Below are 72,089 nucleotides of genomic sequence, written 5' to 3' on the forward strand. Positions count from 1 at the left end.
AGAATCTCTTTCCCTTACCAGGTCTTTTCCAGAGTCTGACACATTTTAAGGTCTGATAAGAGACATTTGCTATCTATTCTCTCTGAAGTCTGCTACCTGGTAGCATCATCTATATGACAAGAACCTTGGTTTTCACAACCTCCCTCATCTAAACTCAAGAAATCTTCAAATCCACCTATGACCTGGAAGCCCCCTGCTTCAAAATGTCTGGTTTTCTGGGCTGAACCAATGTATACTTTCCATGTTTTGATTTATGCCACCGCCTGTAACTTCTGTCTCCCCAAAATGTAATAAAGCAAACTGTAACCACAACCACCTTGGGCACATGTTCTCAGGACCTCCTGAGGTGTGTCATGAGCTGTGGTCCTTAATCTCGGCAAAGTAAACCTCTAAATTGATTGAGACCTGTCTCAGATACTATATGAGTCCATTTTCACACTGCTATTAAAAACTGCCTGAGACTGGGTAACTTATAAATAAAAGAGGTTTAATTGACTCACAGTTCCACATGGCTGGGGAGGCCTCAGGAAACTTACAATCATGGCAGAAGGCAAAGGAGAAACAGGCACCTTCTTCACAAGACAGCAGGAGAGAGGGAGAAGTGGGAGGTGGCACACTTTTAAACAATCAGATCTTGTGAGAACTCACTCACTGTCACAAGAACAGCATGGAGAAAATCTGTCCCCATGATCCAATCACCTTCCACCAGGTCCCTCCCCTGACACATGGGGCTTACAATCTGAGATGAGATTTGGGTGGGGATACAGAGCCAAACCATACCATTCTGCCCATGGTCCTTCCCCAGTCTTACATCCCTCTCACATTTCAAAACCAATCATGCCTTCCCAATAGTCCCCCAAAGGCTTAACTCATTCCAGCACGAACTCAAAAGTTCAAGTCCAAAGTCTCATCTGAGACAAAGCAAGTCCCTTCTGCTTATGAGCCTATAGAATAAAAACCAAGTTAGTTACTTCCAAGATACAATGGGGGTATAGGTATTGGGTGAACGTTCCTGTTCCAAATGGAATAAATTGGCTAAAACTAAGGGACCACAGACCCCGTGCAAGTCTAAAACCTGGCAAGGCACCTCATTAAATCTTCGTGTGTGTGTGTGTGGGTGTGTGTGTGTGTGTGTGTGTGTGTGTGAGAGAGAGAGAGACAGAGAGAGAGACAGTCTCACACTGTCACCCAAGCTGGAATTCAGTAGCATGATCTTGGCTTATTGCAACCTCTGCCTCCCAGATTCTCATGCCTCAGTCAACCACTCGAGTAGTTGGGATTACAGGTGGGCACCACCACACCGGCTAATTTTTGTATTTTTAGTAGAGACGGGTATCTCCATGTTGGCCAGGCTGGTTTTGAACTCCTGGCCTTAAGTGATCTGCCCACCTCAGCCTCCCAAAGTGTTGGGATTACAGGCGTGAGCCACTGCACTGGCCTCATTAAATCTTAACACTCCAAAATAATCTCCTTAGACTCCATGTTCCACATCCAGGACACGCTGATGCAAGGGGTGGGCTCCCAAGGGTTTGGACAGCTCTGCCCCTGTGGCTCTGCAGGGTACAGTCCCTGTGGCTGCTTTCATGGGCCGGTGTTGAGTGCCTGTGGCTTTTCCAAAGGCATGGTCCAAGCTGTTGGTGGATCTACCATTCTGGGGCCTGGAGGATGATGGCCCTCTTCTCACAGTTCCACTGGGCAGTGCCCCAGTGAGGGCTTTGTGTAGGGGCTCCAACCCCACTTCTGGGACCAATTTTCTGTATTAGTTTGTTTTCATGCTGCTACAAAGGACTACCTGAGACTGGGTAATTCATAAATAAAAGAGGTTTAATTGACTCACAGTTCCTCATGGCTGAGGATGCCTCAAGCAACTCGTAATCATGGTAGAAGAAGAAGCAAGCACCTTCTTCACAAGGTGGCAGGAGAGAGAGAGAAAAGTGGGGCGTACCACAGTTTTAAACCATCAGACCTCATGAGAACTCACTCACTATCATGAGAACAGCATGGGGAAAATCTGTTGCCGTGATCCAGTCGCTTCCCACCAGGTCCCTCCCTTGACATGCGGGGATTACAGTTAGAGATGAGATTTGGGTGAGGATACAGAGCCAAACCACATCAGATATTTTTTTATTTACAATGTGTTAGCAACACATACAAACCTTGGCCAGCATTGATCTCAAAGTGCCTTTCTTTGAAGGAGAGATTGATCCCACAATCAGATTCAGATTAGAATACAAGCCCTCTGGGGACAAGGTTTCCAGAGAGCCTTTGGGACCCTGTCGCATTCCACTGATCAGGCTGCCCTGTGGCGGGACTCTGTTCTGAGCACACACCACCTCCATCTCTGTCCCGTTGGCTTCAGGGAGAGCTCCAGCCATGGGCCATGTGGCAGCATCACCAGCAGGTGGCAGTGGCGCCACGTTCCTAAGGCTTTAGGAACTCTAATAAAAGGAGAGGGGCATGAGGAATGAAGACAAGCTTTGGAGCTACCCAACAAAATGGGTATTACTGCTTTGTCGCTTAATGGCTGTAGGCCTTGGGTAAGGGGCTGGATTTGTGCCTCAGATTCTTCCTCTATACTGATAAATTTGTGTAGTTGTCAGAACTGTGTCATTGTAGCAGCTTTCAAGCTAAGCTTCAGTCTTCCAGGGTCATAATTTACTGAGGCTTGTTATGTTTAGGTTTAGGCTTGCTGTAAGTTCTTTGCATCTATTAATTCATTTATTCCTCAGAAAAACCTGTGAAACACACTGTTATCCTCATTTTCTAGGTGGGGAAACTGAGGCACAGAGAGGCTCAGCAACTTGCCCAACATCATGCATATAATGTAAGGCAGAGCTGGGATTTGAACCCAGGAAGGCTGCTTCAGAGCTCCCTAGTATAACTGCTTGGCTATACCACATCTAACATCAGTGGGTGTTTTGGTCGGCTCCCACGTTGCTGTCACTAGCTACAGCCCATGGCAGAGTACGTGTTTTCTGATGAAGAAGGAAGACAGCAAAACCAGAAAAAAATACAAAAAGAGATGCTTCTTCATCACACCATCCCAAAGCCTTGTCAGTTTTCCAGACTTTGTGACCCATGGACCTAAGACTCTGCTGAAAGAGTCTTCCACAAGATGTTAGTATTTTCTGCAACTGGGAGAAACAGCTCCCACCACTTCTGCAAATTACCTCCACTCCAGATGAGAAGCCTGGCTGCTTAGAATATGTGGGGATTGGCGAGGGAGGCATTGCTGGCACTCTTCTGGGGCCATTACTTCCCTTTGGTGCTCATCTTGAGTGTCCAAAATGCATCGCCTAATCCCCCTTCACACATCTTGGTGTGTTCCTGCATTCCTGGCAGATGACTGCTGACGTGAAAGATGGCAGGAGACTCCTGAGCACTGTCTGTGGTGGGCTCACCATCTCCACGGTACTGGCAATGTCTTTGCCTTGCACTGCCCTCACATCACAGGGCTGCTGCAGCGGGCTCCTGCTCTGGGATCCCTCAGCCCATGCATTGCTGTGGTTGCCCTGCAGGAGACGCTGCGACAGCCTCCCAGGCTGGAGCTCCATGTGCTGACCTAGCCAGGACTAGGCCCTCAAGGCCCAGGTGAGGATATGGTGCCAGCCCTTGGGACTCCTCTGATAACTCACCATGTGGAGCAACTGGAACACTCATAAACCGCCTGGAGGAGTGTGAAATGCTATAACCACTTCAGAAAATTACTTGACAGTTACATAAAAAGTTAAGTGTTTACCTGCCTTATAACTTAGGTCCATCTGTCCTGTAATTCTCCTCCTAGGCATTTAATCAACAGCAATGAAAAGCAATATCTGTATCAAATATTGTGCAACAATATTCATGAGGCTTTTATTCCTAATAGTTCAACACCGGAAACACACTAGGTGTCCCTCAGCAGATGAATGGACAAATTATGGTGCATTCCTGTAATGGAGCACTTCACAGCAATAAGAAGAAATGAATGACTGATGCACCCCACAGCAATGAGTCCCACAGACATAATGCTGAATAAGAGAACCCAGACACAAAAGAGGTTATGCTGTATGATTCCACTTCTATGAAGCTCTAGAAAATGCAAACTAACCTATTGTGATAGAAATCAGAACAGTGATTTTCTTCAAAGTGGGAGGTAGAGGAATGGGAGCAGATTCCTGGGAACTTCTGTGTGTCTCAGTCTCCAGCCTCCTCAGCTCTTTGCAGATACCTTGAGAGGCCGCACCCCCTACTTTGTTGGCTCCATCCATGATGAGCTGGGGGAGAGATTTGGGCAGCAGTAAAATCTACTACAGGCCTATAATTCCAGGGACTTTAAAATTCCAGAGGCAGTGTCACAGAGAATGCTATCAATTCTCAACAGTCATTTTCTCCTTTTATTCCTGATTGTAGCCGGGCACACTGCCAATCAGTCAAGTGATTACTTACTCCAGCTTCTTTTGCAGCAAGATGAGACTGTGTGACTAAGAGATGGCATATGTGACTTTCTGGAAGAGGGAGAGAGCCACTCTTTTTCCTCCTTCCTCCCTCTTGCTGCTTGGGACACACATGTAATGGCTGAGGCTCCAGCAGCCCTCTTGGACCACAGGTTTGAAAGTCACCTGTAGTGAACGCAGAGGGAATTCCGGAAGGAGCTTCGTGGCGCTGTTACAGCAGTCCTGACCTGCCCGCCTGTGGAGTTTTGTTGTTGTTGTTTAACAAAATAAAATAAAATTCTGTGTTTCAGCCACTGCGAATTGGGGTTTTTGATAACTTGTGGTCACACTCAACTCCAAGTGATACAGATTGCAGAGTATGGAAGTTAAGAATACAGATTCAGGAACCAAACTGCTGGGTTCACACCCCAGTTTTGCCACCTGCCAACTAGGTGAGTCTGGGATACTCAAATAACTCTTTGCTTCTGTTCCCTCATGAGGAAAATGGAGATAAAAATGCCTACCTCATAGGACTGTTGCAAGGATTAGAGGAGTTGGCAGAAGAAAATATAGTACAATTAGAAAATAGCATCAAGTTCTGTGAAGAGTTCCTGGGTTAGCAAGTGCTCAGTAAGTATGAACTTTTATTGCTTTTGTGTGCAGGCACATGGTGTGTGTGTGTGCATGCATGTGCAATCTGGCCTGCATGACCCTATCAATCCCTACTGGGGTTGTCTGAGGAGACTGTCAACCCTCTGACCCTCACGGAATGCTCCCTGCAGGTGGCAGCTGCGTCCTCCTCATTTTGACTTCTAAGTCCTCACCCAGAAGTGGAGTCTTGGGCTTCCTCAGAGGCAGAGCTTTTCCTTCTCCTGCTGCAGGCTCCACTAGGCACCCCAAGGCCCCTCTCCCCAGCATCCCTTCTTTGTTTTTGTCTTCCTCACCTGCTGGGGTGAGGAGGCTCTTTAGGTTTCCCCTAGAAAGGAGGTGCAAATAGGGATGCCAGATTTAGCAAACAGAAATACATATTACCCAGTTAAATTTGAATTTCAGGTAAATGATGAGTAATGTTTTATTGTAAGTATGTCCCAAATACTGCTTTTCTTTTTTTTTTTTTTTTTTTTTTTGAGATGGAGTTTTGTTCTGTCACCTAGGCTGCAGTGCAGTGGCGAAATCTTGGCAAACAGAAACCTCCACCTCCCAGGTTCAAGCGATCCTCCTGCCTCAGCCTCCCAAGTAGCTGGGATTACAAGCATGCACCACAATGCCCAGCTAATTTTTGTATTTTCAGTAGAGGCAGGGTTTCACCGTGTTGGCCAGGCTGGTCTGAAGCTCCTGACCTCAAGTGAGCCACCTGCCTCGGTCTCCCAAACTGCTGGGATTACATGTGTGAGTCACCATGCCCGCCCCAGACATTGCATTTTATCTGGTGTCTCTAGGCATGGTCCCTAGGACCCCCCAACCCCACTTCGCACCCATCTGAGGTCTCTTTTGTATTCTTCATCCCCTGTACGTGACAGGTGGGTGGGTTGGGGAGCAGGGCCATTTTCAGGGAAGCTTCTATTGTCTTCCTCTCTTGCTGCCCCTTATCATTCTCTCCCCACCTCTGCCCTGGGAAACTTCCTCTCTTCCGAAGCAGGCAAAACTAGCCCTGATCTATATCTCAGGCCTTGGAAGTTTCTAGGTTACCTGTAAATTTCCTTTGGGTTCTTACAACTCAAAGTTGACTTTCCAAATTCAAAAGCCAAGCCAAGATTTTGACTCCCTTCTTCTCCCATCCGTGCTGTATCAACCCTTCCCTGCTGGAGGTCTTTGCTGTTGGGGCTGAGGAAGAACTGGGATGCATGAGGAAATGCAGCAAACATTTCCAAGTATCTTCCAGCAACACACAGAGGGTCTTGTTGAAACCTCCCCACAGTTCCATTCTTATTCCTGTCCCAACCCTTTGTTTCCATGGCCACTAGGGTGTTTTCTGTCACCGTTATCAGTCTGTTAAAGGACAAGTGCACCTGGTTTATTCACATCTTTCTGCGCTATTATCTGTCAGAAAATACAACTATCAGCTCTTTACGTTGCTTCCCAGAGGGCACTGCCATTGTGTCTGCTCTGTCAGCCAATGCCAAATGCAACACAGCAGAGAATCCCAGCCCATCCATCTGCTGTGTGATCAGGACTGAAATGAGAAGAGAGAGGAGGCTGTAGGGACTGTTGGAAATTGAGAAGTGCTTTGTGGCAGCCAAGCACAACTTCTGGCAGATGTTGCTGCAATGTCCCTGCATCTTCCTAATGGAGCATCTGCCCAGTAAGCTTAGAATACGCATCTTGGTCTCTGCAGACGTGTTCAGGAGACTGAGGAGACCTGGGCATGACGTTACCTACATGGCACAGTGAACCTGCGAGACAGAGGGACACGGACAGCTAATTCTGGCGAGTGTTCCTCCTCAGCCATCAGGCTAAAAATGTACCCATTGGTGTAAGACATAGGCCTTAGTCACTGAAGAAAGTGAATATGTGACGAAGAGAAGCGTCCTACACTTGGCAAACTTGCTGAGAATTCACACGTTCTGAATCAAAGTCACTGACATTTTTGGAAGATCCAAATTTAATCAAGGCGTTTTCAAAAGATTTAAACTGAATCAGAAAGACATGAGGCCCATTAGCCGCATAAATCTCTATGTCTAGTTGAAATTGCATTTGCTAGGAAGCATCACTTTCACTGAAGGTGACAGAAAATTCAATTTCTTAGAATTTGGGAGGGTGGCCTGTTTGAAGTTACATCATTAGGATCAACTAGAAAAGAACGGTTACGCCTGAGATACCGTGTATGTCCCAACGTGGAGTTTGCAATGTCTTGGGAATAGGGTGGGCAGAGGTTTTGAAACGCATTGTTTAAGCCTTGAGGATTGTAGGTTCAAACAAAACCTTATTTAACAGCCAAATATGGACAATATGAAAGTGAGCTGCTTTGAGGAGCAGGCCTGGAGGTGGCTGTCTGTCCCTATCTGATATTTGCCATGTCTGCCTGTTTGTTAATTATTCCTCTCCCTGCTAGAGTGTCAGTTTCATACCAGCAAGACTTTGACTTAGATTTTGACTTGTGCACTTTGAGCAGTGTCAGACACAAGGAGGGCCTTGTACTTGTTGAATGAATGAGTGAATGGAAAGCCTTCCGAGGGTGTGTAAGACACATCCACTTTTATTAGCATTACTATTAGCATCCAAGGCCGAGTGTCTTTCCTGTGCGCTAATAAACTTATTAAGCAGTTCACACACATGATCTTATTCAACAACCGTATACAGTAGGTATGTAGATCCCTAGTTTATAGAAAAGGACATAAAGCCTTAAAGAGGTTCTATGCCCCCAAACCTCAGGGCCAGTAAATAGTGAAGCTGGTGTATAACACAGGCCTGCATGGCTCAAAGACTGAGAAGTACCTTGCTTCTCTCTCTTTCAATTAAATTGATATATAATTTATATACCATACAATTCAGTGGTTTTTAGGATAGTCACAGAGTTGTGCAACCATCATCACAATTAATTTTAAAACATTTTCTTCATCCCCCACAAACCTCCTTACCATTATCAGTCACTCCTCATCCCCCCAGCAAGTTTCCCAATCCCTGGATGCTCACTAAACTAATCTACTTTCTGCCTCTACAGATTTGCCTACTCTGGACTATTTTTTTTTTCTTTTTTTTGGAATGGAGTCTTGCTCTGTCGCCCAGGCCGGAGTGCAGTGGCGCGATCTCGGCTCACTGCAAGCTCCGCCTCCTGGGTTCACGCCATTCTCCTGCCTCAGCCTCCCGAGTAGCTGGGACTATAGGCACCCGCCACCACGCCCGGCTAATGTTTTGTATTTTCAGTAGAGACGGGGTTTCACCGTGTTAGCCAGGATGGTCTCAATCTCCTGACCTCGTGATCCGCCCACCTCAGTCTCCCAAAGTGTTTACAGGCTCCCACCAGGCCAAGTTAATTTTTGTATTTTTAGTAGAGATGGGGTTTCACTATGTTGGCCAGGCTGGTCTTGAATTCCTGACCTCAGGTGATCCACCTGCCTCAGCCTTCCAAAATGCTGGGATTACAGGCATGAGCTGCTGCACTCAGCCTTTTTTTTTTTTTTTTTTTTTTTTTTTTGAGACTGGGTCTTGCTCTGTCATCCAGGCTGGAGTACAGTGGCACCTTCTCTGCTCATTGCAACCTCCGCTTCCTCAACTTAAGCAATCCTCCTACCTCAGCCTCCGGAGTAGCTGGGACTACAGGTGTCTTCCACCACACCAGGGTAATTTTTGCATTTTTTTGTAGTGATGAGGTTTTGCCATGTTGCCCAGGCTGGTCTTGAACTCCTGGGCTTCAGTGATCTGCCCGCTTTGGCCTCCCAAAGCATTGGGAATACAGTGGGCAGAGGTTTGAAGCACATATTTAAGCAAGTGACAGTGACAGTGACAGTGAGCCACCGCTCCTGGCCTATTCTGGACATTTTATATAAATGGAAATATACATACAATCTTTTATGACTGGCTTCTTTCTCTTAGCATGTTTTCAAGGTCATCTCTGTAGCATGTATCAGTGCTTTGTTCCTTTGTATTGCTGAATAACATTCCATTGTACAGAATGTTTTTGGTCTCAGATGGTCCCTTTAAGTTTTTCTCAGATGAGAAAATTTCCCCAGCCCCTGAACAGAAACATGAATAATTTGTTTCCCATGCAGTCTTGTGTTGTATGGTCGTTTTGGATTAGTAATGAGAATGCATCCAGTTGAGTGTATTAATCAACACTTCAGTCTTGTTTTAAAGTGTAGGTATATTATTATTTAGGTATGGTGAGGCCAACAGATCACATGACTGTCATTGAAAAGACAGTTTGTTGCTCACAGTTCCCAAGAGGAGGGTGCATCCCACTGTCATGCAGGGCCACACAGGGAAGCACCAAGGTGAGTCAGGAGGTAGAGCAAGCAGAGAGGAATGTGGACAAGAGGCTTTATTGTAGTTGATGCTGAAGGAATGGATGAAGCCAGGTAAGTAGGTTTAGGGTTGGCTAAATTGTGTAATTTCAGGAGGTCCTGGGGGATAGGGGTTATCCCTAGTTACCTGGTACCTGGTCCTTGGGTCACTAGTGGCCCACAGTGTAAAAGCCTGATAAAGGAGGTGGCTAAGGAAATGGGCCTTGGATGGGTTGGTTTGCATATGACAGGCACACTCAAAGGTGAGTGGAACCTTTTTTTTTTTTTTTTTTTTTTTTTTGAGATGGAGTCTTGCTCTTGCTCTGTTGCCCAGGCTGGAGTGCAGTGGCACAATCTCAGCTTACTGCAACTTCTGCTTCCCAAGCTCAAGCTATTCTCATGCCTCCACCTCCCGAGTAGCTGGGATTATAGGTGTGCAACACCACACCTGGTTAATTTTTGTATTTTTAGTAGAAACGGGGTTTTGCCATGTTGGCCAGGCCTCACGTGATCCACCTATCTCAGCCTCTTAAAGTGCTGGGATTACAGGTGTCAGGGGTGAGCCACCCAACTTGGCCTTTATTATTATTATTTTTTTTAACTATCTCTAGGAATTGGCTATCCTTGGGAGGGACAGTCTCTTCAAAGTCAGCAAGACCCCAAGAAGTCAAAGCACCAAAAATACAGACTAAAAAGACTTGATTACTCTGTCACTCGAAGGTAAGACTGCTCTCCATGCTAAGGCCTATATTTGGCAACCATCTTCCTCAAGGAAGGAGGGATGACTTCTGCTTCTTCCATACCCACCTCTTCCCTACTTACAAGCTGTTGCTGGAGACCCCCACCAGGGTTAGGTGGATGAAGACAGGATAGTAGGTGCAGACCTGTGTAGAAGTGTGTAGTACCTGTAGTAGTATGGTACTGTCAGTGTGCCCCACGATCCTGGGCTGGCCCTAGTGGCGCACTTTTTATGACTTTTACTCTCCTAGCTGTCTGCATGAGCAGAACTTAATGTGGCCCACATCTGGTCCACAAGAGACACAAACACAAAGGGCACAAACATGCCCCTGATATCCTGGATAAGAGTGAAACTCTAGGCCATAGTGCCTCCCAACTCAGAGAACCTGAAGAAGCTCTCTGCATGTTCCCATTGAGGCCCACTCTCTCCAGACCAGAAGCAGTGGAGGTACACCCCATCCAAGCTCTTGAGGCTTCAGCAGTTTCCTCCAAAGGATTTCTCCTCAAGTCCTACCTCATTCCTCACTCCAATCTAATTCTACATCCAGATCCAGCTGAGGGCTGCTACTTCCTTGGTAGGTCTGTGTATGGAGAAGCTGTGAGTCAAACGTACTTGGCTGCTTAAGGGTTATCATGGTGAAGCATCCTCAGAAACCGAGGCCTGAGGAGGTCTATTTTAACAACCTTCTAAATAGGCATCACGATCATGCAACTGCTCAGGGTTTTCTCTTTTCCTACTGCTTAGATATTAGGAGCTTCAGGATTCATAGAGCTGAGGTCCACTTTTCAGAGTAGAATTCACAAGCTAGCAAGATAACATTTTCCATGAATTTATGGAAAGATGTTAATTTCCAGGTTAACACCTTTGCCCATCCAGAGCTACCTGGAGGTGGCCAGAGCTTCTCAGATGGTGATTGCCTCCACTGACTTCCTTCTCTCTCAAGTTATTTACCAGAAATACTTTATATATTTAAGGAAAGCCCCAGGGGCTGGAGGCAGTGGCGTGGTGGAGGGCAAGGGGTTTGGAGGGGTCTCTGGGATCATGAATGCTGGGTGAATTGAATTTATTAACCTGGGATTTTATCTGTATCCCCAAGAATCATGAATACCCATCTGATTGCAGCCTGGATTGGAAGCCTGGGCTTAATTTCACAAAAGCAGATCTTCCTGTGCCTTTCCAGCACACGGAGCAGTTGAAGGGAGGCAAACTAAGTGGGGATTTAGCATAAAAGCTTCAAAGATTTGCAGTCCCTGATAAGATATTTTTCCAAATAGTCAGTCCTTCACTTTTTCAAAGATTTTATGACTTTTCTTATCCAAAACAGTAAAATAAAATGCAAGCATTTGATGTTTCTGAAAACCAGCTCCAGGCAGAACCTTGAGCGCATCTCAAGTTGTGATCACAGAAGCAATGAGCTCCTGCTGGGGCTGAGGTTCTGAAGGGTATTTCATGATAAATTTATCAAAGCCACAGGAGCCCAATCTTTACAAATAATTCTAGCATCCTTCATTACTCATTATTTGCCATCAGCCCATTGGGGGCAATTAGTTTTCACAGAAAGGAGAGGCTTCCTGTTTACAGAGTTGCATTCACAGCACTTTTTTTTTTTTTTTTTAATGAACCTTTCATTTCCTCAATCTCCAGATTAATTTTTGCAATGTTGGGTATTTTTTATTTATGAAAATCCTGTAAAACAGCAGTGTTGCAACCGAATCTAAGGATTTATCCATTCATTTCGGGGTCCTCTCCTAATGAAATGAACCCCCACTTTTTGCTGGGTGGTGTGTTAGGAAGAGGATGTGACATCCATGCAGACATGTCTGGAGAAATTCACATGAGCTGGAGAAATTCACAGAGGTGAAAACAATTAGAGTTCAATGGGAGAATGCCATCACAGAGGCCATGAAAAGCAGATAAAGAGTAAAAGGAAAGACAGCTGGGTTTTGGAGGATGCATAGAAGTTAGACAAATGAAGAAGGAAAGCAGGTTCTTTCAGGCAGATGAAACAAGGTGTATGGACTGCATGGAGGTCTGAATCAGCATGCAGGACTGAGAGCAAAGAGGATCTTTCCCACTACTGCTGGATACTGAGGAGGCAGCAAGATCTAAGAGACAGGAGGGTTGTACAGTGAGTCTAGGCAGAACAGGTTCACTCCCTGCTGTTTTGAGAGTAGAAATATACAATCCCTGGTGTGTCTGCCATTTAGAAAATACAAAACGCTTAAAATGCATTTTTGCAAATTATAGAATAATATTAATAAAATTAAAATTTATGAAGAAGAAAAGGAGATTGATTTTGAGGAAAACAAAAAAGAAAACTTTGTTGTGCTGGGTGCACCTGTAGTCCCAGCTACTCAGGAGCCCAGGAGTTTGAGTCCAGCCTGAGCAGCATAGCAAGACCCCATCTCTTAAAACAAACAAATTTTATTACAGAGTAAAAGAAAAGTAGGCAAAAGAATAATTTCTTGAGTTTGTCTTGGAAACTTTAATATGTATATATATACACATATGTGTATATATGGTGTGTGTGTCTGTGTGTGTGTGTGTATATATATATGAACAAACTAGTTTGTGTTTTTAAAGTTGAGGTATAAGTCACATACAGTAAAATTTACAAATCTTAAGCTTGATGAATTCTCACGTATGCATACACCAAGACACAGAACATTTCTATCATGTGAGAACGTTCCCTCATGCCCCTTTCCAGGCAATCCTTCTAGTCCAGAGGTAACCACTATTATGACCTCTATCCCCAAAGATTGCTTTTGCCTGTTCTTGAACTCCCTCTAAGTGTAATTATTCAATATGTGTTCTTTTGTGTGTTTTTTCTTTTGCCTAGCACAATGCTTGTGAAACTCAACTATCTTTTTGCATACTCAGTAGTTTGGCCTTTTTTATTGCTGTATATAGTATTCCACAGTATAAATATGGCACAGTCTGTTTATCCATTCTCCTGTTGATGGACATTTGGGTTGTTTACAGTTTTTGGCTATTGAGAATAAGTTGGTTACGAACATTTTTATACTTTTTTTGGACATGCACTCATTTCTCTTAAATATCTGTCTGCTTGTGGAGTGGCAGACTAAAGTCATTTTACCAGTTTATACTTCCACTGGCAGTGTATGAGAGTAAATTCTATTTTTAGGAAAAATAATTCAGCATCAAGTAAGTATGCCTGGATGCCTGCATTTTTGGAAGACTTACCAAATGAACAGAGGGCTGAAAGTCAGAATCCCTGAGTTTAAAGTTTAAGCCCTGCCTCTGAGCCCTGAATGTTGTGCTGATAACCTAATTTTCTCATGTCCTGGTTTTTCCCTGTGGCTTGGATCTGATCTCTAAAGTTAGCAAAATTCTGTGGGTGGCAGGATGATAGTTAAATGTTATCTCATGTTTCCTCTGTATTTCCTTTCATGATCTCTGACTTCCACACCCAGGTTGGCCAGCAAGACCCTACATCATCCCTTGCCTCAGGGAAGGGAATACACAACAAAAAGTAGGTAAGATAGACTCCTGGCTTTTGAGTTCCAAAAGCCAAACCTTTGGCAGGGAGTGGGAAGAACACAGGGCTGAGTAATCTGAAAGACTACAGGATGAATAAAAGTAAAGATTCCACTTTCCTGCTCTGTCCAACCTTGCCCCTCAACCTGAAAAGATTCACTCAATAGGGTATGAATAGAGATGGAGAGGAAGAAAGGAGGCAGTGATGTCCCTGAGAAAGGGTGGCAGCAGCTGAAAATGACCACCATTTTATTGTGTTTCACAATTTTGTAGGGCTTAGCTGGGTGATTCTTCTGTTCCGTGTGGCATTAACTGGGGCTACTCAGCAGTATTCAGCTGGGGAGGATGGCTCATCCAAGGTGGCTTCTCTCACATAGCAGTGTGGCTGGAAGGCTCAGATGGGGACTCATGACTGGTGTCCCTAAACATGGCTTCTCCAGTAGAGGGGAACTCAGGGTGGTTGGGCTTCTTCTATGGGGGCTCAATGCTTCCACAGGGACTGTTTCAAGAGTCAGGAAACTGCTAGATTCTTAAGACCTGGGTCAGGCAATAGATCCAAGGTCACAGTCACAGTGTTCCTTTTGCTGTGTTCTACTGTTTGAAGCAGTCATAAAGCCCACCCACATTAAAGGGGAGGAGACATAAATCTTATCTCTTGAGAGGAGGAATGTAAAAAAAAAATTGTAGATAATAGCGGCTCTTGCCACAGGAGAAAATGGGTAATTATGTGAGATGATGAACATGTTAATTTATTCCAATACAGTAAACATTATACTACCTATGTATGTAATAACATCATGTTGTATACCTTAAGTATGCACAATAAAATGTACTTATAAAAAGAATTTGTAGCCATGATCATCTACCACAAGGGGTAGAAGCTCTGTTCCCTGCTCCCTTCCCTAGACCAAGCCCTGGTGAGGAGGAAGAACAAAAGACGCCCTAAATTGGCTTGTAAGGTATAAGAGCAGATGGGTACCACTTCTGGGGTTGTGCCTGGGGAAATAGACTCTGAGAAGAGATGGCTGTGAAAAATGGAGCTTTGTCTAACAGAGTTCCCTGAGTCCCAGCATGGTATGGGAATGGAGGAATTAATCCCATATGTTCAGGAGCATGGAAGACACACACAGAGAGTTGGTCTCAAAAGGCTGGCAGAGAGTGTCAGATGGAATGTTGGGAATGTCAGTCATGCCCTTGTAGATGGATGATAGCGAGAAACTATATCATTACTCCCCTCACCTCCCACCATCACACCCTCACCTTGATACCTTGGGTTTATGAAGGGCCTTGGAAATTAGGCAGAGCCCAAGAGAGCAGAATGGAACCTTTTGCAGGTTGGGTTCCTTGGGCAGCAGATCTGAGATAGAGATTAGCCTGCAGGATGTTTGTTAGGGTGTGCTCTTGGGATAAACTCTTGTGAAGGGGAGGAAACAGAAGCAAGACTGAGCAAAGGGAGAAGCTGGGGGAGGAAACAGAAGCAAGACTGAGAAGAGGGAGAAGTTGGGCTGCAATACAATCTCAATGGAGAGCTCAGCCAACCCTACAGGTAGCTCTGGAGCTGGGACGGCCCTTCAGAGTTGTCCTGAATTGGAGGAAGAGAACGCCCCTTCATTGATCAGGCCTTGGTTGCAGCCGCAGGGAGAGGGAAGCTGACCTTAAGTGAGGAGGCTCCCTTTGGCTAGGCCAGTCTCCAAAGGGGCTGAAAGCTGAGGGCTGACTGCCAGTAGCACTCCCAGCAGTCAGGGAAAAATTTTCTTTATTATTAAAGGGAGATCTGGAAGCACATTTCCAGTATCTACCACTGGACTTATCATAAAAATTATAATGAGCCATAAAATGATGAAAAAATTTCATTTCTTGCCACCTACATTTGTGAACTGTGATTCATGCCTCCAACATGTGAATTCCATGAGTTCCAGAACAAGAGCCATATGAGCTGTTACTTTGACATAATAAGACTGGTGATCTTCTCTGCACCTTTTAGAAAAAGGGAAAGCCCCTCATCTTCCTTCCTTCCCCACAGTCCATCCCAGCTCTAGAGCTACCTGTGGGATTGTCTGAGGTCTCCATTGAGAATGACTTGCAGGCCAGCTTCTGCCTCTGCTCAATCCTGCTCCCATCTACTGCCCTCCACAGGAGTTGATCCCAACAGCACCCCCTAACAAACATCCTGCAGGCTAGTCTCTATTTGCCTATAAACTGCCAAATGTCATGTGCAAGTGGGGTATTGTTTTTATATTTTCTCCAGTGAAAGAATACAGAGGCGCACAAGACAAGAGCTTCTTATTTCTTGGTTTCCTAGAGTGATGAATCAAATAGGAGAGAGATGAGGAGGCTTGGAACACAACTGCCTTAGGTCATACATGAGCCCTTTTGCCAGGCTGTCTGCGAGATATAAGATGTTTATTTTATGCTAGTGGCTACTTAAAATTAAATAATATGTTGTGTCTTGGACCCCTTTACATCTTTAAAATGGGGCTGACTGGTTGTGAGCAGCAAAGACAGACAATGAGCTGGTCAGAAAGCTGAACCAGGTGGTAACATATTGTGCAAGTGAAAACTCCCAGATCCGTCAGACAGAAACTATGGGGATTCCTATCCAACAGTACAGAGGAAGGATGTCTTCCTGAGGGGGTGTCTTCATTTATTTGGGCTGGTATAACAAAGTGCCGTAGACAGGGTGGCTAATAAACAACAGAAATGTATTCCTTGCAGTTCTGGAGTTACAAGTCAGAGATCAGGGGGTCAGCATGGTCAGTTCTGGTGATGACTCTCTTCCCGGTTGCAGACCGGCAACTTCTCATTGTGTCCTCACATGGTGAAAAGAGGGCAAGGGAGTGCTTGAGGGTTCTTTTCATAAGGGCACTGATTCCATTCGTGGAGGCTCCACCCTTATGACCTAATCACCTGCCAAAGGCCCTGCCTTTTAATACCATTACATTGGGAGTTAGGATTCAACATATAAATGTGGGAGAGGGGATACCAGCATTCAACCACTGTAGGGGCCATTGGTCTGTCTGTGCTGCTTGGTAGAGCTTTCTGTGGTGATGAAAATGTTCTGCTCTGTCCAATGTGGTGGCCATTGGGCACTTGAAGTGTGGCTGGTGTGACTGAGGTGCTGAATCTTCAATTTCACTTAATTTGGCTGGTTGACTCTATTGAACAGCTAGGTCTAGGGTCTTGCTCTCTAAGTGCAGTCTGGGGAACAGCAGCACGGACATCACTTGGAAGCTTGAGAGAAAATGCAGACATTCAGGTCCCACTTCAGAGCTGTGACTGAGAATCTGCATCTTAGCAAGAGTCCCTAGGGGATTTGTGTGTCTAGCTGAAGATGAATTTTTAAGGCTCCCTCCCCCCACAAAGCCTTACGTTCTGTCATCCTATGATCCAATAAGGAGGAGAGTGAACAGAGGATTGGCAAAGAATGGCAAGATTCTAGATTTCAGAAGAGAAGAACTGAGTTAGACACAGGTGGTTTCCTAGCAGCGGCGGGTCATGAAGTGGAGGAATGTTCTGTGAAGGGGTAGCCTGTGGTGGAAATTTTGCTGTAAGCACCCAGGAGAACAGCAGGGAATCTGCTCAGAAGACCTGTCCTGCTTGCTCTAAGGACAGCGGGCTCTGATCAGAATCCTCCTGGGTGATCACCCACCAGCCCTTTGAGATGGCTGGGGAAAACCTGAAAAACCACCCCCTCTTTGCCCCCCAATCTTGTCAAATTCATAATCTTCTCAACTGGTTGGAAAATATCTGTCGTGGTCTTCTTTGGGGTCAAACACATTTTATTTTATCTTTTGTGTCTCAGATGGTCCTTTTCCTTTTTCCTCTCCCCCATCCTCCACCTGATTTCTACTCTAGTTCTAGCTGTCAAGACTGTTATTTCAACCCATTCCTACTTGTTTTAATTGCTACATCAGTTTTTTGAGAAAACCCAGAGTTACTGTGATTTCTGTCTGCCCTCCCCCACATCCCCCACTAGGTTTGATGTCTGTCTTTTTAAACAAGCTTTCCTCGCCTTCATTCTTTCCCTTGGGGCTTGGTGCCTGTTTCTTTCTCCACATGGCAGTCATTTTCACTTTTCCTACATTCTTGTTATTTATCTGTAAGAGCCATTAAATCCCAGGCAGTAACACCTGCCCTCAGTAGAAGAAATGTTTAACATCACTGTGCTCTAGTGTTGTTTTTGAGGCTGCCACGTATTTTTTGAAGAAAAGTTTGTGAATATGTCTTATCTCCCCAGGACCTCTCTGTTAGCAAAACAGCAAAGCTTTTCACTGCCCAAGCTAGAAGTCCTTTCCCTTCCCCAAGCTAGGATCAGGGGAAGCCGGAGCTGGCACCAGCTGAGTCCCACAGAGTGTATAGTGCAGCGCTGCTCAGTGAGGGCTGTGAATAAGATATTAAATTCCATCCCATGTGTTCAACAAGTATCCACTCACGTATTCAACATGCAATCCTTGTGTGCCTGCTGGGGGCCACAAAGAAGGCTGAGCCACGGTCTGGGCCCCTTCAAAGCCCACAATTAATTGCAATACCTGCAGGGTGATGCGGGAGCTGTGGAGCCCAGCAGAGCGGGAGGTGATTGCTAATGTTTTCACAAGAAGAGAGGAGGAGTAGAGAAGTGAACCCTGCCCCTGCTCCTCACCTCCCTCAATCTGAAGACAGGAAGAAGTTATGTGGCTACAGCACTCTCTATTCTCCAGTTGATGTTTGTGGTTTGGAGCTCAGTGGGAGCTGGAGAACAGGGTCAGGAAGACCAAACCTTTCTGTAGGGAGGAGTGGTAGAAGGGAATGGAGCAGGGGATGGAACCCTTAGGGTTCCATCCAGGGGGTACTATGGGCAGGACTGATGGGCAGATGGCAGGGAAAGAACATTCCCTCTCTTGCCCCTACTCCCCACAGGCCAGCTGGCAGAAGGGCACTACAACAAAAAGTTGCCACTGTGTCTCCTAGACCCCATGTAAATACTTTGCTCCACAGTTTGGGGGGAATTGATCATTCAGTGAATTCATTTTCTGGGGCCTGATTTGGACCTGTGCCTTGTAGACTCTGAGCAATAGATAATTGATCATTTCTCTTCTTCTCTCTCTCTCTGCATATGTTTTGTTACATTTTATGGGCCCCACCAACAGTTTGTAAGCCCTGGGCTCAGACTAGGCTGGCTGAACCTGGAGGGACTTTGAGACAATACAGGTAACCCTGCCCTACCTTAGCAATACTGAGTCATTAGGGTGACTCTGCGTGTGTGTGTGTGTGTGCGCGTGTGCGCACGCGTGTGCAAGCACAGGCGATTGCACCCATGCACTGGAATATTTATTTGTAAAAAGCTCCCAAATGATTCTGCAGCCACTGGACTAGACCCACAAAGAGCTGGGTTGTTTCATACTTCTGGTAATTCCACCTTTATTTCTTTTAGGGTCTATTGAGCCTCAACCCATGTGCTCATGACTGGATCACGACACCTAAATGGGTTTTGCTATCTGGAAGAAGAGTGGATGCTTATTGAATATCCACTGTGGTAGCCCTTTGACACTGTGGCAGGATGAATGGAGGCCCCAGAGGGCAGGCCTGAGAAGCTCTAGTGGGCTGTGGTTGGGCTCCATGGAAGACTCGGTTTTGCTGAGTGGGGTAGGAAGCTGAGTGGAGTACATTAGACTGCAGGGGGAGGTCAGGAGGTAGGTGTGTGGGGAGGGGTCAGGATGTCCAGTGGGAGCATTTGAATACATTTCCCTTTCCAATCCAGCTCCCCATCCTGTTCCCAAATCTTCAAGAGAACCTACATTACTCACCAGTGCTTGGGAGATTTTTCAACTTTTAATTAGGTAATATTTCAACCATACACACAATTTGGAGAAAAAATTATGAACCCATATGTATCACATATTGACCACGTTCAGTGATAGTTCCTATCAATGTGCTCCCCCTAATGCCCTCCCAGATTATTCTGCAGCAAATCCCAGAAAGTGTATAATTTTATTCATAAACATTTCAGTATGTATCTAAAAAGATAAATATTTATCTTTAAAAACATAATCACAATACCATTACTGCAGTTTATTTATTTATTGAGATGGAGTCTCACTCTGTCTCTCAGACTGGAGTGCAAGGGCACGATCTCTGCTCACTGTAACCCCCGCCTCCTGGGTTCAAGTGATTCTCCCGTCTCAGCCTTCTGAGTAGCTGGGATTAAAGGCATGCGCCACCATGCCCAGCTAATTTTTGTATTTTTAGTAGAGACGGGGTTTCACCATGTTGGCCAGGCTGGCCTCGAACTCCTGACTTCAAGTGATCTGCCTGCCTCGGCTTCCCAAAGTGCTGGGATTACAGTCATAAGCCACCACCACCCACTAGCCATTACTTCGTTTAAATTTAATAATTCCTTATTATATATAGTCAGCATTCATATTTCTCAGATTACTTCACATTTATTTTATAGTTGGTTCATTTCAATTAAGATCCAAATAAGATTCATGAATTTTAATCAGTCGATACATTTCTTTTAATCAGCAGATTCCCTTTCAATCTCTCTTTTTCTCTCTTTTTTTAAAAAATTTACATGTTGAAGAAAGTAGGTTGTTCCCCTATAGAATCCTCCATGGTCTGAATGTTGTTGATTGCATCTCCATGGTGAAATAAAACAAGTTCCTCTGTCCCCTGCAGTTATTTGGAAATTGGTGGTTTGATAGAGGCTTGACCAGATTCTGGTTCGATGCTTTTCGGCAAGATTGCTTCATGGGCGTGCTTCCATTAGGGGGCATACACTGTCCAGCACTCTCTGTTTGGGGATGTGAGCAGCTGTTGATGCTCAGTGCCCAAATCCACTAGTTCATTAGCAGTTGCAAACTGGTGATGTTCTAATTCCATCATTGCTTCTGCATTTTTGTGCAAACATTCTTCTATAAAGGGAAACTCCCCCTCAACTTTTTAGTTACCCTGAGTAACAGTGTGTACAGGGTAAGCATGATGCATTTTTCAGTCTTTTCCTTTGCTAACATTCAAAGCAATAAGTCAATTCCCTAGTACTTTGGGAGCTGTGCTTGTGAATGACAAAGAGCTGAACCTAACCTCTGCAGGAGGAGAGAGGTAGGGGCTGTCAAATTCTCTTAATACCTTTGTAGGAGAGGTGTTAATGCACCCATTTTTCTTTTTTTTTTTCCTATTTTTTTTTTTTTTTTTTTTTTGAGACAAGGTCTCACCCTGTCACCCAGGCTGGAGTGCAGTGGCACAATCTCAGCTCACTGCAACCTCCACCTCCCCGGTTCAAGCGATTCTCTCACCTCAGCCTCCTGAGTAGCTGAGACTACAGGTGTGCACCACCACACCTGGCTAATTTTTGCATTTTTTGGTAGTGATGGGATTTCTTTCATCATGTTGGCCAGGTTAGCACCCATTTTTTCTAAATGGGAAAATGGAGACTCAGAGGTGGCATGAGTTGATAAGTGGAGGAGCCTGGATTTTATTTCAGGTCTGTCTGGCTGCAGAGACAAATACTGTTGTGGCGCAGCCCTTTCCCCAGGGTTATAGGGAATCCCCCAATCCTTGAATCGGGCTAGCAGAAGCTTCTTCCTTCTCTGGCTTGCCAGAAACCAATAATCTGTAGTCTGAAAAAATGACACGTGTATCCCTGAGGCCTAAGAATACTCTCAATTAAAATTGCATTTTAAAATCACAATTATAACATTGTATTGTTTGATTTCAGAACACTTGTGTTGTTAAGTTGTTTCCGAGACTTAAACCTCAGGCTAGGCTACTTTAATCAGATTTGTGTGACTCACTTAATGCAGTATAATACAATGATATCATGATTTGCAATCCTGTGGTACATAATAAACGTAATTGGCACATGTGAGTGAAGGAAGCTTGTATTGAAAGGGACTTATTTATAATGGATTCTGGGGATTAACCATAGGAATGAAGGGATTTACTGAAAGTGGAAGGCTAATTTCAGGTCATAAAAAACATTTGCATAGCAACACCATGTGTTTAATTGGTAGTTGCATGAAGAACCATCAAAACATCCAGCAAATGAATGCATTAAAATGACCTATCAGGGCACTTTCTGTTGCAAGTGACTCAAATTGGTTTGAACATGGGCTCACAGGATTTACTTACTAAACTGTCCAGGAGTAGATCTGACTGGACTCAAGAACTCAAAAGCTGTGTTCAGGACCTGGTTTCTCTCTTCGTTTCAGGGCCCTGCTTACTTTATGGTGAATCCATTTTCACAGACTCTCCTTTGTGGTCCCAAGATGGCAACTGCCAGCTTCTAGCTTTTGTGGCTACAGACTTCTTGGTTGGTATTAACAGGAAAAAGTACAGGGCCTTTGTTTAGTTTTCATTAAGGCTTATTGGTCCTCAATGGGTCATGTGCTTGTCCCTGAGCTAATCACTGTAAGCAGGGGAATGGGATGCACTGATTGGCACAGCCCTAGGTTACATGCTCCAACCTTGAGTCCAGAGGTTGAAAGTGAGTAGATCCTAAAGGAAAAAAGGGTGGGGCTATCAGAAGTGTGAATGAAAGATGGGAAGCAAAACCAGCGAATTCCATTTTAGTCTGATCTAGGAAATTCTAAGATGGGTTCAAAGAAGGGATTCAGGGGTCTGTGGGTTCCCTGAAATTGTAGTTACAAGTTTGTGTTAATGTCCATTTTTCAGGGAGAGGAGCCATGCTTTGATTAGATTATCAAAAGGGTCCATGACCCAAAAGAGTTAGCTATTCTGAGATAAAGGTGGATGTTGAACCAGACTGAAATGCTTTTTAAAACTGAGACTTCGTATTTGAACCACCTATTGGAATGCTTTCCATAGAAGAGGTAGTATTTGCTCTTAAGCTGACTTTTATCAAATAAGGATGAGCCCACTGGGATTATCAGAGATAGTAAATACTGATAAGAATTTTGTTTATATCATTTCTTTAGGTTCTAGAAGTTACAGATCCCTTTTTCTTCCAAGAAAGCTCTAATGGCTGGGTCCACAGTGTAATACAGGTTGCCAACTCTTCAGATGAAACAATATCTAAGGACCATAACAGGCTTTGTCAAGGTTGGAACTTGCGACCTAAGGCTGCACCAATCAGCACATCCCATGCCCCTGGCTACAGTGGTTGGCTCTGGGACAGATTTGTTGAGTCAGAAACTCTGGGGGTGGGACCCAGAAATCTGTGTTTTCGCAAGCCCTCCTCTTACCCTACTCAGCACCCCAGTTTGATAACTGCTGCTCTAAGAGACCATTAAGTGTGGAATGTCTCTTCCAGTATCTCTGTGTCTCTGTGGATAGGCTTTCGCTTTATCGACAGAGGGCAAACTCGTGCCCTCACTGGGGAGCCGGCTGCCACCTGCTCTCCTCAGAGCCTGCCTCAGTAGCCCCTGTTTGCCCAGGGTTGGAGATCTGCTCATTTGGGGTGAGTAAAGGCCCTTCGGGAATTATTTCCTTGTGTTAATTCCAAAGCCTCACACAAGCTGATATTTTTCTGCTAATCCCAGGCCGGGGCCCAGCATGTGCATTGTTGATACCAGATAATGTAGTCTTCTGGCCGATACAGTGGCGGATGAGCAAACATTGGGCGGCCAGCAGAATCCCTGACTTCCTGAATGTCTGCAATCACAGATTCATTGAAGTTTAAACGCACCGAGACCTACCACCATTGCCCTTTGCGTTCGCCAGGAGATAAGGTTATCCATGAGCGATCATTGTAAATAACCACCCCTTATTTCCCCTCCAACTTGCACTTTGGATTTTAATCAGGTTCAAAGCCTGCCTGGCATTTTGCTTATTTTCCTTATCTGTATGACTCAAAGGCTATCTCCGGGATGCTTAGACTTCAGTGTGTACGCCAATCACCCAGGGATCTTGTTAAATACAGATTCTGATTCAGTCAATCTGGGATGGAGCCTGAGATTCTACATTTCTAACAAGCTCTCAGGTGACGCCGGTGCTTCTCCAAGGTGTGCACGTCGTGTAGCAAAGGGCTAGGACAGTGGCTTTCCACCCTGGCTGCGTATCGGAGTCACCTGGGGAGTTGTAGGAACACTGTCTGGGTCCTACTCTCAGATGTTCATTCAGATCTAGCTGGTTAAGGATGTGACTCCCTAGGTGACTCTGATGTACACTCAGGGTTGAGAACTGCTGGGCTGACCTGCTCACCCTTCAACCTCTGCCTAGTGGCTCCTCCTCAACCTGCCAGTGTGGACTGCTCATACCCCCTCTGCTCTGCACCCCTGTGTGCTCTTCTTCCTTGTCCTTGGCATTCATGGAGACCTTGTGGTGGACCAGGAACTTTCCATACCACCTGAAGAGGTTAGCACCACTTTCAGCCCCATTTTGCACGTAGGGACAGTGAGGTTTGGAGAGTGACATTTCTTGTCCTAGGTCACAAGGCTATTAAGAAGCAGTGTCAGGACCCCACCACATCTCTTGTCTCTGGAGCATAAAAGCAGCTAAGTGTGTGTTTAGAAGGATGACGTCTGGAGGAGCCATTACTTACTAGTTGTGTGACCTTTGGTCTTCTTCTATAAAATGGGGGGTGGTACAAGTACCCATTTCTCAGGACTCTCGGGAGCATGCAATGAAATGACCTGTGTAAACCGTGGCCCCAAGGCCTGAACCGTAGGAAAGGTTTCACTATTTCTCAACACCACGTGGCTTCTCCTTGGTACTTCCTATGGGCCCTTCTTTGGCACTGGGGAGAAAGTGCCAAAGCATGAGATGGGTGTGATTTTTTTTTTTTTTAATTCACATTTTCAAATGTGTTTCCTTTGCCCCGTAGGGCCTTGCAATGGAGGTGGTGGATTCACCAGTGTTGGTCAGTTGATAAAATTTACACTTTGGTCACTGGAAGATGATCATACTCTGTTTCATATTAGAAACAGAAGTGTCATATACATATAGGTAATTACCCAGTTGGAGTCATTCGTTCATTTATTGGTTGACTTCTGTTCGCTTAGACCTCATAAGTGATTGAAGACCACTCAGCCTGAATCCTCCAAACCACGGGCCAGGCTTGCTCAGCTGCTTATTTTCCCCATGGCAGCAGTGTGAGGGGTGAGGAGGTGGGGTCTCTATCTCAGGTGTATCTCATGTATTCACGTAACTTCTGTTAGAGGCTCCACAACCAAGACATTCCCATTTTTAAAGTCTTGGGTAACCCTCAGTCCAGATAAACTGGGACAGTTGCTCACCATAGTCACATAGGTCTGGGGCTATGTCCCTTCTTTTCCTGACCCTGACTCCTTAGTGCCTTTCAGCCTTCTGTCCTCATGGAGGTCTCTTTGGGGCAAGGTGGTGCCTGCTGTCTTATCTCATCCCCTTTGTGATGTGGGCTCATAAGCCCCTCATGACTGGGCACTGTGTTTCTGCCTCCCCCAGGCTGGAACCTGTGGGTGGCGAGGGGTCCCTGCCTGCTCCCTCACAGTATGTCTCTTGGCACAGCCTGATGTCTCTCTCCATTTCAGTGCCTTGTGGGCAGCTGAGGGTGGCTTTGTCTTGACATGGGTGACAAAGAGAACATTCATAAAGGTAAACACCTCCACTTCCCTCCTTTAACTGGTCTTTCTCAAGGCTGCAAACAGGCTTTGCTTCTGACAAGCACTCAATGAGTACACAGAAGCAAGGCTGTTTTATTTCTGATGCCAGTAGAATATTTTAAACTAGGCAAGCAACACCACAGCTAAAAATGCCTAGATTAGAAAATAAACGTGTTGCAGATTTACACAAATCCTTAGAGTCAGTCAGCCATGCTTTCCGTAGCAAGGAACAATAGTGGCCAAAGGGGGCTCACACATCAGAGCTTTGCTTTTCTTGCGTAAGAAAGAGTCTGGAGGTAGGTAGCTGCTGATATTGGCTCAGGGGCTCAGTGATGTCAGGCTCTGAACTGGTATCAATGCCATTCTTAGACTCCTTATGTCAAAAAATGGTGGCAGCAGTTCTAAACATCATGCCTCAGGCAGCTGAGTTCCAAGAGGAAGCAGGGTTGCCTAGAACAGGGACGCTCTCCTTTCTTGTCTCTCTTACAGAAGAGGAAACCATTGCCAGACGTCCCTTCCCCAACACAATTCTCCTTACATCCTACTGGCCAGAACTTGGTCATACATCCACCCATAGGCCAGAGACAGGTCCTACCTTCTTTGAGATTAAGGAATCTCTGCCCTGTGCTTAAACAATTTTGGGGTTCTTTTAGGGAGGAGCAGCTTTGGCTGTATGAACAAAATTTATTTCCAACCCTCTGTCTTTGGAACCCAGAAGCCTTGGATTCTGGTTCTGGTCCTATGACTGCTTTGCTCATGTGTGAACAGCAAGCTGGACAGGATGCATCATCCTCAAGCCCTGATATCGCCCCTCTGGGCCACTTGGAAACGAAGCAAGGAGGATAAGCTAGTAGTAAAAGATTCTGTGTGAGATTGCTTTTTTTTTTAATCAATGGCTTCACAGCAAGAAATGATTTTGAAACATGTAAACTAGATTGCTTTAAAGGGGACCTTCTACCTCAGGTGTTTCTGAGTGTCTGTAGGATAGGCCGGCCAGCATCTTTTCTTGTCTCCAGGCACTTTTTGCAGATATTGTGCAGTTACAGATGCAGATACAAATGTAATTATAGACTTCAGTATCTGATGATGTCTGCAGAACAGATGTAGATCCATCTGTTGGGGGAAGGCTCCTGGGATGTCCAGCTAAGGCCTTCAGCCCCGTGACAGCAAGTGAGATTCAAACATTCAGGGCTGGCTGCACATCCCCAAGTCAAAGGTGGCTGAGCAGGGCCCCAATTCAGGGCTTCTGACTTCTGTAAGAAATTTGAGACTTGAACCAGCCGACTCTGTCTCACTGTTGAATTACAGCTGACAAAAGGTCTTTTTTTAAAAAAACAAGCTGTGCAGGAACAGCTGGTGGGATCCTCCTTGGGCATGCATTTCCATATTCTGGAGCTAAAGGCAGACTTACTATATATTCAAGTGCTCTCTGCTTGTGGGAGGAGGGGTCCCCTGAGCTTTGCTGGTGGTCTTAGGACAAAGGAGGTTCATGACTGATGTCTTTCTCTGGGATGTCAGGCCTGGGGAATGGAAACTGAGCAGCCAGTGGTTCTGCAGCTGACAGTAATCTGCCCTCTGGTATTTTCCAGAAAATCTTGGAGTTAGGAGGTCAGTGTGGTAGTCACCAAGCAGCTTTTGTTTAAGGCTTCGTTAAATGTTTGGCTTTCATAACGTAGTCACTTTGCCCTGAGAGATTTGAGATAAAGTCTTTCCCCTAATTTTGATTGTCCTGTCTAGAAGAAACCGGCCCAGCTTTCCTGGCAGTGTCCTCCTTCTCTTTTTGTTCTTTTCATAATCAAATTATGTCACATGAAATGAGGTGGCTGAATGCTACTGGTTGGAGAGGGGAAGGGGAAGCAAATTCTGTTCCTCCTTTTTCTCCCTCTTCTTCCCCTTTACCACCCCTCCTCCTCCTCCTCCCTCTCCTTTTTCTCCTCCCTCTTCTACCTTTCCCCCTTTCCTTCTCCCTCTTCCCTCCTTTTTCTTATTTTTATTATTAAAACATAATATATTGAGCATTTTATATGTGTCAGGCACTATGTTAAGTATTTTACATATATTTATCTCAGTTAATTCCCCCAACAAGCTTCTGAGGTAGACTCCATTATTATCCCCATTTTGCAGTGGAGGAATTGAAGCTGGAGAAGACAAATCATGTGCTCAGGGTTGCACAGCCAGGACGTGGTAGAGCTAGGACTGGCTGGCTTTAGAGCTCCAGTTCTTTTTTTAATCCGTTTAAAAAGTTCACTTATTTTTCATATTAAAAGGGTGGTGTGATGGGCACTTCTCTGCCCCCTGGCCAAGTTTACTGGCTGACCATCTTGGCACTCCTCTTCCATGTATCTCTTCTTTTCAATATATACAGACACTTCCTTTTTGCCAAGCCACCTTGGCAAAACACTTGTTTGCAGACAAATAAAATTTTACCCTTAAACACTTCAGTTGGGTCTCCCAAAAATAAGGACAATTGCCCTCCTAACCTCAATACCATAATTAACCCAAGAATATCAGTTTTATTTCAATTGCACCACTCAATGCATAGTCCATACTCGGATGCCCTCAGGGGTTCCCCAAATGTCCTTGATAGCTATTTTTAAACATTAAATCCAGAATTCAGTCAAGGTTTATTATGAATTGTCTTTGGCTATTATGAAACTTTGGCTTCCCTTAGTGAAGTATAGTTCCTACCTCTCTCCGTTCTTCACGATCCTGGGTCCTGTGGGCAGTGAGTCTTTAGAACATCCTGTTTATAATTCAGTTCTGCAGTTTGTCTCTTCATGATTACTCAGGTTAAATGTTTCTGGTAAGAATGCCCCAAGGTGATGTTGTATGCCTCCTGCATGACATCAGGGACGCATAAGGTCAGGCTCTCCCACTACCTGACATCCTGGTCAGAGGGTGTCCTCCAGATTTCTCCATGTGAAGCACAGCTCTCTCTTTGCAATTCATACAGGCTGGGGAGGGAGCAAAACTGTTATCAGTCGGGGGTCTTTGGTTGTGAGTGACAGAAAACTCATTCAAACCTGCTTCCACACAAAATGGAAATTTATTGTCCCAAGTAACTGGCAAGTACAAGGAGTCTTCTGGCTTTAGTTTGCAGGATCCAAAGGTTTGACATGTCATCAGGTGTCAGTCTTTATCCTCCATCTCTTGCTGTTTTCCTTTCTACTGGCCTCACATACTGGCAGGACCTTTCTCCATGATGGAAAAAGTGATCACAGCTCCAGGCTCACAAATCGTTAGTTAGCCATGACAGGAAGAGACAGCTCCCTTTACAAATGATTGCAGCCTCCAAGGCCCAGGGCTGCCACTGGCTGGGGTCTTATCCCATCTCTGTCACTGATTGGCTAGGCCTGAGTGATCACTTCTAATCCTTGGTGCCGGAATCAGCGCGCGTAGCCTAATTACTTCGTCTTCTCTGTGTCTCACCCCAAAGAGGGTAGGAGTATGAATGAAGGCAGCTGCCTGTGTGGCTGGACATGGGGAGCCTCGGGGAAATCCCCTGCCCCCAGATAATCCTGACCTTGGGTAGTTCTGGAACCTATACCTGTTGATCTGAAGCCTAGGGCCCCAGGGTCTGGGGGTGTATGTGTGTGGTGGTAGCAAGGGGATGCAAAGGGCGTGGGCCCATCAGCAGAGGAGAAGGACTCAATGACTGCAAGCACAGGGCTTGGGTTGCGGGTTCTAGGCCTAGTTCCCCGACTTGTGGCTCTGTGGTCCTGCTTGTGTCAACTCTCCTCATCTGTCAAATGGATCTAAGAGCATCTGCTGTGCTTTTCTCTAGGTCCACTGTCGTAAGGATCCAAAGAAATTGTGGTCATGTGATACTTTGTAAATGTATAGGTGTTCTAGGTCTGTAGAGATATGGCCCTTCATTCTACACAGAGAGCCTGGCCATTGGTCTTGTCATCAGTGTGTTTCCAGAAATCCTTCACTCTCTTCCCATGATAACCATAGTCAGCCTCCTTCATGTCAGGTGGCAATCTGGGGGCTTAAAGAAAGGTGGGGTGGCACTCTGCTGTGTCAGGTGAGGAAGCTGGAAGATAGGAGCCTGATCCACCACTGTGTCCCTCACAGAATGAGTTCTCAATTTCAGTTTTCAACTGAAAGTATAAATCAGATTCTTCAGTTTGTCACTGTGGTTGGAAGGAATTCATTAAGTTATATTGGAGATTTTCAGGGCTGTAGTTTTTACTTGTTAACAAATCAAGCAAATTAACGAATTATTATTTTTAGTTAGAGTAGTTGTCATTTGATAAAGACTTGGCCAATTAAAGCAGGGCATGGTGCTGATTACGTCCCGCAGGCGGAGTATGGGTCAGGAGACCTAGGCTGGCCAGTCGAAGGGGCGTGCCATCCTGGGTCCTCTGGTACTCAAGTTTGCCCAGGCGCAGGAAGAACCTGCATGAGAATAAAGCTAGCATGAGGGAAAACAGAGAGATAGGGGGAGGAGATTACTCAAAACTTTGAGTTCTTGGATCCAGCCATGTTAAATCTGTTTTGGATTGAGTTTGTGTGTGTGTGTGTGTGTGTGTATGTGTGTGTATACACACATATATATACACATATGTATATGTATATATACACACACATATATGTATATATCTATGTACATACATATACATATATACACATACATGCATATATACTTATATAATTTGTATTGTTTGTTAGTTTGTGTGGGGTTTCCTATTACTTGCAATGGAAAAGCCTAAGGCACTGGTTATATTTTGATTCCAGATGTAACAAAATTTTCCCAAATGATAAAATCCGTAACTCCCAATTTGGAGTGCCACTCATGTACACCTTCCTCCTCCTCCTCCTCCTCCCCCCTTTCTTTCTTTCTTTCTTTCTTTCTTTCTTTCTTTCTTTCTTTCTTTCTTTCTTTCTTTCTTTCTTTCTTTCTTTCTTTCTTTCTTTCTTTCTCTTTCTTTTTCTTTCTTTCTTCCTCCTTCTTCTTTTCCTCCTTCTCCTCCTATTCCCTTTCCCTCCCCTCCCCCACCCCCTCCTTCTTCTCCTTCTTCCTCTTCCTCTTCTTCTTCTTCCTCCTCCTCCTCCTCTTCTTCTTCCTCCTCACAATGATCCAATCTTGTGAACATAAAAGAATCTCAGGGTACATAGTTTTAACATGTGTATGTTAATATTTTAGTTTAAATTTGCATTTGGAAAGTATTTTAAGAATAAAAATGCAACACAAAAGGAGAAACATTTCCAATTATCTAAAAGAGGCAATCTCTTTGCAAAGTAGTATATATAAAGCATCACCCAGGCAAGGCAGCAGGGTGGCTGGGGACAATAACCTCTTAAGTAAGGCAACTGGCTTCTTGTAGCTTGTGACCTTAGAGAAGTCATGTAATTTCCCTGACCTCAATATATTTACCTATAAGCTGAGGCTGAGAAGATTACTGTGAGGATTACGTAAGATGATACATAAAAGGCTCAGCCCAGAGTATAGCATACTGTAAATATTTAATAGATGCTAGGTATTATTTTTGTAAGGTGTTTCTTTTATACAGGGTAGTAAGATGCTACATCTGTGTCTCATAGTGTGGTAGGCTGGGTAACCAAATTGATGCTTCTGTGGAACAAAACTAAAAATGCTGCACAAAAATTTTATGAGAAAAAACCAAAACACTCCAGCCTAAAATTCAGTGACACTGGAATCCAGAGCGGTAAGTGGATTACCGCAGCTGGCTTTTGACTTGAAGGCACAGCTTTGTGATGCTTTGGGGAGGAGAGGTGGAACCCAGCTGGAGACCCCCCATAAACCTGGGGCTCCAAAGCACCCTACATTCATACAATGTGAGCTAGTACCTGCCCTGGGGACTGTGAGGATGATGGCTTGTCTTAAACCTGGGTGCCGAGTGACAGCAGAGAAAGAATTTTTGTTTCTTCTGATAAGTCTTTGCCACCAGCTAGACTGAACAAATAGACCATAAGATCATACCCATGGCAGACCTCAGATATTGGAACAATGAGTCGCAGGATAAAATATGTGTGTTTACTATGGTTCCTAGAAAATAAAGCAAGGTTGAAAACCAGAGTAAAAAAGCAGATTGGAAAAAGAGCTAAATGGAATGTATGAAAATGAACAATCAAATTAATGAAACAAAGGCAGGGTGTGGTGGCTCATGCCATCCCAGCACTTTGGGAGGCTGAGGTGGGTGAATCGCTTGAGCCCAGGAGTTTGAGACCAGACTGGGCAACATGGCAAAACCCTGTCACTACAAAAAATACAAAAACTGGCCAGGCATGGTGGCACACACCTGTAGTTCCAGCTACTCAGGAGGGTGAGGTGGGAGGATCACTTGAGCCCAGGAGGCAAAGGTTGCAGTGTGCTGAGACTGCACCACTACACTCCAGCTTGGGTGACAGAGTGAGACCCTGTATCAAATAAAAACCAAACAAAACTAGAACCTAAAAAACAAAAAACGAAAACCCCCCACAAATTAATGGAATGGAAAACTCAATTCGTGGATTTAACCGCGGATTTAACATTCTTGAAGAGAGAATTCCTGAGCTGCCAGATAGACCTGAAGAAATGATCCAGGATGCGGTCCAGAGATACAGACATGAGAAATATGAGACATTGAGACACGGAGGTTGTAGTGAGGTGACAGTGCCTGAGACTGTCTCAGAAATAATGAACGTATCTGATTGACAGATTCAGGGAACTCAACAAATTTCAGGATAAATAAGTAGAAAGAAATCCACTGGAGCAAAGGACAAAGAGAAGAAGCAGCAGCGTGCCCAGAACATCACATGGAGCAGCAGCTTGGCTCCTGAGAGCAGGTAGCAGGGGCTGAGAGCACGACTTCTGGAATGGAACCCTAACCCTGTCATCTACCCTGATTAGACAAATCATTCCTAAGCCATAGTTGTTTCTTCATGAAATGTGCATAATAATCACGATAATAGTTAACTGTTGGGAGGATTGTGAGGATTAAATGACCTAATTCATATGATTCCCTTAGCCCTATGCCTGACATGTTAACAAGACTCAACAAATGCCAGCCTCCATTCTCTGTTCTCCAGGAGGTAAAGTTTTCAGTATCTCCAAAGACACTGGCCGGTGGGGGTGCTGGTGGGCAGGGGACAGAGACAACCAAAGAGGAGCAGGGGCTGTCTCGAGCACACTCCACCTTACCCTGCTGGTGGTCCCCTTGCCCATCCTCCACACCATTTCCACATCTCTTGCTCAGTGCAGGCTTCCTTGTCCCCAACCTGCTGCACCCTAGGCAGGTGGGCTCTCTTCTCTTTGCCCCCACAGAACTGTGAATGAACTTCTTTTATGGTGTTTCTTACAGGGCTGCTGTTGATTATTTTTTTAACCTGTGTAAGTACCACACTGTGCTATGAGCTCACTTTGATGTGCCTAACACTTGCCACATTTTCTAGCACATTTTTTAGGGTCTAAGAAGGATTTTCAGGTGCTTGGATGTGGCCAATATCATAAGCCATAGCTCTAAGAAAGAGAGGATTCTGCCCAGTTTGCTCAGTGTATACAGCCAGTGCACTAAACCCCATTGATAACACGAAGCCTATTCCATCCAGTCATGCCCAGTAACTCAACAGGGCAAATGACAGGGCAGCAAACCTTGGGGTTTTTGCCTGGAGAGGCCCTTGCACTGTGAGGGCTCCTAGGTCAATTCTTCTGGGAAAGGTAAATGTCATATCAGGAAAGAAGGGCAATTCCCTTCCCTCTGGGAATAAGACCTTTGCTGGAAGTTGTGTGATTGCAGTACAGCTTGCCCAGTCGATTTCGTAGAACAGTTGGTGCTTGTCAATAGGCTCCAGAGCAGATGGCCCATGTGCTAAGGGCCCAGACAGATGGTTGCCTGGAGGCACAGGCCAAAGTGAGAGCATAGAGCTGAGGGGATGTGTCCGTTATCAATTGCTGTGTAACAACCTCCTCACCCCAGACTTACAAAAGTGGCTAAAAGCAAGAAATATTCATCATTGCTTACTAGGCTGAGGGTTAACTGAACACTTCTGTTTGTCTCGACTGGACTTGATTGATCATGGCTGTCATCATTCATGTATCTATGGTCAGCTGGGGGCTGGCCAGCCCAGGGTGATCTTGCATGTGTGGCAGTTAACTGCCATCCACTGTAGCAACAGGGGTGACTGGTGCCACTCCTCTCTTGCAAGATGAGGCCAGGCATGTTCATGTGATGGAGGTAGAGCTCAGGGTGAGCAGAGGCCACCAGGCTTCCTGAGGCCCAGGATCAGCCCCACCTCATTCCACTGTGATCTACTGTCAGAGCAAGACAGGCCAACCCAACCCCTGGGGTGGGGAGTGGATGGCACCCCTTGATGGAAGCAGCTAAGTTACAAAGCCAAGGGGCACGGATACAGAGAAGAGTATAAAATTGTGGCCTTTTTTTTTGTTTTTGCAAACTGTCTACCACTGTGGATGAGAGGAACATTTCTGCTATTATGCCTTCAGAGGTGGGAGTTTCTGCAGATGGAGTGTTTCTCGATTAACTGATTTCTGTGAAAACACCTTGGTTCTCTGCCAACCAGTCTCCAGCTGAGCCAACACTAAAGATTGTTGAGAAAATAGGCTTGTATGGATTTAAGCCTCAGTGTTTATGGCCTGGTTTTAGTTTTTCTTTTGTGATTCTCTACATTATTAATTTTCAATTAATCGACTAATTACCAGTTCTAATTGAGTCAGCCAGAAAGACTACTGTGTTTTCAAAAGGCCAATTTGCCCTCAATCATCTCAATATCTCTTAACTTTTGGAGCTGAAAAGGATCTTAAAGATAACCTAGTCTGATGCCCTCAAGTCACAGATGAAGTTGCCCAGGCACCAAGAGAGGATGTCCTTGACTATGACCCTGTGGTGACTAGAAAACCTAAATAAGGGCTTCTCCTACTATTCCACCTAGAAGGCAGTCCTATGGGGGCCCAGAAGAATGCTGTAGCAGGCAGAATACTGATCTCCCAAAGGTGTCCTAATGAAGCCACGCCCCAAAGAATTAAAGGAACCAATGACTAACAGAAATTCTTGAGTTTGCAGCGTGGCAGGTAAGAAAAGAAACAACTTGCTGAAATATTGAAACTCCCTCTCCTTATGAGATAAAAGAACTGGCTGAAATCAGCTGGAACCAAGATGGCCGACCGGAGTCTAGGCACAACAAGCTTGCTGATACCACAGACTAAATTTCTAACTTTATACTAAAGTTAGTATAAAGCATGCTTTATACTAACTTCCTCCAAAATTGTACAGGAGACCCATGAAATAGTATGAAGAGATAACTGCACATGACCCAGGACTTTTCAGCCCTTCCCTTTCTTCCAACAAATCACCTACTAATTTTAGAATCCACTCCCTAAACTCTTTCTAATAAAAATACTCCATTGCAGGGTGACAGATTTGAGGTTGACATTGCTGTCTCCTTGGAAATCGACAATATATTGACAATATATTTAAAATTAAATATTTATATTTCAATAAAAAGCCTTTTCTCAAACACCCAGTGTCATAGTGTTGGCTTCCAAGGCATTGAATCCCTTTTGTTCAGTAACACTAACCCCTGGAACCTCTGACTATGTTAGTTTGAATGGCAAAAGAGACTTTGCAGATGTGTTTAAGGTTAAAGACTTTGAGAAGCAGAGATAATCCTGGATGGTCCAGCTGGACCAATCTAATCATGAGTCCTTAGACGTAGAAAGGGAGAAAGAAAAGTGGGTCAGAAAGATACAATGACAGAAGAAGAGGCAAGAGAAATTCCAAGTGTGAGAGGGTTTGACTCACCTTTGCTGGCTTTGAAGATAGAGGAAGGCAACAGAGCTAAGAAATGCAGACAGTGCTCAGCAGCTGAGAATGGCCCTTAGCCAACAGCCAGCAAGGAAACAGGGAACTCAGCCCTGCAACAGCAGAAACTTTATTCTGCCAACAACCTCAATGAGCAAGGGAATGAATCTTCTTCTAAAGCCTTTGGAAAGGAGCACGGCCCTGCTGACACCTTAATTTTAGCCCTGTGAGACCCATTTCTGACTTCAGGGCTATAGAACTTTAAGATAATTAATTGTGTTGTTTAAGCCACTAAATTTGTGGTAATGTACTTCAGCAGCAATAGAAAACTAATACAAATGTGATGGTGACAGACCCTCCCTTTTTCAGAGTATCCTGGTGCATAGCAACTGATGTCATAGAAAGGGTTCTAGAAGAGCACGTCATGGAGAACTCTTGGGTGCAGACAAGTGGATGATTAGTGAAGTAGCATCTGAAAAATCCAGGGAACCAAATGTAGGTGGAGCAACTTCCCTGCAACACACGTTGAAGCTGCTGCAGTGGCTGTTCTTCCTCTCCCCTTGGAAAGGCACCAAAAGCTGCCCTTTGGAAGGGCTGGTGGACTGGTAGGCGGGTATATGGTGGGCAGGAGGGTAATGGGCATGACAACACCCAGCTGCAGGAGATGCTCATCAGCAAATTCACTTATTGCTCATTTGATGACAGTTCAGTTGGGAAGAGGAGGTTTTCACTCATTCATTCAACAAAGTTTCATTGAGAACCTACTCTGTATTAGGTTCTGTTCTAAGTTCTGGGGATAATGAAGAGAAAAAAACAGACCAGGTTTCTGCATTCCTGGTGTTTACACTCAGGTATGGGAGAGAGAAAATAAGCAAGTGAACAGATAAATGAACAAAGGAATTGCTGATATTGATTAATGGTATGAAGAAAATAAAGACCGTCTTTTTTGATGGGGCAGTGATCAAGGAATCTTCTTTGAGGTAGCGAGCTCATATGTGGTGGTCAGGGCAGTTATGTTCCAGGTAGAAGGAATGGCTGGTGCAAAGGACCTGAGGGGGAATTAAATTGGCATATTCAAGGAAAAGAAACGTGCAAGGTGACTATGGCAGAGTGAAGGTGATCAAAGGAGAGAGTGATGTGAATTCAGACTGCAGAGGTGCTCAGTGGCTTCATCAGAAAGTCTTGTCAGCCAGGCTGAGGAGTTGGCACCTTATTCAAAGTGCAAGGGGAATCCACTGGAGATTAGTGATGTGACTGGACACATGCTTTATAAAACGTCTTTCCAACTGCTGTGTGGGCAGTGGGTTTAGGGGAGCAGAGAGGAGTATGTAGTAGAGGAGTGTAGTTATAAAACCTCCACCTTAGAGATGATGGTGGTCTGGATTAGGAAGATGGCAGAAAAGAAGATGACGAGTGAATAGGTTCTGGAAGAAGTGTAGATGGCACACCCTGATGAACTGGCTTCTGCGGGAGAGGGGAGGAGAGGACTCAGTATGCCTTCTATGAGTTGAGATGAGGCCTGCCCTTTGGAAGACAGACATTACCAGAAAATGTTCGCTCTGTTGGCAAATGAAACATGCACTGAGAGTCACTTTTTAAAATTATTATACTTTAAGTTCTAGGGTACATGTGCACAACTTACAGGGTTGATACATAGGTATACAAGGGCAGGGGTGCAACCAGAGCTAAGAAAAATGTTCGCAAGTAAGATCTAGTGCTGTGCATATTTAATCCACTCACTCTTCAAATCAACACAATTAAGTACTGTTATAATCTGTGCTTCAGAGGAGGAAACAGAGGAATTGAGAGGTTGAGTAATTTGTCTAAGATCACTAATGGGATCGCTGATATCTCAGCCACTGAGGGGTAAAGCTAGAACTTGGACCCAGGCAATCTGATTCCCAAGTCTGAGCTCTTAAATGCAAGGCCCTCCTAGATACTGTATTTGGTGTACTGGTCATGTCTGCAACTAATCATGGAGCTTGAGAGTTTGAACAAATGTTTGAAAGTATAATTCTTCTAATTCATGAATATACTTATTTCTAACTTTTGCCCAAGTTAGACATTTCTCAACAGGGAGCAATTTTGTCCCATAGGAACATTTTTGTCTGACATAACTTCAGGGCATCTAGCTACTGGCATCTAGAGGCCAGGTGTACTCCTAAACAATTCCAATGCACAGGATGTTCCCTGAACAAAGCATATTCCAGCCCAAGTGCCAAGGCTGAGAACCCCTGGTGTAGGTGTATACAGCCTGGAGGACATGCACCTGCGAATGGTGACAAACAGGAAGGTGCGATGAATTGTCCAGTTGATATATAACGATGGAGTGCTAGGGGCTATGAGGTATTCCAGGAGGAAGATGAGTTCCAATTTCCAGTTGGACATTCTAGTCTGAGGAATGGGATAGAGCACAAAACAGGACAATCACCTGCAGGGTGTCATGGAAAAAATCTGAGAGCAATAGGGGCTCAGAGGGAAAATGGAACTTTTATGGAGGATCCATCAGGGTCCAAGAAGTTGGCACCTGGGGTAAGACCTCAAGATGGAGCAACATTTGAATGGGGAAAGGCATGGTAGGGCCCTGTGCATTCGGAAGAACCATGCATGAGGGCGTGGGTGCCAGAGGAATGGAGTGGAGAGGTGCAGAGGCATCCAGAGAGGGAGCGCCATGAGAATTCCGAGTTTACTGAATAGATTCGTCCTGATAAAGGGTGGATGGGGTAAAGCCAGATCATGGAGGGCTTGGAAACCCAACTGTGGGCTTGCTGTGGTAAGAAGAGGGGATTAGCAGTGTTCTTCAAGTGACATTTTGTACCTGCTTTGGGGACATTTCTCAGTCATGGTAGAAAACACCACCTGCATGAGTTGGCCCAGAGGGTTGGAGATGAGAAGGCTGGGCTATGACTCAGCTTGCTGTGAGGAGGCGGTGGGTTTAGATGGTGACAGCCACCTAAAATGGAGAAGAAATGGAGAAGGCTAAACTCAAGAGTCCATTCTCTGAGTGCCCTCCCCTTCCAAGTGACCCCACTTTTAAAGACAAGGAAGCAGAAGTACTGTGAGGCTAAATCACTTGTCTGTTGTCTGGCTAGTATGTGGCAGGTCTGGGCTTGTCTCATTGCCTGGACAGCAAGGGAAAAACTCAGGGGAGTTTGGTTTATAGAAAATCTAGGGACAAGACTGTGTAAAGGATAAAGACACAACTGGGAATAAGACGCATAAGAGGCGGTAATGGACATAACTCGACAGGTCAGTAGTGGTTCTGCTGGAGTGGTGGGGCCATGATGCTTTTTTTAAAAAAAATTTCTCTTTTCTGTTTTCCAAGATGTATTTAATCACCAAAGTCTACTTTTACAATAAAGGGAAGGAAGGTCTTGAGCATCTGTATCTAATATCAGAGTGAAACGAGTGAGGTACAAACCCAGAAGGAGTCAATGGGTTTTGCTGTATGGAAAGAATTGGGGTTGAGAGGGGGGCCTCAAGAGTGCAATTTCCTTAGAAAATAGGAGGTCAAGAGGAGGAGAAGGGGTGGAGTTTCAGGTGTCCCAGATTTGCAGTGACACGAAGCAGAGAATTAGGATGGGAAGAAGTGTCATGGCTTACCAGGTGAGATTCCTATTTTTCTGATGACACTGAAGTGTGCTCCACCCCCAGCCCCACAGTGCCCTTCTTTCTCTTCAGAGGACCAGTGGCCCTGTGACTCTGCTCACTCATCCGGCCACCGTTGCCCCGAGCTGCCAGGAGCCTGGAGAAGATGAAGGCATCCGTGGTTCTCTCCCTCCTTGCCTACCTGGTGGTTCCAAGTGGTGCTTACATCTTGGGGCGTTGCACAGTGGCTAAGAAACTCCACGATGGAGGCCTGGATTATTTTGAGGGCTATAGCCTTGAGAACTGTGAGTAGGCACCCTTAGTGCTCCCTCCTCTCACCTCCTTGCCCTCCTTTCCTTGGCCAGGCATCCCCAACTCCAGCTGTCCTCAGAGTCACACACCTTCTGTTCCATCTTAGGGGTGTGCCTAGCCTACTTCGAGAGCAAGTTCAACCCCATGGCCATCTACGAGAACACACAAGATGGCTACATTGGCTTTGGCCTCTTTCAGATTCGTGGCAGTGACTGGTGTGGTGACCATGGCAGGAACCGCTGCCACATGTCATGTTCTGGTAAGTCTCTCTTTCCATTCTGTGTGGGGGCACTGGAGGCTGTGATGCTGTATCAGAGGCCTGCCTTCCAGATGGCCAGAGTTTACAAAGTTTACAAAGAAGAGGGCGTGGCAGGAGTCATATCCAGCATGGGTCCCTGGGAGGCTGAGCATTGCACTGCTGAGGGCACAGTGAGATCAGGCTATGCGGAGTCAGGCAGGCTAACCTAGGATGGAGTGATGGAGACCCCTGTTGAAATGGGCAGAGAAGGTGTTGGGAAGTTGAGAGGAGGCTGCAGGCATCAGAGCCTGAAGGCTGGGAGCAGAGGGCTCCAGCTGGCCTGATTTCACCCACGCTCGGCCACCTCTCCCTTTTTTAAGGGGGCAGTTGCTGCCACTTTGAAAGGCAGAACTGGTTACTGGGAGGAGACAGGAGCTGGGCACGCCAAGGGGAGCTTGCCCACTGCTCTTAGGTGGTCCCAAGTACCTGTGATCAAGGGGAGGTGGTTGCCAGGATTCACTCATTGCATGAGCATTTATTGAGCACCTACTAAGTGCCAGGCCTTACAGAGTTGCCATTTTAGTGCTTGTTAACTGCCAGCTACTCTTTTAAGCCCTTTATAAGTATTCATCTAATTAATTCATCTAATCAATCTAATTAAATACCCATGAGGTGGGTACTGTTATCCCCATTCTACAAATGGGGAAACTGAGGCCCAGAGAGGGTAAGTATATGCCCAAAACCACACAGCTGTGTGGTGGTAGAGCTGGGAGGGAGACCTAAGCAGTGTGACTCCTGAGTTGGGGCTAAACCAAGAGGCTACACAGCTGAGCCAGGTCTCCCTCACATCTGAGGCGGTCTTTCTGCCTAAGCACCCCAGCATCCTCCCTAATGAGCAAACCTCCCTCCACGCTGATGGGTGAGAACCATTCCAGAGCCTGTGGCTTCTGAACTGGGTCTTTAGGAGACAGAGTGGAGGGGCTGGAGTGAAGGCCTGCAGCCTTCTCATGTGGCCTGGGGAGTACCTGTCTGTATTGGGCCCCATGATTGACCTTTAGCTCCAGAGAGGAGTAAGAAAGTTCTCTGAATCAAGGAGAGGCAGGACTGCAAAGTAGGAGGAAAAGGCACAGGAACTCTGTGGGAACCTGGTGGGAATCCTAGCTGCTGCCATTAAGAACGACATGAGCTTGTATAAGTCACTTCTAGAGCTCCTCCATCTGTGAAGTGGGGACATTAACAACCACTTAGGGTTTCTGTGAACATAAAATGGAATAATGTATATAAAATGCCAGGCAGGGCCCTTAGTGAATTATAATAATCACAGTCTAGTTGAGGAGACATACACATTAAAAGTGTAAGTTAATAACATTTTAAAATTAATTAAATTCATTTAATTTAAAATTGAAATGATGGTACATCCAGTGTCACCCAGAGCTTCCTGGTAGCCAAGGCAAAAAGGGAAATATGGTAGGCCTGTAATTTGTATTTCATAGGCAGAAATCTATCTATCTATCTATCTATCTATCTATCTATCTATCTATCTATCTATCTATCATCTATCTATCTATCTTATCTCCATCTCTCCAGAATCCAATGGGAGACACATAAAATTATCTGTCTGTAATAGAGGTGGTACTGTGTGTTGTGATAAAAATATGGTGGACTGTATATCCTGAGAAACTCTCCCGTTAGGTAGAATGTAAACAAAGAAAAGAAAAAACAATTCTTTTAAAGTCCCAGACTGAGTTGGCAAGAAAGTAAGAAAAATCCCTAAAAGGGGAACAAGGATACAGATAGGTTAAGTGAAGGGTTAGAACAGATCATGATCCTGGGCATCAGCTGATTCTCTGTAGCCTAATCAATATATTTTAATGGAAAAAATTTTATAAGAATTACAAGTTAAAAAATCAATAGATCTGGTAAAAAGATGACTACATCCTGCTACCTCCTTAGGGTTGTCTAATAAAAATCTAAGGATAGATTTATTATTGGAAGACTCTCTGATGTGAGCACCCTGTACCTTCCCTGATATCACTCTAACTTAGCTGTCACATGGGGGCATGGTATCTTCCATTTTATTTTCCCCACAGCTTTACTGAATCCTAATTTAGAGAAGACAATTAAATGTGCCAAGACCATTGTAAAAGGAAAACAAGGGATGGGAGCATGGTAAGTCGTACATTTTTATGTAGCCTGTATTAACGACTTTCACTCATGATCTCTAATCTGAATATTGGCCAAATCTTGGCTGTTGCGCATCTGCAGTGCCAAACTAAAAGGCTCTGACTCACCAAGGTAAGTAGCAGAAAATCATTGAGTTCTACAACCTCAAGGCCACAGAGGGAAGGAAACAATTATCAGAAATTGCCTTGAATTGTACTTTTTCCCCCAAATCTGGTTTAGGGTTCTATAGAATGCTAGGATGAACATCTTCAAACTAAATCTGTGTTTATTATGATAATCTCTGATTGTTTCTTTCCTATAAGTTCCTACAAGGTTTTTGAATACCTTTACAGTTCTTGATGCATGTTGTGAAATCCAGCAGGCCCGTATTTGTTTAAAGGGTTTAGTAAAATGTAGATTTACTGCATCTTCACCAATCATAAAACTTTTGCGATTTAAAGGTGAATAACTGGCTGGGCATGGTGGCTCACACCTGTAATCCTAGCACTTTGGAAGGCGGAGGCAGTTGGATCACCTGAGGTCAGGAGTTCAAAACCAGCCTGGCCAACATGGCGAAAACTTGTCTCTACTAAAAATACAAAAAAAAAAAGAAAAAAAAAAAAGCTGGGTGTGGTGGTGCGTGCCTGCAGTCCCAGCAACTTGCGAGGCTGAGACAGGAGAATTGCTTGAACCCACGAGGCAGAGGTTGTAGTGAGCCGAGATCGTGCCACTGTACTCCAGCCTGGGCAAAAGAGTGAGACTCAATCTCAAAAAAAATAAAAAATAAAAAAGCGAATAACAATTTTGTCTTACCTTCTTTTGTCTTTTATGATATCCCATTAGGGCATTTTCTTCCATGTTTGTTATATATTACTATTGTTTTGTAATTTTTTTCATCTTTGCTCTTTACCTATTTTAAAATTTAAGTTATATTATTTGAAAGAGCTCTTTATATATTTGGTATATTAACTGATTGTTGTATATTTATTGCCAAAAAGACTGCAACTCTAATTTCCTCTTTAGCCAGATATTTGCTTAGAAAAGTCTAAAACCTACAAGAGTTTGGGCGTATGCCTGACTTCTTTCACCGAGTGTTGCATTTGTTTATGTTTTTGTGTGTGGTTGCAATTCATTCTCATTGCTGTATGGTATTCCATTGTGTGGATTCACCGCAGGTTACTTACTTATTCCTCTATTGGTGGGCATTTGGTAGTTTCTTCATTTTTAGTGCTGCCATGGACAGTCTATACTTATCTTTTGGTGAATGCAAATGTAAAAGGATTTCTATTGTTTTTACCAAGGAATAAAATTGCTAGTCATAGAATAAGTGTATTTTCAGATTTGGCATATTGTGTCAAACAGTTTTCTAAAGAGATTTTTTATCAATGTACACTACCATCAGAAATTATGCATTTCAGTTGCTTCACATTCTCAACCTCGCTTGGTAATTTCCAGTTTATTCTCATAGCTGTGTTGTGGTATTGCATTATGGTTTTACTTTGCATTTTCCTGATGAGGTTTCAAATGTTTATTGGCCCTTTGGTGAAGTGCCTCTTCAAATCTTTTGTCAATTTTCCTATTGTGCTGTCTTTTTCTTATTAATTTGTAGGAGACATTTATATATTCTGGACAAAGTTTTTTGTTGGATATACGTATTGCAACTGTCTTTCATTCTGTGAGTTACCTTTTTATCTTTTTTTTTTTTTTTTTTATAAAAGACATCTAAAAAAAAAAAAAAAGAAAAGAAATGGGGTCTTTCTCCATTACCCTGGCTAGAGTGCAGTGGCGTTATCATAGCTCACTGTAGCCTGGAACTCCTGGGCTCAAGTGATCTTCCTGCCTCAGCCTCCCAACTAGCAAGGACAACAGGCACATGTCACCATGCTTGGCTCTTTTTTTTTTTTTTTTACCCTCTCCAGAGTGTCTTGACAAACAGAAGTTCTTAGTCATAATGTAGTCTAATTTATTATCACTTTCTCTTTATAGTTATTTTAACAAATATCTGCCTATTCCTTGGTCTTGAGGATATTCTCCTTTTTTCCTAAAAGCTTTATTGTTTTATCTTTCACATTTGACTCTGCAATATCCTTTCTTTCTTTTTCTTGCCCTGTTGCATTGGCTAGGATCTCCAGTAACTATTGAATAGAAGTGACAATAGTGGCAACCTTGTCTCATTTCTAGGCTCACAGGTAAAGAAGTTCAATATTGTATCATTACATGTGATGTTTTAAGTATCTGGAGATACTCTTAATCAGATTGTGTTCCTTTTCATCTCTAGTTTGTTAAAGTTTTTTTTTTTTTTTTTTAAATAATGAATGGGTGCTGAATTTTGGTTATTACATTTTATTTACTTTTTTGCAGTTCTGTGTTGGCTTATCCACCTGCCTTAAAAATTCAAACTATTGTCTTTTTTTAGTATCTCTTAACTCCCATGACTTTTCCAAAGATCATATCTGGTGACATCTTATTGAGGATGTCAGTTCTATAAAATTTACTTCTGGATCCTGCAGTACGTTATTTCATAATAAATTCCATTATGATGTGCTGGTAGCGGTGGCTCATGTCTGTAATTCCAGAACTTTGGGAGGCTGAGGTGGGTGGATCACCTGAGGTCAGGAGCTCAAGGCCAGCCTAGCCAACATGGTGAAACCCCATCTCTACTAAAAATATACAAAAATTAGCCAGGCATGGTGGCATGCGTCTGTAATCTGAGCCACTTGGGAGGCTTACATAGGAGAATTGCTTGAACCTGGGAGGCAGAGGTTGCAGTGAGCTGAGATTGTGCCACTGTACTCCAGCCTGGGCAACACAGCGAGACTCTGTCTCAAAAAAAATTAATAAAGAAATTTATTATGATGCCCCCTTTTCTTTTTGTGATATTTCCCCATAGGTCCCATGTTAGCTTTATCTTCTTTACTCTTCCTTGAGTAAGGACAGAGTTACACATATTTAGTATTTGCTAAATGGACAGGTTGTGTGGCTTTTTCTTGTCTCTGTTCACTGTTACTTGGGTTATGGCCAGACCCTTTTCTCCAATGTCTCTCTGGGGGTAGATTGGTGTGCACTTCTCTTGGCCTAGTTTCCAGTTTGGAGATTTTGCTGCTGTGAGTGTCTTTCTGATATGCTGAACCAATAGAGGGCATGAAAATCCTCCATTTCCAGTTTATACTGCTACCATCTCCATCCACGCTGTTTACGATGGCAGGCCTACACTACCCAGTGAACACTGCACCACCACAAACTTCTTTCTTCCCCTACCTTTTCTCCCCCTGTCCCACATTTTATAATTACCTGCCTGGTTGATTCTGGACATTGTAATCTCCAGATAGATCTAGAAAGAATGTCATATTTCCTAAGTTCCAGATGGCACAATTTTTCAGATCTTAGTATTTCTGAAACTAGGCTTTATTTTGTAATCAATGTATTATGCCCCCAAAGCTGTTACTAAATCATTGATGACTCTTAGAATAGAAGATGTCTTACAATAGAGGAAATCCTATAATAATAGCTGCAATTTCTTAACTGATTGCATATATATGCACATCATGATTGAATCCTCACAAATCCCTCTGCAGTGGGCATTCTTATCTTCATTTTCAAAATGAGAAAACCAAGGCATAGAGAAGTAGAATAACCTACTTGTGGTCACAGCAATATGATCAATCCTGGATCTGTGCTATTCCAAGCCTCAGGTCACCAGGCTACTCAAAGAGATGGGGATGGGTGACACAGAAGATCTATGCTTTGGTTATGTAGAAGGCAACCAAAGTATGATTATCCAGTACTCCAGTGAGTCCTAACTCAGGGTTTCTGAGCAGAGTCAGTGTAGGGTGGTGGGGGGAGAAAGGACAGGCCTGCAGGTGGACAAATTTCACTAGTGGAAGCATAGGTGGTGTTCCTTACTATAAATCATGGGCCCTGAAGACAGCAAAGACTTTGTCCAGAATCTGATTCAGAAGGTTATGTCTGTCTCAGAGGCCGAGCCCTTTTGTTGTTGCTTTTTTTGTTTTGTTTTGTTTTCCTGTGTCTTCAAGGTACTTTGGAACTATTAGGTTGGTGCAAAAGTCATCGTGGTTTTTGCCATTAAGAGTAATGGTGGTTTTTGCCATTACTCTTAATGGCAAAAACCGTGATGACTTTTGCACCAATCTAAAAAATTCAACCAGAGATTGTTTTTCCTGCTTCTATATCTCCAGCCTGTAGCTCTGTGCCTGACACATAATGGATGCCCCCATGTGCTTGTTGAAAAATTGAGGCTGCATTTGGGTCCACTACCCTGAAGTCATTCATAACATTTTTATTTTTAAATTTACTATTTATTATCTCTAAAAATGAAAATAAACCCTTTCCCTCTTAGCAGCCTCCTCAAAGTCACCAGTGTTAATATTCTTAGAAATCAGAGAAAAATGTATGCACACATATTTTAAAACACACATGGCTCAAGCCTGTAATCCCAGCACTTTGGGAGGCCGAGACGGGCGGATCACGAGGTCAGGAGATCGAGACCATCCTGGCTAACACAGTGAAACCCTGTCTCTACTAAAAATACAAAAAACTAGCCGGGCGAGGCGGCGGGCGCCTGTAGTCCCAGCTACTCGGGAGGCTGAGACAGGAGAATGGCGGGAACCCGGGAGGCGGAGCTTGCAGTGAGCTGAGATCCGGCCACTGTACTCCAGCCTGGGCAGCAGACCGAGACTCCGTCTCAAAAAAAAAAAAACACACACATGGAATCCCAGTGTCCACACTGAGCTGCTCCTTGCTTTTTCTCATCTATTAATAGAGCTCATGAATCGGCATTATTACTACTTAAAGGTCTCTGTCATTGCTGTAACAGCTGCTAGTGCCCCACTGTATAGATATTGCAGGTAATTCATCTGCCAGTTCTCTAATGATGAAAATTTAGATCGTTTCATTTTTGTTGCTGCTGTTGCTGTTTCAAAATTCTATCATAAGCATCTTGCTTTTAGAACTTTTATGTTCTTTCAGTTGTATCCTCAGAGAAATCCCTTGAAGGGAATTTATTAGACTATTTGGTGCATTTAAACGTTGGAGAGACCAGTTGCTAAACTGCCATTCAGAGAAGGGGCCCCTCCATCAACACTGCACGAAAGGGCCTGTTTCTCCTCAGCTTACCAGTCTGAGGTGTTAAAAACCTGTGTAGTTTTGGAAAATTGAGGTGTGTAAAGTGATATCATTCTGTTTTGCTTTGCATGTTGAAATTACAAAGGAAGTTGAACATGTTTTCATGTGTTTATTGGCTATTTTTCTGTGAACTGTTTACTTATATTCTTAGTCCATTTTTCTATTGGGTTGTTAATGGTTTTTTCCTGCATGTTGGTCTTTTATATGTCTTTTATAAATTAGGCTTATTAGACTTTTTTCATTTTATTTGCGTTAACTAGTTTTTCAGGTTTGTTATCTGTATTTTGATTTTATGGTATTTTTATCCTACAAGAGTTTCAAAGATTCACAAAATCAAATCCCTTGGTTTTTTTCCTTTGTGGCTTCTGGATTTATGTGACATCTCTTTCTTAGAAAGGTCTTTTGTACTACAAAATTGTAAGCCACGTATTACAACAGTGCTGACACACACCACAAATTAAGCCCTATATTAAATTTTTGTTAAATAAATTAAAAATAGAATATGATTTCATGTTTTTAATGCTTAAAATGTTGGCCTTCTTGAAATTTATTTTGGTATAAAAAGTGAGGTGTAGGGATGCAGCTTTATATTTTTTAAATAGCTAGTCATTAATTTCAATACTATTTAATCATTAACCCATTTTCATCACTAATTTAATAGACTGTAATTTTAAAGTGAAAGTTCCCTGATTAATGTTAACCATCTTTGGAGTGTTCAAAATACCTTTCATATATGGTCCAAGTTTTCAATTAATGTGGAAGCTTGGCTGATTCTCTAGAGTAAGCCTTAATGAACTAAAACCATCTTTAGTATATGGCACTGAGTGGAGCTATGCTAAGCCAGGCAGATCAAGGCCTTCTTATTGCTCAGGTTCCCAGTAAAGGGAGCTCTTGTTAAGCTAACAGGCAGCCACATGTTCTCCAAAGCTCAGTTGGTCAGCTCTGGAGGGTTGGGGCAGATAGGAAGGGAGAAGACCCATGGAGACCTGGAAGACCCATGGAGACCTTCCCACTGAGGGATGGGATGACCAAACAGGGTTTCTAATGGCTTACAGCTGGCCTGGGTGACTCCCCACCCTGGAGATAGGGACTGGAGAACCTAAAGCCTGGGTGCTGGCACGGGGACCCAGAACAAGGGAATCACTATTACAAGCACCAGGAAAAAAGGTTAGAGAAACTCAATGCAGCTGACTTAGGTGGGGCTAAAGAATCGGAAGGAATTTTGGAAGGTGAAGAGTGAAGCAGGCACATGGAAAGGTGAAAGAGGCCCTGGCCCAGGGGACAAAGGTTCTATTTGCAGGCCTAGGGTCTGCCAAAGACTCATCACGTGACTTGGAAAGTCACGGAACTTCTCTGAAGCTCACTTCAGAGAAGCAAATGATACTTCCGTTGCAGGGTTGGGGGGGAATTTCACAGTTCGCAGTTCAGCCTCCTCATCTCACCATGTGGGGTTTATGGAATGAGGTGGGGGCTGATGTGTGCACTAGGATGGAGGAAGCACCAGTATTCATGCCAGGATGTGATGGAGACAGCACTGGAGATGCACAGAAGCCTTCATAATGCTGCCCACTGCAGGGGTGGCAAACTCAAAGTCTCTAAGGGGGAAGGCAGGTGTAAATGGCCTGAGTGGGGCTGTGAAGCCCTGGAGACCCTGAGTTCTGACTTGGAGGAGCCCCTCCCTCCTGTTCACTTCTCTCTACAGGCCCACCTGGTCCCGGAACTGCCAGTACTCCGACACCCTGGCGCGGTGGCTGGATGGTTGCAAGCTGTAGCCACCTGCATGCCCCTTGCAGTACTCACCAGTTGCATCTTGTGAATGAAGATACTTTTCTGTTTGCTGCTTCAGTCAGTCCTGTTGATGATCTCACCACTTTAAAAGCTCCAGATGGAAAAGGACAAAAGTTTGCTTCATCCGGGAATGCGGGATGCAGAATAAACCAAACTAGTTACTCAACTTGGGCCAAAGGTCTCTGCTTTGATTATGATTATCTCTATGATCACCATTATTTACTATTATTGTGATTTATTATTATTTAATCTCGGATGGAGGAATTGAAGGAAGGCAATTATCTGAAAAAGAAGATGTGTCCATGAATGTCAATACTAAACAGGAAGAGGAAGAACAGGTACAGTAGAACCAAAGAGGAAAGAAGAGAGGAGGAGAGGCTGGTACAAGCAAGGCCTCCAGCCAAGGCATGTCCACACAGGGACACACAGGGGGAAGGGAGAGACCACAGAATCCTCTTTGCATGTCTATGAAGGGAATCAAATGACAGTTGCTCATTCCTTATAAAAAGTCTCTAAAAATTATAAATAACACATATTTGCACTAGAGAAATTTGGGAAAATACAGAAATGTTAAAAAGGAGAAAATTTTTCCTATAATCCTCAGTACTCAAAGACAATTGCCGTTATGTTTTTGTTGCATTTCCTTCTGGTCTTTTTTCTGCGTAGGGTTTTTATTCTTTTTCAAAAATGCTATGATAATGCTGTAGTTAGAAAGTTTTGCATCTGGCTTTTTAGAAAGAAGGCAAACCAATAAGGTAAGACACTTTTCCCCTACATTTGTTTCAATTTTAAGTAGCAAGGGGTTTATTTTAGAAGCGTAGTGGCTTACAGCTTCTTTCATGGGATGGAGCCTAGGTGTCAGCCTGGGCTTCCTGGACACACCTGCCTGAGATCTGATAGCAGCAGCAGCGAGAGCAGAGGTATCTGCTCAGCAGATCAGGTCACCTAGGGGACCCACACCATCCTGGGGGTTGGAGAACACAGTTCCTCATCTTTCAGTCCTCGTACAGGAAGAAAAGAACCAGAGTGGTATGGAGAGAGCCTGTCAGTCACATGTGCTTTCCATGGTACTGTAGATTCTTCAAGTGAAATTTTAGTGCCAGTGAATATTCCAGTATGACATACCATATTTCGTTTAACTTTTGCTCTACTGTTAGATGTTTTCTTTCCTTCTTTCTTTCTTTCTTTCTTTCTTTCTTTCTTTCTTTCTTTCTTTCTTTCTTTCTTTCTTTCTTTCTCTCTTTCTCTCTTTCTCTCTCTCTTTCTCTCTTTCTCTCTTTCTTTCTTTCTCTTTCTCTCTTTCTCTCTCTTTCTTTCTTTTTCTTTCTTCTTTCTCTCTCTCTTTCTTTCTCTTTTTCTTTCTTTCTTTCTTTTTTTCCTTTTTTTTTTTTTTTTTTTTTTTTTTGAGACAGAGTCTTGCTCTGCCACCCATTGCTGGAGTGCAATGGTGCCATCTCGGCTCACTGCAACCTCAGGCTCCCAGGTTCAAGCAAGTCTCCTGACTCAGCCTCCTGAGTAGCTGGAATTACAGGTGTGCACCAACACCGCCTGGCTAATTTTTGTATTTTTAGTAAAGACGGGGTTTCACCATGTTGGCCAGGGTCGTCTTGAACTCCTGACCTCAAGTGATCCACCAGCTTCGGCTTCCCAAAGTGTCGGGGTTAGGGGCGTGAGCCACCGAGCTTGGCCATGTTAGGTCTTTAGGTATTGCCATTTAAAAAACCATTACAAGGAGTGCTGAAGTCCCTGTTTGGGGCTGCCCCTTTTTATTGCTTACATTTTAAAAATTACCCCAACAACATATATTTAATGAAGAAAACCTGGGTAGCATAAGTAGTTCTAAAGAAGGAAATTAAGAATATCCCCCCACTGGAAACAGAAGTTTTCATCATTGTTATGTAGCTAAAGTGGGGAACCCTGACTTAGGGATGGTTAGTGTTAAACTTCGTGTGTATCCTTCCCTACGTGTGTGTGTGTGCGCGCACGCACATTTTTCCCTTACAGACATGGACTACTACTAAACATACAGTTTTGTATCTTGCTTTTTTCACTCAATATTTTGTGATCTAATGTTTCGAAGTCAACAGGGATCCTAGCACCGTTTTTAACAACCGCACAGCTTTCCATTATATAGACAAACTATGATGCATGTAACTCTTTATTTTTACTCTTTGTAATTTAGAAAAAAATGGAAGAAATTAGGTAAAAAGTGGCTACCTGAAAGGCAGGCAGGATCCAAATCAATTCAGCCCTTCTTTTTGTCTTCGCCTTGGTTACTTTCAGAAGGAAGTAATGGCTGTAAGTTAGAATTTCAGAGACAGAACTTTTACTCAAGTTCAGTAACGATTGTTGAGCTTAATCAAACAATTTTTTGTGGCTTTCCCTCTTCTCTAGAGAGGAGGGCATTCTATATTCCCCAACCACACAGCATGAATCATACAGTAAAATTACTGGCAGTGGCACTTGCAGTTGAGATCAATGTGAAGCTTTGATCAACTTTTTTATTGAGCTGGGAACCCCACACTGTTTCCGAGGTGGGTCGAAGAGTGATAATGCACGTGACCTCAACCCAACCTTAACCTAGAATTAATAACCTGCAATTGATGAAAACACTGTCTCCTTGAGTGCCAAATCCAGCGTGCTGCCGCCTCCTTCCAGCCCATTGCTTCTACTGCGGCTCACCATCCTCTAATGGACACTTATGTCAACATGGGCGTGAGGCGTGAGGACAAAGCAAATGTTAGTGTATTGATTGGAACAGCCTCTCTTGGGTTGCCCAAGCCCACTGATAATGGGTGTTACAGTGAGCACTCGTTCTGGGGGCAGGTCCCCTTGTCTGGTTTACAGAATGATCCAAGCTGGATTAGGAAATCTCAATAACAACAACTCCTGTTATTATTACTTCTGTTACTAGCAGCTATCATATTAATGCCAATTGTATAAATATTACACAGACCTTTACACAATATTTTCAAGCCTTACAAAACCTCCTAATGTAGTTATGAAACATACCCCTATTACAGATGGTGAAGTTGAGGCTTAAGGCTAAATAATGTGGCTTTATTCCAGTTTGGTAAGTGATGAAGTTGGGATTGGTTTCTCCTCAAAACCTATATCCCCCCACAGAGCTCCCTTCCAAACCCTGGTACTATATGGGTATTAATTTTCTACTCCATTAGCTGGAATTGGGTCTCTAGCTTTTTAATTAAGACATTGCACTTAAGAGGTATTAGGCAACTAGTACAGGACAATGGTCATCATGTTGGTGCCCAGTTCACAGGCTGGGAAATTGAGGGAATTTTCTCAACTGCACAAAATAAATCGAGAAGACAGTGTGGGAATCTACAGCATTTCTAAGCTTCTGTCATAGTAAAAATCACCTAGGGCAGGCTGGGCATGGTGGCTCATGCCTGTAATCCCGGCACTTTGGGAGGCTGAGGCAAGCAGATCACCTGGGGCCAGGAGCTCAAGACCAGCCTGGCCAACATGGCTAAACCCCATATCTACTAAAAATACAAAAAATTAGCTGGGTATGGTGGTGGATGCCTGTAGTCCCAGCTGCTTGTGAGGCTGAAGCATGAGAATCACTTGAACTCAGGAGGTGGAGGTGGCAGTGAGCTGAGATCACACCACTGTGTTACAGCCGGAGCGACAGAGCAAGACTCTGTCTCAAACAAACAAACAAACAACAAACAAACAAAAAATCACCTGGAGCAACTGTTAAAATGCTGATTCCTGGGTCATGTGTCTGACTTACTGAATCCGTATCTCCAGAGATGTGGTCCAGGGAATCTGTGTTTCCAAAGCTTCTCCAGATAGCTCTGATCTTCGGGAAACTTGGAAGAAACCGGCTAGGGCAAAGAGTGCAGGGTTGGAAAATGTCAGAAGTCATAGGGATCGTTCCTGGCTCTGCCACTTCTCATTGAGTCAGTTAATTACTTGAGCCTCATTTTTCCTACCTGCAATGAAGTGAGCGACCCTGGCTGCACCGGCTACACAGTGGTGATGTTGAGGGGGCAGCAGTGAGGCCATGGGGGTCTTCTGATTTCTGGGCCCTTCACCTGCTTCCCAGAACCATGCTGACTTTATGAGTAAAAACACTGCTACAGATCTGCCACCAGGAGGGCCTAGGGTGTGTGTGTGTGTGTGTGTGTGTGTATGTGTGTGTGTTTGCACATCTGGTGCCATGTGTATCCTGAAGTGTAGCCTGTTCAAGTCCCTTACTGGAGTAAGAAGATTGTATCTCATGCACCCTCAGGACACTGCTTTTCATGATTGTCCCTAAGTTGTGGCGGTGTTGCTTTGTATTTCGAACCCTGCATACGTCTCAGCTAGAGGCGAACCAGGCAGCTTCTGCTCCCCATTGCTGCTTCCTCCTTGCTCCCTGAAGTCCTCTAGCTCCTTTGAAGTAAGTGTTCCTCCTGCGTTCTCCTGTTCCTGCCCCTCATTCACTGAAGATTTTGGCTCCTGGCTCACTATTTTTCTACCACTATTGGAATCATCATTCTTGGTGGCTTCGGTATTTATTTAGGCAAGTCACCAGCACCCTGGCATCTTGGTTCCTTGAGGTCACCACCTGGAAAGATCTTGTCCTCCACCTCACTTCAGCCTATCAGCTTTGCCATTGCCAGTAACTCCACCACCTTAAAAATCTCAATTATAAGACCCCACTCTTTGAACACCGCATCATATCTTTCCATTGTATCCCTCAAGCAGCTCTCTGATGCCAATAATTCTTTGGTTCCACTGGAATCTCTAAGGATTTGTCCTATCACCCTCACACTGTCCCTCACCTCATGTCCTCACTTCTCTCCTGCCCTGGCTTAGATTGCACAGCCACCATCATAATGATGTCATGCACGCACCCTCATCCCCTGTGCTCCTCCCTCCGACATACTCACCTGGCTACCCAGTCCCAGTTACAACCAACTTTACCTACTTTGCGTTTGCACCCAAGTAGCTGTACATATTTAGAGAAGAAAAAAATTTCCACAAAATTCTGTTGACTAGTGTCACTTTAAATTCTTAAAAACCGTTATCAAGTGCGCCTTTACATTTCTGACCTCTTAGATGACTATTTCACACTTTCTCCTCTCTCTTTAACTCTCTCACACCTCCTCCTTCATTCACCCTCTTAGCTGCTGCTGCTGCTTCCTAGTTCACTGAGGAAATAGAAGCTGTGAGATAAGACCATCTGCAGCTCCATCCCCACCTCTGTCTACAACCGCACTCTGCCATTCCCCATGGTTCTGAACTGTGGGTGCTCCCAGCTAAGGCAGGCCTCTCCACTTGGTTCCTGGACCTCAATTCCCCTTGTCTTGTCTTACTTTACAAGAGACAAGTGATAGGCCAGGTGCAGTGGCTCATGCCTGTAATGCCAACATTTTAGGAGCCTGAGGCAAGCCAATCACTTGAGCTCAAGAGCTCAAGACCAGCCTGGGCAACATGGCAAAACCCTGTCTCTACAAAAAAATGCAAAAAGTTAGCTGGGTGTGGTGGCGTGCACTGTAGTCCCAGCTACAGATGTCTATTCAATAGTCAAATGGAATGTGTAACAGGTATTTTTGTATGTGAATTTGGAGTTTGAGGGAAATATTGGGGAAGAAATATATCCATATTTAGAAATCATAAAACACTGATGTTATTTGAAACTATAGGAGTAGATGAAACAGAGAAGAAATCTAAGGACTGAGCCGAGGCCCCTCCAACATTGACCAGGAAGAGGAGGGGACACCAGTAAAGGAGCTAAAGGAGTAGTGACCAGAAAGAGGGGAAACACGAGGAATATAGGTGGCCCAAAAGACAGTGAATTTGATGTTTTAAGGAAGGAATGATCAATCATGTCAAATGGTTCTGAGAGCTAAGATGTGGACTAAGAATTGATCATAGAATTTTGCAATATGAGACCATATTAAATGTGGTTGTGGTTGGGGTATCTTAAAATGAGCTGGTCATATAAGCGTGCTGTAGCTATGTGGCCAGTGTTAGTAATTGAAATCCCCCTTCCAAGGCTACCCCCAAACCAGGTGCAAACTATCAGTCCAATTATTCTGGCAGGCTGATTCATCTTGTTCCAAAGTAACTCACTGACCCAAGAGTACAGAACATCAGTCTTAGTTAATATATCCCATGGTATCAGTCAAGGGTTATTTGCCCTAGAAATAGGCATGTAGTCAATCTCCACCACTTGCAATTAACCTATGCTATGCAGATACCATAACAATGGGTAAAGCCATGGATGGTGGAGGTGGCAGAAGCATTGCAAGCAGGGCAGGCACATATTCCAGTAAATATAAAAATAGCTGCTCCTGCCATGATGAAAGGGGTCCAATGTAATCCATCTGCCACAAAGTGTCCAGTTGGCTCCTCTGGGGATTGATGTTATATCATCAACAGGGTCTTTGCTATTGGTAGGTTGGGCAGGCCAGTCTTGGAGAAGAGAAATCGTTGTTGTTGAGAACATGCAAAAACTTCATCCTTGTCACCATAGCCACTTTGTTTGTTCACCAGGTGTGGCTAGGGAAAGAGGCTGCTGACATCTATAGCTCATCTTGTCTATCAGATTATTAAAAGCCTTGCCTGCTGTGGGCATCTTAAGGTGAGCATTCACACAGGATACAGATATCCTCACATTGTGCCCATTCCAAAAGGACTATCTGCAAAACCCTTTTCCAGACCTTACAGCTGCCAATCTCTTAGTCTTGTTCCTTCTAAATCCATGACCATCCAGCCAAATCATTACCTACCTACTGTAAATCAGCATAGATCTCTGCCTTTAAACATCTTTCTTTCCAGGCAAAATGAACAACCAATGGTCTTGTTTAAAGTATTGCCCAGAGGGAGAATTTCCCTCCCCATCATGTTCTGTATAATGTGTAGCACTCCTCATCTAGTTGGTGCAGCACCCTGTGCAGATCCATTCGTGAACTTGGTCTGAGTTTTTTCTTCCTCAGTCAACTGGTCATAAAGAACTCCCCATGAAACCATAGGTGAAGGCTGAGGGAGTGGAGAGAGGTACTATAGGAATCCTGCTTATGCACCTACTGGTGCCTTTAGGACCTGACTGAGACCAATATTACTTCTGTCACTGGATGATGCCATGCTGCTGCATACATAAAGCCACCTTTGTGACTTGGGCAATCAGAGAATATCTAGTTCACAATGGCCCGTTCAGATCATGTGGTCTCCTACAGTCAGCCCTAGCAGTGAGGTAGGAACTGCTTCTCCAAAGGAAAGTAGTTATTTCTGGAATAGGGCACAGCTTTGCTCTAAGACCCTACGGTGCTATGCTGTGACTCTCCTATCAGGGTTTTCCAGAGGCTCTGTGGAATTAGTTGCTGGCAAAATTAACAGAAGAGCTACGGGAGTAAAAGTCAGCCACCAGTAGGGTTTACCATTGCACCTGTGGTGCAAAGAGTCAGAAAGTTGTTGCTGCTTCTAGGATGTCTGAAATGTACAGGAAACTGCTGCCAACTCCCCAGCAACTCAGCAGCCTTGAGTGAGGTAACTGGCAGGGAAGCCATGGCCTACTACAAGAATTCTGGCCTGTGAAGTCTAGGGGTATGTTTTCTGTCCAGAACAGTTTCTGTCAAAGGAAGAATGTCTGTTACCTCCCTTCTGCCTTCTAGTTCTCCATGAATATATCTCTGTGGTGAAGTCTAACCTGCATGCAGAACCCTGTCAGCATGAGCACCTCTCAGGCCCCCCACTCCCACCACCCTGGGGAGGACAGAGAAGCAGGTGCAAGAGGAGCTGGATGCCAATAGACAATGTCTTGGCCATTTGCACTTTGAAGTTAACGAATAACGTTTGTTTTGCCCAGCCACAATCATGTGGCTTTCAGTCCCTCAGTAGCCCTAAGCTTCTTGGCAAGGCACACAGAGCCCTCCTTGCTGGGGCTCTCCGATGCCTCGCAGCCACACCTCCTTGCTTCCCTACCTCCTCCCCACCACTCACCCCTCCCCAATTCCCAGTCAGGGCAGCTGTCATCACAAAATGTTTTTATTATCTGTCACCCGTTTTGAAGGAAGATGGAATTTTAAATTCACGTGTCAAAAACAGCTTCAGCAGGACTGACTGTCATTTTTACAAGAGATCCCATCTACCCATACACTCATTAAAAATAAAGCTCACACCACTAGGTTAGCAATTCTGAATGCTTGTTCAGCAAATGTTTAAAAATTTTGCTGGTGTCAGTTTATGTCCAGGTTCTTTGGGAGCCACCTCTCTAGTGTTGAGCATCTCAAGAAGCGTTCAACTCTGCTGGCTTTCATGACTCTCTGAGGAACCCTCTGCACATCCTATTTAACTTCCTGAGGCAGCCTGTGAATAATTGAAAAACAGTTTCTGAATAACCCCCAAGCCTGGTAGAAGGAGCTTGGGTTGAATCATCAGATCGATCTGTGTCTGTGCTGTTGCTCACCAGCCGTGAGCATCCACCAAGTTGCCTGTCTTTTGGGAGCTTTGCTTGTTGTTTGTCATTTCCACTTTTAAGATCAGGATAAAATCCAGGTGTGCTTGATTACTGGGAGACTGATACAAATCTGACTGGGGACTCCAGAAACAGTTCTTTTCTTGCCAAGCATGTGCATCGCTAGGTGAAGGACATTTCTAACTGCCCGCAAGCGTTTCGTTCTACACATTGTTTCCTGTAGATGACTCCCCTTTTGTTTTTTCTTCTGGCCACCCACTGTCACAAACGAACTCCGGGGAAGGGAGTCCCACTTACAGGGTGATGAATGAACAGGGAGGAAAAGGAGAGATAGAGCTGTGAGAATCACTCTCCTGCTCACGACCCCTGGAGGCTGTGATGATCGACCTTGCAGTGTTGCAGTGTTTGTTACTACCTTGGAGCCTGGGAGGTGAAGACCACTGCTTGGCTGACAGGTGGGAAAGGTCTCTGTGGCCCAGTGAGATTAGTCCCAACAATCAGCTGAGGAGAGGCTTCCCCCTTTAGACAGAAGCAGGAGGAGATTGAAAAGGAGGGCCAAGCTGGGTGGGAGGGGTAGCCGTGGCTGGAGACAGAAGAACCTAGTCTCCAGGGAGGTAGGCAGGGGATCCATGTTGCTGAATTACTGAGGCAGAATTGCTGAACTTGGAAAGCAGGGCAAGTTTCATGTTCCTGGCAAATTTTTTCTTCCTCTCTCTTTTGTTCTTTTTGAACCTCCCACCCCGCACACCTGTCTAAAAGGAAATCAATGGCAGCAGGGAGAGTTGGGGTGGTGGAGCAGGGACAGTGGTGGGGGGTCGGGGGGAGGCAGCACGTAGAGCACCAAGGGACGGCAGGTGTGGCGATAAGGATGCTTCACCCTCTGTGGCTGTCCCTCCACAGCCTTGGGTGAGATCTGTGTTTCCCCTTCACAGGAGAAGTCAAGCTCTTACTGTGAGAGGCAATACATGTCCTATCTTCTCTTCATCTCTCTTATAGTTGTAAGAAGTGACACACATGAAAATTCTCTGTATGAGGCCCATGCTAGGTGGTTCACATAAGTCACCTCATGAAGTCCTTCATTGCAACCTTATGAACCAGGCATTTGGATTCCAGCTCTATGACTTCCTGACCTCAGGCACAGTACTTAATCTTGTTAAGTCTCACTTCCCTCATCTGCAAAATGGAGATAAATATAGACAACAATAGCAATGCACAAGGGATTGCCGTGAAGGTTAAATGAAATATCGCACAGTATGTTGTTATTATTATCATCCTCAGGTGAGGAAATGAAGAAATAAAATATGGAGTAAAAATAAAGTGTATGACTAGAGTAATATTAAGCCTTGAGGTGGAGGAAATTAGCAGAGAAATAAAAGGCAAATATAAAGGTGAATTTAAAAAATATTTTTATTATGGAAAATTTTAAACATATAAGGACAAAGCACAGTGAACCACCACATACTTATTGTTCAGCTTCTTCTATTGTCAACTTGTGGCCAACTTGATTACTTCTATTCCTGCTCATTCCTTCAATCTAAGATTATTTTGAAGCAAATCCAAGACATCATAGCATTTTATCTGTGAATGTTTTAATACATGTTTCTGAAAAATAAGAAATCAAAAAAACCTGAACCAACCATTATCAGATCCAAAAAAATAACAGTAACTTCTTAAAATTAACAAATTTTGTTGTTCGAATTTTGAAGAAACATTTTTAAAAGGGAGAGAATAGTAAAATCATCTAACTTTTTGTTACTCCTGAAAATCAACTTCATCCTTGTGATAGGCAGAATAATGGGCTCTCCAAAGATGTACATGTCCTAGTCCCCCAAACCTGGAAATATGTGACATTTTATGGAAAAAAGGGGGGCTTTGAAGATGTGATTAAGTTAAGGATCTCGAGGTGAGAAGATAATTCTGGATATCTGGTTAGGCCCAAAGTAACCAGAAGGGTCCTTAAAAGAGGGAGACAGGGGCTGGGCGCAGTGGCTCAAGCCTGTAATCCCAGCACTCCGGGAGGCTGAGGCAGGCAGATCACTTGAGGTCGGGAGTTCAAGACTAGCCTGGCCAACATGGTAAAACCTTGCCTCTACTAAAAATACAAAAATTAGCCGGGCATGGTGGCAGGTGCCTGTAATCCTGGCTACTCAGGAGGCTGAGGCACAAGAATCACTTGAATCCAGGAGGCAGAAGTTGCAGTGAGCCAAGATCATACCACTGCACTCCAGCCTGGGCAATAGAGCGAGACTCTGTCTCAAAAAAAAAAAAAAAAAAAAGAAGGCAGGAGTGAGAGTTGGGGGGAGAAGTGATGATGGAGGCAGGAATCAGAATGATTCAGCCTCTTGAAGCTGGAAAAGGCAAGGAAATGGTTTCTCCCTTAGAGCTTCCAGAAGAAACACAGCTCTACTGACACCTTGATTTTAGACCTCTGACTTCCAGAACCCTAAGTTAACACAGTAGTGTTTTTTCGAGTCACTAACTTTGTGGTCATTGGGTATAGCAGCAATAGAAAGCCAATATGATTCTATGTTTTCTTAGTTTATGCTTTATAATATTTATCTAGTGCCTGACCCTCAACATTATAATCCTTTGAAATCAGGCAGGTGTTAGTATTACCGTTTTACAGATGGGGAAACTGAGGCCCAGAGAGTTTTAATAACTTAGAGTCCACAAGCCTAGAAAGTGGTGAGGGTAGCATTTGAATCCAGGCTCTCTGTGGTCCCCATCATCCTATAGGGCCTCACATGGTGCTGAGTGAATAGCATCATCTCTTCCTCAGTAGGGGATTTATTTAGAGTCGTGCCTTACTTAATGATGGGGATACATCCGAGAAATGCATCTTGAGGCAATTTTGTCATCATGTGAACATCACAGAATGTATTTAACAAACCTAGATGGCATAGCCTACTATGCACCTAGGCTGTATGCAATATAACCTACTGCTCCTAGGCTACAAACCTGCACAGCATGTTACTGTACTGAATACTATAAGCAACTGTAACACAATGCTAAGTATTTGTGAATATAAACATAGCTAAACATAGAAAAAGTACAGAAAAAAATATGGTATTGTAATCTTATCGGACCACTGTTTGTATGGGACCACCATCTGTTGACCAAAACATTGTTACGTAATGCATGACTGTCCTTGAAAAGATACAAGACTTTATACATCCTAAGAGAGGGCTGATTTAATTAGGTTATTTTTTAAAGTACTTATTGCAGTGAAAAACATTTAAGTTAATGTAGTTTGTTTCTTTTAATTATTAACTTTCCATCAAGTTATATAAGCTCATAATAGAAAGAGCAAAATAGATTTTGTCATGAAGATCAGCAGTCCTTCATTTTTATCTCTTGTTCCACTCCTTAGGAAAGAAAAAACATGTTCAACTCTCAGCTGATGCTTTTGGTATTTACCTCCAGTTCTCTAAAGATTATGCTCTTTTCCTGCTTCTTGGTTTGTGTGAAATTGGGGTTTGCCTTACACTACGAAGACGGAGATCAAGCTGTCTTATGCTCCCTACCCTCATCACACACACACACCCCATCCTTCCAATGTAATGCAACTATAACTTGGGTTCCATAAGTTTGGCTTTCACTGTGGCTGTGAAAATAGTCTTCACAGCTGAGCCACAGAGTGCTCTACTGTAGCTTCTTTTTCCTGAACAGTATGTTTTCTTTAATGAAGCATTACTTTTGTTTGTTTGCTTAGTTTCCTATGTACTTACCATTCATTCAACCCCAAAAAGTTTCTCCAGTTGTCCAATTCTCCTCTCAGGATGTTCAGATTCATTGGATTTTCTTTCAGTTCTTCTTCTCGATGAAACCTCCTCCTCATGACTTCTGACTGCTTCAGTCTTCCCTGGTCTCTTCACCTCATGCACACCTGTCATTCTTGAATCTTCCTTTATCACCATCAATTTTGCCTCTCTCCTGAGATCCCTTGTTTCCCAGAGCCTATCCCTTCTTTCTTCTTGGTTTTTACCCTTGTTTTATTGAAATTCATCCTCCACAAGCTTTCTTAGAAAGAGTGCATGGGACTCTTGAAATTTTTTGAAATGACACATCTCTGAAATGTCTTTATTTCACCTTGGTACTTGAGATTGATACTTTGGTTGGGCGTAGAACTTTAAGTCAAAAATAATTTTCCTCTAGAATATTGATTACATTGCTCTTGATTAGCCCTAAGGCATTTTTGATTCTAGTTCTTTGTATGTCTTTTCTTTCTGGAAGGTTGTAGGATTGTCTCTAACCTTTCGAAATTTCACAGTGACATGCCTCAATGTGGAGTCTATTTCCTCCAATATAATGGGGCTTTCAGTCTGGAAACCTGTGCACTTCACTTCTGGACAATCATCTTGGATTATTTTGTAGAATTTTCTTCTTTTATGATTTTTGATTCTCCCTGGCATTCCTATTATTTGTGCATCTTGTATTTGTCATTCATTCATTCATTTAATAGTTTCTCCATTTTCTATTTCTTTCACTTTTTCCTCTACTTTCTAGGAACTTTTCTCAATTTTCTCGACTTCTTCTTTCAAACCTTCCATTTATTTTTCATTTCTATTTTCATGCTTTTTATGTCTAAGGGCTTTCTTTGCTCTCTGAATGTTTCTTTTTCTCTTTTTTATTAGCATCCTATGTTGTTTTGAAGATGCAATTCTGGTTTTTTCTTTTTGTGATATGTTTTTGTTAGTTTCTTCTGTCAGCAGTCTCTTTCTTTCTACCTATTTGTTTTATTTACAGTCTTTTCTAAGATGTCTGTTGATCCCTGTTTGGTTGTTTACATTTAAGAAGCTGATTGGAGCGTTCAGTTAGTTAGGTTCATCAAGTTATATAAGCACATAATATAAAGAGTAAAATAAGGGTTTGTTTGTTTGTTTGTTTGTTTTGTGGAAATCAGCGCTCCCTAGTTGTTATTGGAGATACTGGAGGTGATGGGGTTCACCTTGGTGCCATCTGGCTGGGCAGTTTCCCTGCAGGCATCACTGATGTCAGGTCTTTCACTCTGCCCTCCTAGGCTGCCCATGTTCCCCAGAGAAGGCTGCTGCAGCCTCCCACCTGGAGTATATAGGCCTGACTGCTCCATTCTCAGAGCCAGTTTGGGAGGAAGGTTGAGGAGTAGGCTGGGTCTCATCTTTCACGTGTATAAATGTTTATTTAAACCTCTTGTTTTCAGTATAGTACTCCTGCCCTAAACTGTGCCTGATGCCCCCAGTTCAGAAACCCCCAGCATTGACCTCTCCAGATAACAGAAAGATAGTTTTCTGCTACAGTGACGGAGGACAGGCACCTGGCTGTATGGAGTGGAAAGGAAAGCTGGGGCCTAACTGACTCTTAGGCAGACTTTGAGCCACTTAGCCTCACTTTCCCCTCACTGCCAAGCATCAGTGCTGCCAGTTGTTCCTGAGTCTCTGAGGCCTCCTAGGGGCAACTCTGGCTGTGTCTGTTCTACACTGGCCAAAGAGTCAGCTTTCTAGGGTCTGCTACATCAGGTGCCATGCATCCTCTGCTTTCCCACTTCTAGCAGGCTGTCCAGTTGTCTCTTTTGCTTGTCCTTGAAAGTTTAGGTATTTAAAAAATTCCTTTAAGATAAAATGGAGGCCATTTAGGGAGGCTGTTTAGAGTAGGGACTTTGGGGTTCAGTGGATCTGGGCCCTAGTTCCAGCCCCATGGTTTACTAGCTGTTGGATCCCCTGGAAAGTTGATCGTCTCAGTTTCCTGATCTATATAAACAGGGAAATCAGTAGAGAAATTGGGAATTTAAATAATGATTGGGTTTATATGAGGATTAAATGAGATGTCCCCAGTGCATCGTGTACACTCAATAGTCAATACATGCTAGCTAGTATATCTCAATAATAGCAATAATACTTTTCTTGATAAATATTAACATGACATACACTCTGGAATAGATTGAAATCCTGGTAAATAAAGATTTGTCAAAGACTCTCTCTTCCCTAGAGCAAAGACTGTCTGTCAAGACTACATACCCACGCACCCACACACACACGCACACACATACGCACACACAATTTCTATATTGTCTGCTATGGTCTAATTTAGCACATTCTATGATTAAGGAATATCCTTCTAAAACTTTGTTGAGCAAGGGAGAGAAATGGGTCAACCACTGGAACATTGCACAGCCCAATCCACAGAAGCAGGCTGCAAATATCAATTGTAGTTATTAGTGAAAGACTTCATATATACAACATTGAGCACCGTTTCTGGCAAACAGTAGGTGATCCGTATGTGTCCTCTGACATTGGATCTGTGTTCTTACTCCTCCTCTCTAGAATATAATTGGCCTGCTCTGTTTTGCCATAGTGGATTCTTTAGAAGCTTTAAAGTGCTTGTTGGAACACAGTGTGATCCCTAGGATGTTTCTCCCCCTCACAGAAAGCTACAGTTTCTAGCTTCATGTGCTTTAGAATAAGATGCGCAAGTCAGAGTGTAATCCATTTAGATCCTAACGAAAGTCACTGGCCAGGACTCAGCCTTTAGGAGGTCTCTCCCACTGAGTGTCTTGAAGGGGAAATGTAAGTAACAGTTTCCATGACTAAAAGGTAGATTTATTTCTATAGAATTTTATGTTATACAGTGATCTCCACCCAGTGAAATGGGGCCTAGCAAAGAAATCAGGAAATTGCTTACACTTTCCCATGAGACTTGGCCTTTGAAATACTTACAACTTTGGTCACTTTTTGCCATTTCAGATAGATTTTCCTTCCAGAACATTCCAATGTATTACCTCGGCAGTAAATTCTTGCTCTTTCCGGATGTGCTGTCGTTTCAACGCTGGCTTTCATTTTCTTTAGCTTTTTTTCCGAGTTCAGGATCATATGTCAGTTTTAAGCCAGTTTACTTTGATCACTTCACACAGCCAGCAAAGAATATGGCATAGTTCATCCCTTCTTATTTTTAAATGAAATTTTAAAATAATCTCTTGGTTTCATTCATTCCTGGGGGGCAGGGGATGACTTTCTTTAGATGAATTGATATAGATTGAAATACTGAAATCTGAAAAAAAAATTCAAGATTTCATGCAGGTCTTGGTGTAGGCATTTATGAAATGAAGGGAGTCAAGGAATAGTTTGAAGAACAGGAAAGGTCCAACATCAGTCACTGCATCAATTAGCATTTATCACAACAATGCTATGTAACAAACCACTCTAGACCTCAGTAGCCTACCATAGTAGTCATTTATCTTTCTCTCCCATGTCTGCAGGTGACCTGATCTAATTTGGGCTCTGTAGGACTTGGCACTAACTAACGCTGGGTTCAGGTCTGCATCATTGAGTTTTTCACTTTTCTGGGACCACTGAGCTACCCTCAGAAGCTCTTCTCATGGCAGAAGCACAGGAAGGCAAACCCAACCACATAAGTATATTTTATGTCACATCTGCTAACATCCCATTGGTCAAAGCCAATAACACGGCCAAATACAAAGTTGGGAGGCAACAGGGGTAGACATCAACTATGGGGCCAAAATAAGATACAGGACCCAGCCAACATCGGTGGAGCAAGGAAGCATGCTCCCCCCATGGAAGTGTGGTGGGGAAATGAATATTTGTTAGCAGCCATCCTTGACTAGTATACTCCAGAAGCTCCAATAAGAAGAAATCCTATAATGCAGATGTCTGTTCTTTTAGATGAGTGGTTCTCAAAATATGGTCCCTGGACCAGCATCATCATCACCTGGGAACTGGTTAGAAAGCTGGTCTCTGGGCCCCACCCTAGACCTACTGAATCAGAAACTCTGAGGGAGGGACAATTATATATAGAGAGAACACTCTGCTCTTTTGACTTTAATACACAGTGATTGAGTTTACATTGACAAGGGATGTATTATATAACACGGTTCAGCTGCCCCCTAACCATTTTCACTAAGGGAACTTGTTAAATGCAAGGGCTGCTTAGCTCCAATGCTTTATTTACTCTATGGCCCTTTATAGGAAGCAGAAAGATCATGAACATAAATATAGGATTTACAATTTATCAGTTATGTGACTTTGGCCAAATAACTTACACTCACAAGATTCCCAGTTACTTATCTAGAAAACAGGGCAGTAAACACTGTCCTTTTCTGGGAAGGTGCCTGAAATGCAGACATGGATCCTCTGGCCACAGGTGATGAATCCAGGATGGACAACTGATCTGTCTTAGGTTCTAGCTGCTATAACAGATTACTACAGGCTGGGTGGCTTAAACAACAAACATTATGTCTCACAGTTCTGGAGGTTTGGAAGTCCAAGAGGTGGTGTCCAATAAGGGCCCACTTCCTAGTTTGCAGATGGCTGTCTTCTGCGGTTGCACATCAATTGCTTACACTTTCCCATGAGACTTGGCCTTCAAAATACTTCCAATTTTTGGTCACTCCTCACATGGCAGGGAGGAGAGAGAGAGATCCTGTGTTCCCTTCCCTTTTTATAAGAGCACTAATCCCAGGATAAGGGTCCTACCCCCATGACCTAATCTAATCCTAATTACCTCTCAAAGGCCCCACTTCCAAATACCATCACATTGAGGATGAGGATTTCAACATATGAGTTTTGGGAGTGAACAAAGATTCAGTCCATAAGAGGATCAGAGTGAGCCAATCTGCCTGTCTTTTTGAGGAGTCTGGGATTTTGCAATGAGAAACACAGAGACTGGAAGACAGCAGAGCCAAGTCTCTTTGATGGCAGAGTTCTGGAGAGGAGAGACATAACTCCTAGTGATGAAGCAGCTGGGTCTTCTGTTGGTTCCTGGCCCTCTGGAATTGATGAGATAACATGAGGACTTCTAATAAACTTCCCTTTTGCTTGAGCTAGTGTAGTAGATTGAGAAAACGACTGGCCACATTCTTTGATATCCCTCCTCTCAAGAGGCAGGGTCAATACCCCCCACCCCCAGATTCTGTTAATTGGTCATTACATAACTATTAGAATACAGTGGAAGTACATTGTCCCATTTTCCAGGCCCAGGCCTTAAGAAACTGGCACTTATACTTTCTTTCTCATGGTGCTTGCTCTTAGAACCCAGCCCCCACGTTGAGGAGATGGCCAAGCTGCCCACAGGGGCACCCAAGTGGAGAAGAATGAACAGCCAGCACTGCCTAACCAGCAATATGAGTGAGCCACTTTGGAAGTAGATCTTCCTGCCTCAATCCAGCTGTCCCAGTTGATACCATGTGGAGCAGGCATAAGCTGACCCTGCTGAGCCCTGCCAAATCCCAGACTCGTGAGCAAACAATCCTTGTTGTTGGTGTAAGCCACTCAGTTCGGAGTGGCTTGTTATGCAGCTATGGGTGAAGAGAGTCACCAGCTACAGATTTCTTTTCTGTTGCTCACAAGCAGAGGAGCAGCAGCACAGAGATTAAGCACTTAAGCTCTGGAATCAAATCCTGCTTTGCAACTTGCTAGGTGCGATTTTTGGGCCAACTGTGACATCTTTATATAATTCAGTTTTCTCACTTGTCAAATAAAAAGAGAAATAGAAAAACAATGGCTTTTCATCAGGTTGCTGTGAGAATGAAGTGAGATTATGCATGTAAAGTATTTAGTGTGGGTCACTAGCACAGTGAACAGTAAGCACTAAATCTATGCATTAGCAGCACTCCATCTTATTAATATAGAGATGAGTTTCAGGAATGGGCTGCAAGGTAGTGCACCATAATACGTGAAACCAGCTGAGTTGAGGTGCAGTGGGAAGAAGTGAGGCATCCCTGACCCCAGCGTGGGGTGCTGGCAGACCTTTTACATACAGGGACAAAGCAGTCCATTAGATGACCTTTTATTGTCTCCCAGAAGGCAGACCATGTGGTCAGTGGTGGAGACTTGGGGACAGATTAGCAAAATATCAGAGTATTTCAGGGATTAGAGATCATCTACAGACTTTAGTAAGTGCCTCAAGAAGGACACAAGCTCCAGGCAAGCTGGGATGGCCACTTGAAAGCAGTGTGACAGCAACAAAATGGATATATAACTTTGGCAAAGGAAAGTCTTGCTGTCAACCATCTCAGGCCACTGGGAGTTAAATAGTTGGGGCTTGCTAAATTTCAGAGGCCACATTCTCTGCTGCCCCTAAATAAGTGCCTTGATGAACACTGTAGGCCCCTGTAATAGAGATGCCTGGGAGAAACTAGGGAAGATGGCAATGCTCATTTTGTACCGATCTCAATACTTCCTGTTATGACACTGGGGACTTTGCCACCACCAAAGTGGCTGTTGACTCACAAGTTCTGCTCCCCTGGGAACAGCTCATGAATCCTGTATGGATGAGCCCTCATAGGCTTGTCTACAAAAAACATACCCACCCCCTTGACCACGCCTGTTAGATCCAGGGGGAGAACCCAATCTTGGCTGTATCTATCACACTCTTTGGCCTTGAACTGAGAGATATAGACCTTGGCGAGCTTTCATGGTAATGTCAGTGCACCAGAAAGGCGGTCAGCAAACCCACTGCTGGGTCCACAGATCTGCCAAAGTCTCCTGCCTTTCTCCAGCCTTGGTTGGAATTATGACTGAAGCGATTCTGAGGTTCGTTAAAATTACTAGGCTGCACAGGACCTCACCATGTATCTGTTGGCATGTGTGACTTGCTGTGAAAATATCAGGCCCACATAACAGTCTAATTGCCTCACTTTCTGCAAGCTAAACACAGTCTAACTGCATTAGTGACACACACATACACACACACACAGAGTCGTGAATCACTTAATGATGGAAACACGTTCTGGTAATTTCAACATTGTGTGGACATCAGAGAGTGCATTTGCACAAACCTAAACGGTGTAACCCATTACATACCTAGGCTTTTGTATTTTTCCCTATCACTCTGTGGGACATAGTATTTGCCTAGTATCCCTACATGTAAGGGAGACAAAATAGGATACAACTCAGAATGGCACCTGGTATACCCAAAGAACTGCTTGGGGGATAGTTGGTTTTCAAGCTAGCTGGAATTGGTTTCTCTGTTTTGCCATCCAAGGAAACTTATTATAACAGAGATTTTTGAAACCCAGAAAATGATCTACCCCATAGGCAGACAGTGAGGGTTAGAGGAGATTACATAGTCAAGGCTACTAGCCTAGTTCCTGGACAAATTATGCTCAATACACACCCTATTCCCTGCTTCTCCTGGACACATGCTTGGGCGACTCACTTGTCACCAAGAGGCCAGACTGCTCTGGAATACTGTCCTACTGCTTCTGGACCCTGCAGCCCTCCACCCCATCTTATTTCCATGCGTAATGCAATTTTAGAGCATGATGTGTAGTAAGTATGGCTAAAAATTCTGGGAGATTTATTACATTCCCTTGTTCTATAGATCAGGCACAATTTTTAATAAATCCTTGCTTTTGCTGAACGATTTAATATGCCATTGTCTAGGCAACAGAATTGTCTTCAATTAGATTTTAAAACTAATATAGGAAGAAACTTTCCCCTTTCCTTGCCAACATTATTAGATAAGGCCATAAGTCCTGATCAAGAACAAAATTTGCTGGTGCCTCATGGTGAGCTTGAAACCGGATTCTCTTTTGCAGCAGGCAGGCTGGCACCTTGTTGAGGTGGTTGAGACTACCAGTGGGAAGTGCCCACAGCCACCACAGGGCCAGGTGCTGCTCATACACAGAGACCCCCACCAGAGGACACTGACTTTGGAGAATGAGTCACTCGTCGGGGTCTGGCCCTCAGCCATGTAAGCTCAGAAATTCAATCTTTTAAGTTCCAGAAGTTCTTGGATGCTTGAATAAACAACCAATGAGGGACCTGAGAACAAACTGGAAAGGAAATCAACTAATTCTAAGCAGTCTGGAGGTTCACATCAGCCAGAGGAGCACATGTTCTCCCTGGAGGCATTGATCCTGGGAAGCCATGTTATCCCACAGTGGCTTGCTACCCAGGAACTGGCAATGCAGGGCTATTGACGTAATGTGATGTTTTAATGGCCCCAGGCTTCCCAGGGCAGAGGGTGGGCAGGCACCAACAATGTGCAGCCTCTACTTCCCCTCTTTCAGGCTTCCCTGGTTAACCATGGCCTCTGTGGATGGACCCATTCTCCTTGCGAAGGGTGGATTCCACTGCAGGCCTGGAACATGTTCTTGGGCCTCTGCACTTCTGCACATTCCTTAATGAGCTGATTTTATGGTTTAACTCTCAGGACAGCCTTAATTCCTTCCATTCCACAACCTTTAAGGGTCTCTTTTAATCACCCTCATGTGGGTAGAATCTTGGTTTTGATGGCACATGAGGGTAGGGAGGATTGTGGATTTGGGTGGCAGGGGGTGCCATTCTGAGTAGTGTGATAACAGGAGTCACTGTGGGGTGCTGTCGCTATACACCTCAGAATCGTGAACTCCTTTCATTCTTCCCACAATCCTGTAAGGAAAGCACTAGTATATTTCCCAATTGGCTGAATTCATTCCATCTTTATAACAACGTCTTAAAAGAACATCCAATGTCCCCACTCCAACTTTCTGCTGCTGCTGCTGGAGCCTGAAGATAAAGAGGAGGAGTTAAAGGGCTAGAGAGAAGCTTAATATATTCTCTAATAAGGAGAACTCTGATGAGCATATTCCTCATGCTTTCTTGGTCATATTACAGAGCATATTGTCATGAATATAAGGAGAATGTGTTCTCCTTATGCCTCCTCAGCCCCCAGCCTGCCTCTCTCTAGTCCTGTCTCCCCAGCTCTTCCCTCAATTTCCCTCTCTCTGGGCACTTCGGTCTTCAGCCAAAAAGCAGAGTGCTAGGGCAGACACAAGTTGCATATTTCATAAAATCCCATTATGTAAACAAAATGAAAACTGGCTAATGAAAACAGAATACTTAAAAGAATCAGATGATTTGGTAGCTCGCTCATTTGGCAGATGGCTTTCAGTGTATTGGGCAAACTTAGCCATTTGGCTTGGCTTTTGACTGTCTTTAGGTAAAGTAACCAGGGCTTATTTTCCAAATAAGGGAAGCAGAAGCTAGAGAGGTTGAGACAGTGGCTGGATGTCACAGTGACAACTGTTAGATCAACATTTCTACAAAAGTCTGTCTGAAGCTGAGTTGGTGTCTTTGTGCCATTCAGCAGGATAAGAGCACAGGAGAGAAGACAGGATAGAACTCAGAACGGCTCTTGGTATAGCTGAAGAACTGCTTGTGAGGGGAATCCTTGATTTTTATGCACCAAAAAGCCAGATACTAGGCCAGGTACAGTGGCTCACATCTGTAATCCCAGCACTTGGGGAGGCTGAGGTGGACGAATTGCTTGAGCCCAGGAGTTCAAGGTCAGACTGGGCAATATGGTGAAACCTGGTCTCTACTAAAAATATAAAAAATTATCCAGGTGTGGTGGTGCACATCTTTAGTCCCAGCCACTCGGGGGAGCTGAGGTGGGAGGATGGCTTGAGGCTTCAGTGGGCTGTGATCATGCCACTGCACTCCAGTCTGGGCAACAGAGTGAGACCGTGTCTCAAAAAAATAATAAAAAAAAAAGTCAAGTACTATGAATGCCAGAAAGGAGAGAAAATAATTGAGGAACAATTAGAAAAACCTAATTTATTTCTAAGAAAATACACAATGCAAGGTGTGATACTCTGTGGTTCCTGTCACTTGGGACCAGTGGCCAGGATACAGCAGGGACAGGTGGGGACTGAGGTGAGCTGAAGGGAGGGCCATATCAGTGTTGTTGATTCTGTAATTTTTCAAAAACAGCTAAAAACCCTGATTTTGATATTAAATCTCCCAAGTCGTAAGTGTAACTTCAAATTAATTAATACTGGCTCAGGATATCAGTGGCCTTGGCAGTTGGTTGGCATGAAACCATCACTAAATCCCAAAGCTGAATGAAAAGTACAGGTTTCATGTGGTGGTGTGGGGGATGAAAATTCTGACTACAGTGAAGAATAGATGAAGAGGTCAAGAAGTACTTACAAGAATAACATTTTACCACTAAAAGGAAATCCATTTCAACTATGTCACCCAGCACTTGGAGTGAATAATTTAAAGGACAGGTTTTGGAACCAGAAATATCTGGTGCTGAATCCCAGCTCTACCACTGATCTGCTCTGCAACCCACAGCAAATCAATTAACCTCAGTGCCTTTGTTTCCTTGCTTTTCTTATAACTTACTGCATTGAATTCCTCAGGAATTCAGGAATCTGTATTTCTGAGCTTTCAGTGCAGTAAGTTATATGAAAAGCAAGATAAGGAGCAGATGGAAGGTTCTCAAACAACAGTACTTGCTGAGAATTCTCAAAATAGCAATAATGAGAATTATTATTGTGATAATAATGATAACTATTATCAGTACATTTACAAACCTTGAGGAATCTCCCAAGTTGTAAGTGTAACAACTTACAAGTTGTAAGTGTAACAACTACTGGGAACTCGGCTTCTAGAAGTTCTTTTCCTGGGTGGTTTTCCCATGAGGATGATGAGGCACTTTGGTGTTACTTTTTCATTTCATAATCCTTACATTTAGAAGTCACAAAGCCTAGCGCATATATATATGTGTATATATAATATATATTATATATGTATTATATATAATACATATATATTACATGTATTATATATAACATAATATAGGAGAAGTCTTTCCTATCTCATCACATGATGCTCACCTGATTCTTTTCATATATATAATATGTATTAAATAGAATATATAATACATGTATTATATGTATTAAATAGAATGTATAATATATTACATATGTATTATATATAATATATATTAGCAAATGTATACATGTGTTTGTATTTCTATCTGCAAAGCATTCAGTGAACTCAAGTAATCCATTCAAATTCAAACCCAGTGGGAATTTCTGACACTGGATTTTAACAGCTTAAGGCATCTCAAAAAGCTTCTATCTACTGACCTGTAAGGGAGGGTGTGCTTTGGGAGGATTTACACAGAATTCAGCACCTCTCTGATGCACAAGACTTCTTAATTCCATTCTTCATCCCTTCCTGGTTGCTCATGTCTTAGTGTGCTGTTCAGCTTAGCCCAATCTGTAGTCATTGCCGACGATGAGAAAAGTGGTCGTCCTTAAGGTTCTCCCCCCAGGACTGGCACACACACGTGCACACCGTCGCCCACTCCCATGCTGTGGTTAAGGCTAAACAGCTTGTACTAAGTGCTGGGTAAAGGTGTGTGTGTGAAATAGTGACCCTTGTGTTTTGGAAAGAGTAAGAAATTCTCTCAACACAGTCCCACATTGCCCTAGGTCATCCCAATAGAGAGAAAGCCGATCTGGTACAAATGTGGCCGGCACCCAGGAGTATAGGGTTTGAGGTTTCCGGGGCAGCTGATGACAAATGTCCAGGACCCTCACCTCATTCCTGACTCACTTTCCACCTTCCCAGGCTCCCTGCACCAGTTCCAAGCTTTTAGGTTTTGCATCCTAATTAATTTTTTGTTTTCATTTTGAGACAGTTTCACTTGTAGCTCAGGCTAGAGTGCAGTGGTGCAATCTCAGCTCACTGCAACCTCTGCCTCCAGGGTTCAAGTGATTCTCCTGCCTCAGCCTCCCGAGTAGCTGGGACTACAGGCACTCACCACCATGCCCAGCTAAATTTTTTT

The 72,089-nt window shown here is 43.9% G+C and overlaps 1 protein-coding gene across 2 annotated transcripts; it reads left to right on the top strand.

Annotated features, from left to right (window-relative positions):
• The first annotated feature begins 35,280 nt into the window (after positions 1–35,280).
• LYZL4 (lysozyme like 4) lies at positions 35,281–48,425 on the top strand. Of its 2 annotated transcripts, none has more exons than XM_007983788.3 (5): positions 35,281–35,474; positions 38,532–38,762; positions 38,876–39,028; positions 41,098–41,176; positions 48,015–48,425. In XM_007983788.3, exons 2-5 carry the CDS (start codon positions 38,624–38,626, stop codon positions 48,082–48,084), a joined length of 441 nt encoding a protein of 146 aa, XP_007981979.1. In that variant the 5' UTR covers positions 35,281–35,474; positions 38,532–38,623; the 3' UTR covers positions 48,085–48,425. The 2 variants fall into 2 exon arrangements, with proteins under 2 accessions (XP_007981979.1, XP_072865740.1); XM_073009639.1 differs by having other exon boundaries at positions 38,551–38,762.
• Positions 48,426–72,089: the final 23,664 nt, after the last annotated feature.

The sequence above is a fragment of the Chlorocebus sabaeus genome, chromosome 22 (assembly GCF_047675955.1).
Source record: "Chlorocebus sabaeus isolate Y175 chromosome 22, mChlSab1.0.hap1, whole genome shotgun sequence".
Classification (NCBI taxonomy): Eukaryota; Metazoa; Chordata; class Mammalia; order Primates; family Cercopithecidae; genus Chlorocebus; species Chlorocebus sabaeus.

Coding starts and splice junctions, on each gene's coding strand:
- LYZL4 (XM_007983788.3), top strand. CDS start 38,624: ATGAAGGCATCCGTGGTTCTCTCCCTCCTTGCCTACCTGGTGGTTCCA. Junction 38,763..38,875: donor GGGCTATAGCCTTGAGAACT/GTGAGTAGGCAC, acceptor GTTCCATCTTAG/GGGTGTGCCTAGCCTACTTC. Junction 39,029..41,097: donor CTGCCACATGTCATGTTCTG/GTAAGTCTCTCT, acceptor TTTTCCCCACAG/CTTTACTGAATCCTAATTTA.